Source organism: Amaranthus tricolor, chromosome 17 (assembly GCF_026212465.1).
Source record: "Amaranthus tricolor cultivar Red isolate AtriRed21 chromosome 17, ASM2621246v1, whole genome shotgun sequence".
Classification (NCBI taxonomy): Eukaryota; Viridiplantae; Streptophyta; class Magnoliopsida; order Caryophyllales; family Amaranthaceae; genus Amaranthus; species Amaranthus tricolor.
Window position 1 is genome coordinate 15,738,495 of NC_080063.1, and position 72,089 is coordinate 15,810,583.

The following is a 72,089-nucleotide window of genomic DNA, read 5'->3' on the forward strand; positions in this document are numbered from 1 at the left end:
TACATGAGTTTTGAGAATAAAACGGGTCTCTTGGATCCAGGGATTCGAATCCAGATATTTTTCAAGACCCTAGTCCGGATCTGTCAATTTTTCGTGGATTCGGATTTGATGGGTCCAAAAATGTAAGATGAATCCATCCATCGGATCCGAACCGGGTCAAGGATCAATTGTCATCTCTAGCGCAGATCATGTACCACCACCAATCATCGCCACAATCCTTACCACCACCAACTACCCATTCGCGGCCACACTACCTTTCTCCCATCCGTACCAATATCATTTATCACCAGTAACGTGGATTATCTCTCTGGCTGTTATTATTATTAGAGATAAATCCTATCAAAGGTGACACAAGGAAAATAGAAATAAATAAAATGATAACATCTTCCATGATTCACATTCCAAAACTGAACAGAATCTCAATTATTTGACATCAACAAAAAGAAAATTAAAAAAAAATGAAAAAAGGATGGAAATCAACTTGAAAAGGAAATGACTATCTACCTTTCCATAATAATAAGAAGCCAAATTCAAACGGGAAATGCACATCACAAATTAATAATTAATCAGAATTAAAAAAATCTAATAAACAATAAACAAGTAATTCAATTTCAATTAATTGATTCAAAAAAAAAAGTAGACATTAAAAACTGCTAAATCTCAATTACTTGATTTTTCAAGCTTATGCACTATGTGTTCAGACAATAAAATTGATAATTTTAAAATTTAATAGAAATATCTTCTAGAATGGATAAATGTAATAATATTTTAGAAAATATTATAAATAAAATTTCAAATAAGCACCAATTACAGTACTATCTAAACCACCTGATGCATAGGTAGAAAAATCGATATATATATATTTTGGATCACATGAATCAAGGTGAAAACCAAAAACTTATTTTAGAGTATACATATTCACTAACACATGAGTAATTATTCAATTTAAAAAAGGTTGGAGCTATAGTAATTATTTAAAAAAATAAACAAACTGAAATTGTTTTTCAGTTTTCACACCTTTAACATTTTTCAACTGATCATACCCAACTGCAAAACAAGAGATTCAAGATTAAAATGAAGAATGAAAAAAAAAATGCCTTACATCAAGTGAAGCAAGCAACTCCGAAACTGTGAGAGAAGGAGCGAGAAGCTGGTCACCATATTTAATAAGCTGAATCTCAATCTCTTTTCCCGTTAACGTCATAGTTACAAAACTTTAGATCTCTCAATTTCAAAACTTCTTCACCAGCATCAAACCCTAATAACTTCCGCAATTAAGATTACCATAACACAACTCAAAATGAAAATCAAAATTTAACTCAAAAAAATCAAATATCTCAATTTTCTAGATAGAGAAAAAAAAGCGCGAAAAAAGAATTTTTGAAAAGTTGAAAATTTCAGTTGTTTGATTAATTTTAGAGGTAAATGAGAAGAGTGAAGATGATAAAATTTTCGAAGAGAGAGAAAACTAGGGTTTGTTTTCCATTTTTATTTTTTGGGGGAAATGAAATGAGGAGAGAAATAGAGACCTGAAGGGTGACACATTATGTAATGCAGTTAAGAGTGATTTAAAGTCCGCTTTAAGGGGAATTTTGGGCGGGCAATTGTAAAGGGTGTTGCTAAACTTCGCCACCCTTTTTATTTTTTCGCCACCCCTCTCCAAATGAAATTACGAATTTGCCCTTAATTTTTTAAAAATTACAATTTTGCTACTCATTTCAAATTTTTTATTTATAATAATAATAATAATAATAATAATGATAATAATAATAATAATAATAATAATAATAACAACAATAATAAAATTAAATAATAATAATTATTATTCAAAAAAAAAAAAATTGAGTCGCCCAATTTTGGGCGACTCAATTTTTTTTTTTTTTTTCTTTTTTGGAAAATAATAATAATAATAATAATATTAATACTAATAATAATAATTTATAAATTAATGTGGTCTATTAGCTCAGTTGGTATGATAAAAAATTAATAATTATTAAATAATGGCTTGTGCAGGTCTCAAACCTGTGACCTTCACGTTAATAGTACAACGCTCTAACCAACTGAGCTAATAGACCACATTAATCTATAAATTATTATTATTATTATTATTATTATTATTTTCCAAAAAAAAAAAAAAAAAAATTGAGTCGCCCAATTTTGGGCGACTCCACCATGGTCCAGTCGCCCAATTTTGGGCGACTCAACTTTTTTTTTTTTTTTTTTGAATAATAAGTATTATTATTTAATTTTATTATTGTTGTTTTTATTATTATTATTATTATTATTATTATTATTATTATTATTATTACTGTTATTATTATTATTAATTTTATTTATTATTATTATTTAATTTTATTATTGTTGTTGTTATTATTATTATTATTATTATTATTATTATTATTATTATTATAAATAAGAAATGTGTAAGGAGTGGCATTTTTGTAATTTTTTAAACTACAGGGGCAAATACGTAATTTTAGGGGGAAGGGGGTGGCGAAAAAATGAAAAGGGGTGGCGAACTTTAAGGATTGGGATTGTAAATTTGTGGAATATGTGTGCGACTTTTGAATGGGTAATTGGGTTATATGGTGATTTTTTGAAAGTTGATTTTATCTCGATTAAAGTAAATATCGATTTTTTTAAAATAAGATTTTAAGTTTAATTTTTATTTAGTGTTTATATTCTCTCATCCTTTTTAGTAATCTAAAACATAATAATTTATTTACTCGTCTTAAAGAAAAATAGGTGTTAGTAAGCTTATGGTGAATGAATGTAGAATATATATGTATTTGATATATAGGTTTATCGATTTAAATAAATATTGAAATATTAAAATTTTAAATTGTAAATGTGTTTATAGTTTGGGTTTAAGTTGAATGTCACTAAATGAAATGTTATTAGTTGAAATCTTCGTATATATTTTAATAATAAATTGATATGATATGAAATGTTATATGCTTGTATCAAACACAAGTGTGTTTGAGGCATGATGTACGTGCATCACAAACTTTATGTTGTCTACAAATTTATGTTTTGCTAACGGTAAATATATTAAAAAATACTCTCTTTTTTTAAAGTTCTTTCCGTTTTAAATATTTTATTTTTAAGAGAAAAAATTTAATTAATATTTTTAAGACATATATAAATGATAAAATATATTCATGACCTCGTTAGTTTTGTCTTAATGTATACTTTTTATCATATATTTTTTATTATTTTTTATAATGCATATTTAAAGATATTGAAGAAGCACGAAAATTATTTTGAAAACTGTGTAAAAAGTAAATAGGAAGAAAAAAAAGGAGGGAGTACGTATTATGGTGCAAGTAACTAAAACATGAATATGCTTAAATCTTGATATAATGATTAAGTGGTTTCTTTGAGAAAATTGTGAAAGTTTTTTTATGTAGTTACTATATAAATTTAAAAGTGGTAGAAACATTAATGTGTTTGAACTTGTGAACTATAATTGAATCACATGTTTTTTAATTTTCCATTTATATTTTATTTATGATTATAGTAAAAGGTGGTGTGACGTTGTAATACAGGTGATTAAATTGATTGAGAAATCATGAAAGTTTTAGTATTAGAAAATAACTTTTTAAGTGAGCTATTATTTATTACAAAGTTGGTTATTCATCGTATTTATGTCATTTTATTACTTATATTTATCTTGTATTTACTTATATCATTCTAAAGTACAAATGACATGTGTCAGAGATTAATATTAGAATAATAATATTAATACAAGGAAAACTCATACTACTATTTTCCGTGCAAGCAAACAAATCATGTATGCAATTGTAGACAATTGTGTATATTGTATATACCAAGTATTGGGAGCTCACAATGATACTCTAAACAATGATTTTGTATCTTTCTACTTAAATGTCTTATTTTTGTGATAGAGAGACATGCTATTGAAAGCAATTTCCAATCAAGCAAGCACATATAATTGCGATATTTTATTAACTGAAAAAAAATCTTTTTTAAATAAAGACTACACTAAAATTTAAACTAATCATGATATTAATTACTAAAACTTTTTATTTGTTAAAATTTGTGTCAAGCATCACATTAGATAGAAATTAATCCATAACAATCGTAAGCAACATCAAAATTATTAATTTTTGTTATGAAAAACACTAGCGAAAAAGTTTATAGAAAGAGAATGCAATATGGAATTTAACAAGATCAAAGAGATTTCAACATACATTTAGGAAAAAGACCGACGAGATTTGAGCACCTATTGAGAATCATAACTTATTGAAATAATATTCTTAGAATAAGCTTGTACACACAATAATATTCTTAGAATAAGCTTGTACACATAGGACAACAAATATCATCTTAATGAGTACTCTAGAATACTCTTTTCTGATGTAATATAAATAAGTTTTTTCAAAAAGAAATAAAACACAAAAAAAGGATTTTTGCTCTTTTCCAGAATGTTTTAAATCATTCTTCCTTCTTCCCATGGTATCAGGCTAGCTTTCTTCCTTCCTCTTCTCTTCTTCAATGGCGGGCACTACTCCACCGCCACCGCATATCTTGAATGTCGCAAGAGCTTTAAGGTTTCAAGCACACTTGCCTATTTTTTTTTGGGGTGAATGTGTTTTAGCTGCGGCCCACTTAATTTATCGCACACCTACTCCTCTCTTACATAATAAAACACCATTTGAAATCTTATTTCATAAACCTCCGTCCTTTGATGCTATTAGAGTCTTTGGGTGTTTGTGTTTTGCTCATAATCAAAAGACTAATGGTGACAAGTTTGCTAGTCGAAGTCGTAAGTGTATCTTTGTGGGCTATCCTTATGGAAAGAAAGGTTGGAAATTATTTGATCTTGATACGCAAGATTTTTTGGTTTCAAGAGATGTGAAATTTGTTGAGGATACGTTTCCATATCACGATGTTCAGTATAAAAGTAATGATAATCATGATGTGCATCACGATTTTATTGAATATAATCTGCCAATTTATGAGGATTTTCATTCTGAAGTAAGTGAAAATGAGATTTTATCTGTTCCAAATGGGCATGACGAATCTGGTAGTTCCATTGAGCCTTTGACAAACACTGGGTCAACTCTTCCAATTCAGTCATGTTCTTCTGTTCCTCTTGCTGAGTCACCAACGGAAGCTGGGTCTCCTCACATACAGCAGCCTAATAGTGCTTCCTCTACTCCTGCACTTGTTACATCTGATCAACCGCCTCCTGCTCTTTTGGGTCGTGGGTTTCGTGACAAATTCCCGAATGTTTTATATCGGGATTTTGTGACTCATATGGTTTTTGCTAATAGTCCGTCCTCCGTCTCTCCTTCTTCCAATCACTCCTCAGGTACACCATATCCTTTAGCACATTACATAAATTGTGACAATTTTTCTACGAATTATCGTACATTTCTTGCAGCTATTATTAAAGGTAAAGATCCAAAATCTTTTAAGGAGGCCATGAAGTATGCAGAGTGGCGTAAATCTATGCAGGCTGAAATACGCGCTTTAGAGGACAATGGTACATGGACCTTGGAGCATCTTCCTCCCGGGAAACGTCCTCTAGGTAGTCAGTGGGTTTACAAAACTAAATATTTGTCAAACGGTAATGTTGAGCGGCTTAAGTCACGGTTAGTTGTTTTGGGTAATCATCAACAAGCAGGAATTGATTACACTGAAACATTCGCTCCAGTTGCCAAAATGACAACAGTTCGTGCTTTTCTCGCAATAGCAGCTTCAAAGAACTGGGAATTACATCAAATGGATGTTCATAATGCTTTCTTGCATGGTGATCTTCATGAAGAAGTTTACATGAAATTACCTCCTGGTTTTGAGTGTTCAGATCCGTCTTTGGTATGTCGATTGCGCAAATCTCTGTATGGTTTAAAACAAGCTCCACGTTGTTGGTTTGCAAAATTAGTGTTCGCCTTGAAAAAGTATGGCTTTCTTCAATCATATTCCGATTATTCTCTTTTCACTTATACTAAAGGCATCGATCAAATTAATGTCTTAGTCTATGTAGATGATCTTATTATTTCTGGGAATAATTCCGCTGCACTTACACTTTTTAAAACCTATCTTAGTGATTGTTTCAAAATGAAAGATCTTGGTGGTCTCAAATATTTTTTAGGAATCGAGGTTGCTCGTAGTTCATCTGGTTTGTTCTTATGCCAACGTAAGTACACACTAGATATTATTTCTGAAACAGGTTTATTAGGGGCAAAGCCAGTTGGGATTCCTATCGAACAAAATCACAGGCTTGCTTTTGCTAATGGAGAATATATGAAAGAGCCTGAGGCTTACCGTCGGCTAGTGGGGCGTTTGATATATCTCACAGTCACTCGCCCGGATCTTGCCTATTCCGTTCATATCTTATCTCAGTTTATGCAGGAGCCTCGTCTTGAGCATTGGGAAGCAGCTCTCCGAGTGGTACGCTATTTAAAGGGTACTCCCGGTCAGGGTATTCTGTTGCGTGCGGATAGTGAGCTAACCTTGGAAGGCTGGTGTGATTCGGATTGGGCTGCATGTCCTCTCACTCGTCGCTCATTGACAGGTTGGCTTGTTTTTCTAGGACAATCTCCTATTTCTTGGAAAACAAAGAAACAACATACAGTATCTCGCTCTTCAGCTGAAGCCGAATATCGATCAATGGCTGCAATCACATGCGAACTGAAGTGGCTAAAAGGTTTGTTGTTAAGTTTGGGTGTTCATCATCCTAAAGCAATAAAATTGTTCTGCGATAGTGAATCTGCTTTACATATTGCAAAGAATCCTGTTTTTCATTAACGAACAAAGCACATTGAGGTGGATTGTCACTTTGTTCGCGATGCAATCATTGATGGCTTAATTTCTCCTACTCATGTGTCGACTACATCACAATTGGCGGACATTTTCACAAAGGCTCTCGGCAAATCACAGTTTGATCTACTTCTTTCCAAGTTGGGCATTTTCGACTCTCATGCTCCAACTTGAGGGGGGTATTGAAATAATATTCTTAGAATAAGCTTGTACACACAATAATATTCTTAGAATAAGCTTGTACACATAGGACAACAAATATCATCTTAATGAGTATTCTAGAATACTCTTTTCTGATGTAATATAAATAAGTCTTTTCAAAAAGAAATAAAACACAAAAAAAGGATTTTTGCTCTTTTCCAGAATGTTTTAAATCATTCTTCCTTCTTCACATAACTAATAAAATAAACTCTTATTCTTATTTATTCATCTCATTTTTTCTCAGATGAAAATTTCATAAAAAAAATTTCATTATCTAATTTCTATTTATGAATTAGGAACATGGGTTCTACCAAAAAAACCGCATTTGTTTAACATGTTTTAGTAAAATGTATCACATATTTATAATTTAACTTGAAAAATCTGACATGATTTTTTTTTATGTGTAGTCTTCCATGATATATGTTAAATTGCATTTATTTTTCTCTTTATAGTTGCAATTTATGATTTGTAAAGAATATATTATTTACTTCCAAAAATCAATAATTACACAATTATAGTCTTTCAATAATTTACTATTATCCTTGATTTTTTCTCATATATTCTCGATAAGAAGAACAAATAAGATTGAACGGAAATTACGGGATAGTAGGCAAAATAAAGTCAAAATATACAAATAAAACCATATTCAATTGAATTTTTAAATTTGTATTTGAGATAATTTACCATGTGTCAGAATTCACAACAATATAAAAAAAAGAATCATAAAGAAAATATTTAATCAATTAATTATAAATTTAAGGTTGCTATCGTAAAAATATTTAAACGCCAACTAGATCGATTGCCTACATATCTAAAAAAAATTATTAGGAATTGCTAGACATTGTTGAAGGCTTGTTTTGTTAATTTGTATTGAACGAACTTAAAAAAGTAATGCAATCATTTTTTTGTTTTTCGCTTGTTTATGTACTTTTTATTGTCATTTTACCCAATTCCTAAATTTTGTTACCCTTTTCATTTTATCGCCACACCCTAAATGAAATTACGAATTTGCCCCTAATTTTTAAAAAATTACAATTTTACCACTCCCTACAAATTTCATATTTATAATAATAATAATAATATCAATAACAACAATAATAATAATAATTAACTTTTTTATATATTCTTCAAAAATAATATAAATAAAATTAATAATAATAACAGTAATAATAATAGTAATAATAATGATAATAACAATAATAAAATTAAAAATAATAATTATTATTCAAAAAGAAAAAAAAAAGTTTAAATCGCCCAATTGGGCGATTCACTTTTTTTTTTTTTTTTCTTTTTGGATAATTTATAATAATAATAATAATAATAATAATATTGGTTTGCTTGGCATACCAAGTTGTGGTTTTGTAAAAGTTGTTTAATTCTAGAAACATCATGCAGTGCAACCAAGCGTGACCTACTCACTACAGGGTGGAGTGTATTTGTCAGTTCCAAGAAGCTAGTAGCTGGTGATGCATTTATATTTTTACGGTAATTTATATATTCTTCGTTGGAAATATTTTTTTTGTGTTTTACTGGGGTAACTGGTAAAAGTTTCCGTTTTGTTCATAAATATTGTAATTGACTTTATAAAATAATTCCCTTACTGATTTTTCTACTTCTGTGTTACCTTTTTACTTATCGATTGGGGTAAAAATGGAGAACTGCGTGTTGGAGTGAGGAGGTTGATGAGGCAGCTAAACAATATGCCATCTTCTGTTATTTCTAGTCATAGTATGCACCTTGGTGTTCTTGCCACAGCCGCTCATGCAATTCAAACTAAGACCTTATTTTCAGTTTTCTATAAGCCGAGGTCAATCTATTTTACCCTAAACTGATCTCTATTTTGCATTGCAGTTCATTTCTTGTTGTTCAAGAGAAAGGTTTTTTGGTATGTGCACTCTTGATATTTTGAATTAAGAGACTAAATTGGATCCATGTCAAGTATAAAGTGAATCTGTCATGACAACATTAACTTTCCTGCTGATTGAGCTTTTATTAAAAATATAAATGAATTAATAATAATAATAATAATAATTTTGAATTATTGTTGTTAATATTATTATTATTATTATTATTATTATTATTATTATTATTATTATTATTATTATTAATATAAATTTCCAAAAAGAAAAAAAAAAAAAAAGTGAATCGCCCAAAATTGGGCGATTGGACCCCGGTTCAATCGCCACTTTTTTGGCGATTGAACCGGGGTCCAATCGCCCGGTTCTAGGCGATTAAATTTTTTTTTTCTTTTTGAATAATAATAATTATTTTTAATTTTATTATTATTATTATTATTATTATTATTGTTGTTGTTATTATTATTAATTTTATTTATATTCTTTTTGAAGAATATAAAAAAGTTAATTATTATTATTGTTGTTGTTATTGATATTATTATTATTATTATTATTATTATTATTATAAATAAGAAATTTGTAGAGAGTGGCAAAATTGTAATTTTTTAAAATTCAGAGGAAAATTCGTAATTTTATTTGGAGGGGGTGGCGATAAAATAAAAAGGGGTGGCGAAATTTAGTAACTCCCTCATTTTATTTGCCATTTGCCATTTACATTTTTTTACTTTCACAATTCACATGCGATCCATTACTTTTTATGACAAATATATCTGAATATATCACAATATATTTAAGTACGTAATTTGTGAAAATGTCTAAATTAAAGGATCTTAATTTCATATCTTATGATAAAGAATTCACTTTTACAAAAATATGATTTGCCATTATAGATTCAACAAAATAGATTTTTACAATTTCATTCTACCAATATATACGTAATGAAAGTTTGATTATCACAAAAATTACATAAAAATCCATTTTCCTCCTCTTCCATCCTTTTTTTAACTACAAAGTCTCATATAAGATGGTCTAAGCAGTGGCAAGCGGCAAGTTTAGTAATTTTTTTAATTCTAACATACCAATTTTCAAGATTTAATAGGTCAATATGAAAACTTACAAGATTAATTTCAAGATTTAAAACACCAATTAAAAATTTGTAGTCATCATATTCAAAGTTGGAGTGTGTATTTTAAGCTTTGAAATTAGTGCTATAAGTCACAAGGTAAATTGTTTTTTTAAGTGTTGAAATTAGTATTTTAAATCGTTTACAAATTTAATAACTCAAAATGTCAATTCTAAAGCCTTAAAATTGATATTTTAAATTTTATAATTAATATTTTAAATCTTAAAATTTGTAAAAAAGTACTCCTAATAATTGGACCGTTCAATAAAATGCCTCTCACAAACGAAACGAGACTTTCTCCCAATGATTTTGTGTTAAAAGAATTGTACATTATTCCCCCCCCCCTCCTCTGATTTTCGAGTCCCTCTAATTCGAAATCCCCAATTTCCAAACCCTAAACTATCAAGATCCCCTGTTTTCGAACCCTAATTCGCCGAATTGATCAACATCTTCCTGCCACCCTCCAGCGTTAGTCGTTTACGCAGTCTCCAAGAGAGCTGCAATCTATCTGTCGATTTAGAGGTACCATTTTGAATTCTCTTATTTCTATACTTTAACGATTGAAAGGGGAAAGAAATAACAATGAAATTTCGATTTGTTTAGACTAATTGCTCATCTGGATACGTGATTTTTCTTCGAAATTATTCTATTATACACATATTTCTTGTTATTACAATTTAATTTGTGGGTCATACTTCCTTCTATTTTTGCTAATTCATGCACTCAAGTTCATCTACAAACTGGTTGAGCACTGAAGTAGGGAGTATTAAAGTACACTTTTTATTTCTTTCTTTCATTATTCGTGAGAAAATGTGACTATGTAATGAATAATGGAAATGCTAAATTAGAAAAATTAGTTCATATACGTAATACATTTTTACATGATCAGCAGTGTCTTTTTTTGTTCACTTTTACCAAAGCTATGTTAGCCTTTTCTAATTGCAGTTATTGGAATCAGCATTCTTAACAGGTTTTTTTGTGGATTCACTTAACAAAATTACACAAGTTTTGAATTTTTTGTTGTATTTGATCCAGAACAATCTCAAGTAGGGAAAAAATCTTAATTTTGCTTAGGCGTTGGGTGGGAAAAAGAGTGCTATTAGGAAATATGAATATCCTTGGCACTTTTTGTATGCAGAACAGTAGAATGGTGATTCTGTTTTGTTGAATAGGCATCAATATTATATTTTATATAAGAAAAATATTGGGAAGTGAGCTTGAGCTTATTCATTCCAGCTCAATCTTGCAGATTTTAGTGTTTGATTAGTTAGAGCGCATTCGCTGATGTAAAATGGCTTTTAAGGAATGATTGCGTTTTCTGATTTACTGTTTATTTTTTTATGCCATTTACTGTGACCATTGCATACTTTCTATTATGAGCCTTTTTCTGTTACAAAATTTTCTTCTTAATTTGGGTTGGGAAGGAAGGAGCATCAGCTTTGCATTCTGACAATTTTACAAATGGATATTTTGGTACCAATGTGGGTGAAACTCTTATTAAATTAGTATAGGTGTGTCAATCTCATTGATTACTTTTGTACAACAGCGAGGGAATGGGGAGCAAAGGTCGATTACCACCTCATCATATGAGGCATTCTGTCCATGGCCCTGGTTTGGTGCATCCAGAGCCGTTTGGAGCTGGAATACGACCCCCGCATGATGGTTTTCTTCATAATGAAATGTTGCCGCCACTGGAAATTTTGGAAAAGAAGCTTGCCACACAACATGCAGAGATGGAGAGGCTGGCAACAGAGAACCAAAGACTTGCTGGCACCCATGGATCATTGAGACAACAACTTGCAGCTGCACAAGAGGATCTTAGGATGGTGGATTCACAAATTCGAGTTTCAAAATCGGAGAGAGAGCAACAGATAAGGGCTCTTATGGAAAAAATTTCAAAGATGGAAGCTGAATTGCAGGCAGGAGATCGCCTTAAATTGGAATTGCAACATGCGAGGACAGAGGCACAGAACTTGGTGGAAGTGAGGCAAGAGCTTCTTTCCAAAGTACAACAACTAAATAATGAGCTTAAAAGGGCACATGTAGATGTTCAGCAGATACCCACTATGATGTCTGAACTCGATCACCTCAGACAAGAATTTCATAAGTACAAGTATTGGTCTTTCAAACTGCTAACTTTTGATAATTTAGTTTTATGTAGTTTTCTGATTTGTTAATGTTGTGTTTATGATTTGTATACTTTGCCTGCACTTAGTTTGGGACTTCATTTTGATTGTATTTTGGCATGCTGAAATTGAAACCTTGCAGGGCCACTTTTGAACATGAAAGAAAGGTTTACCGTGATCATCTTGAATCTCTTCAAGCTATGGGCAAGGAGTATAGGAGCATGGCAGATGAGGTGGCAAAACTTCGCGCTGAATTGAGTAATCCTGCAAATGTTGATAAAAGACCTGGTATTTTTTTATCGCAGTTAATCTGTTATTGCTTTGTGGGTTCATTGTTTTTTATTATGTCTAAATTGCTTCTTATGTCTCTGCCCATGCAGCTTATAGTAGTGGTGCTGGATACAGGGATGCCTCTACTCACAATCCTTCAGTACATAGTTCTTATGAAGAAAGTTTTGGAGTACCACAGGTATATATCCTTTGTAGTCTTTAATCCACTGCTGATGTGTGAGCCACATTTATCTCCCAAATAAGTGGAAATATTTTTAAATAGTGATAGTTGTTTTAAAATTTTAGTGAAATTTTTGTATCAAGCATATAGTCATACACCTGTTGCTTTTTCTTTGCCCACATTGTTCTTTGACTTTATTGTTTGTCCACATTGAACATGTTGATTTGCTTACATTTTCGCATTGGGTTGCTTATCCTTCCTTCAGCTGTACCCTCATTTGAGAAGTTCTTAATAGGTTTATTAAATCCTACACTAGAACAATTTGATCCTTGATGCAGAGTGTGATCAATGTGTTTTTAACACCTGTGCTATAGCCTTTAAAGGAAATCCCTCCTTTTAATTTTAAGGGGTCAAGAGTTCAAAGAATGCCAATTTCTGCCTTCCCACCATGCTCAATATGTGTTGACTTACTGCTGAGATCTGTAGCTTAGTAATTTGAAGTCTGATGTGTATATTGTCTTGTCCACACCCCATATCTTTTATCTTTTTATGAAACCCCTCGTGTGAAATTATGGCTTTGGTTGCAATTGGACTAACGTTCACTTATTATACATAATGCCAGTTATTAGTCAAAACCTTGACATGTGTCCCCTAAACCGTCTATAACTTTTTTTACGCCTTTACAATGCGAGTAGAGTAGTATCAAGTTGGTAGATTTGAAAACCTTAACTACTTGGTCGATACAATATGATATGACGCAACCTTATTTTTGCTCTATGTGATTTCTATAAGAGACCGTTGTCTAATTTTTGGGCGTAGGATGCCTTTTCTAAAATTTATTCCTTTAAGTGTTATAAATTTTCAAGGGGAAATCTGGTCACTACAACTTTTTGAGCTTTGACTATGTTAATTTGTGGCTTATATAGCCTTTTATTTGTAAAATGTGAATCAATACCTTTGAAGCACTTTAGAATGCATTATAGTACCTCTTGCCAATCTATGGTCTTCATCTTCAATTGACTCGATTTAGTTTCTGATTCTATTATTAGTAACATCCCTTTTATTCACCACTCTCTCCTCTCTCTTTCTATGACATTCGCCTTAAGATTTTTAAGGGTTGGATCAAACTCGTATACTTTGCTTTTGATATTTTCACTTATATTTGCTACCAAAGCAATTTTATCATGGAACTTGGCTGATTTTAAAGAAATTTGGAAGTTCCTTATCATACTTGATGACAATCCATTTGAACTCGTTCATATTCATGCCCAAAATTTTCAATATTATAGACTAAAAGTTTCTAGATCCTTTTGTTAAATCAAGCATACTATTGATAGAGTCTTTGTTGAGTTATATTCTTATCACAACGTCAACATAAATTAACCAGCGAGGCCTTATTGCATTTATGAAAATTTCTTCCTACTCCCAAGTGCCCATATCATTCGGGGCACCAGATGCTTTTTTAAGGATAAATTCCTTTGTAGAATTGAGGATGGACTACGTTAGCCAAATGAAAACCAAAAATTAACAAAGAGCCAAAATTTCCAAAGTATTGCATTTTGGAACTAAGGTTTTATCAACTTTACATATATAGTGGTTCTAGTCTATATAATTTAAGCTTATATTTCTGGGTAAAATTGTAGTTTTCAAATTAATTTCTTAATAAGAGCAAATTTGAGATTTGAGGCACACATTATACAAGCTTTAGCTTTTTACTAAGAGATAGTACCATTAAATCCACTATGTAATAGAGGGATAATGGAATATGCAAGTTGTTGTAGACATTGACTAGCGAAGCTGGCGCTTGAGATGGATATATGGCTGCAGTTGTGTTCTTGGACATTTGTCTATGAAGTAAGAAGAATCACATTGGTGATTCATGGAGTAAGTGCATAATAATCCAATCCGAATCATTCTAAAGTTTGATTTGATTCGTTTTTCCAAAATTGGATATTTTGAATCACGTATCCCACTTAAACAAAATATTCAGATTGGATCCAAATCGAAGATTTTGGAAACCATAAGTCCTTTTTCTTTTCCTTTTTTTTTTTTTTTTTTTCCTTTTTTGGTTTGCAAATGTAGGCCCATATTAAAATCTTTAAAACATATCCATATGTTTGAAAGAGCCTTTGAAACACTAAGCTTATATAGAAAGAGTCACTTCTCTCCTCATCCCCTTGCATATTTCCTCATCCTTCATTATCAAGCTTCTCTAATCTTGTGTTAAGTTTCATATGTCAATATTCCCCAAATGTTGATAATAAATTTTGAATAGATTTAAAATTATAACTTTGAACAATTCGTATGCACTAGGCGTTCAAGTTCAACTTGTTTCTTTTGTTTAATATAATCCTTTATACTAGGCACATGCTAAGATTTTTTTAAAATCAGTACAACAACATTATATTGCCCAATGCCATTAAGTGTCTTCCACTTAAGGTGGGATTTGAGGGATCAGATGTACACAACCTTACCCTTATAATACGCTTGATACTGATAATAAGATTCATGGTTTGGTTTTGTATTACAAATAGTAATTTCTATTTTCTTATTTCCTTAAATGGATATTTGGATGGTAATGTTAGGAAAGGGAAGAGAGGATTCTTGAATGTGTTAATTTTTTTTTTACCCGAAGTCAGAGAAATCTAAAGAGGGAAGAACCCACATGGCTACAAGAAAGTGTAGTGAACACAATGTTGATTGGATGAACCAAAATAGTCAAAATTTGGATCAATCATGTAAAATGCGGGTTATATACACCTTTTTTTGATAACTTTTACGACTCGTCTCATACTATAAACCTTGACCTTGTTTTGACACTAGGTACTAACTTGGTTTCATTGAAAGTATAGATTGACTCAATTAGGTGGGCTTTTCACTTTTGGCTTAAAAGCGAGGGTTCATATCCTTCTTATTGAGGGCGTTTGAGAATGAGGTTCCCCTCATTTTTCTTCCTACTCGTGAGTTTGACCCATAAAAATAATAGGAGTAATAAATTAGAACTCAGATAAAATAACTTAAAACTCCATTAGAAACTCCTAGGAATTTCCAAGAGACGAGAAAACATACTCTAGTGGGTGTCCGAGTCAAATGGACTTCTTCTAGGGCTACGACCAAAACACACTCTAAGGCCTTGCCAATAGTGGTTGCCTTAAGGATTTGCTTCAGCAACCCTATTAAAGCACCCGGTCCATGCCCAATTCATGCCTCATGTCTCAGGCACACTCAATCGTTCTTGTATAAAACTAGGGAGGCATAGAGTTGATGCCAACATATGAAGTGAGATATTAAAAGGTCAAAATATTTTTTCATTGTCATATATCTTTAGAAGTATTATGTATATACATGCTCTTCTTTTTTAAAGAGTAGTCTTTTTTAGATTACTTGAGGTATCTAAGCTTTGAGTTCCAATTATAACCTAGATTGTACGATGAAGTAGTGGGAATATAGATGCTTAGATGGTTAAACAAACATACTTTTAGGGATAACAAATACATAAGAAAATGTTTTAGGAGTTGTTAATATTTAGGAAAAGATGAAAGAGATTGTTTATGATGGTTTGAGCATGTGTAAAAATGAGGTGTTAGCGAACCGATAAGGGAGATAATAGGTTAGAGCTTGCGAGACTTAAAAAAGGGCAAAAAAGACCATAGTCGGCCTGAAGGGTAAAAGTGGAAAGAGATATGAAAGATCTATTGAGATGATAGAAAATCAAAATGAATGGAGAATAAGAATCCATGTGGACGACCTTTGCTCATATAGCTGATTTGGATTAAGACTGACATTGTTGCATTGTAGGATTGACAATCCTATTGCAAGTTTTGAATGATCCTTGACCAAATTTGCTTACAGACTTATTGACATGAGTTAAAGGGTTTTAAATATTTGGATTGTAGGTTCATAAGATCTATATTAGGATATTTAATAACATAATATTATATATTTAGCACAAACAATATAACGAGACACACTATAAAATTAGAATAGAAAGAATTTGCTCCAAATGGATGCTTTAAATACCTTGAGTCCATATTTCAGAGTAGTGGGGAATCCAATAAGATGTGACTCATAAAATTAAGTATGTGGTAAAAATAATTACTGGAATATTATGTGATTGAGATGTGTTCTTAAAGTTAAAGGGCAAGTTATATCAAACAACCATTAGATCAACGCTACTATATGGATCAAAATATTGGACTTGTTAGAAAACATCATTGTAGAAAAATGAGTAAGGGAGATGCGAGTGTTTCGATGGCTGAGTGGACATATCTTGAGGAATAAAATTTGAAACAAAGATATAAGTAAGGGTTTAGGAGATGCAAAAATTAAGAAAAAATGAAAGAAAATCGTTTAAGATAGTCTAGGCATGTGTTAAGACAAGATAACAAATTCATAGGAAAATGTTTTGGGAGTTGTTAAAATCATTGTTACCAGGATCGAGGTACGATCTGGGTTGCGGAACGAGATCGGGATCGTAGTTCGCTAATTTTAAAATTTTGAGGTGGGATCAAAAAATTTTTGATTCGAGATTAAAGGAGTCACGGAACGATTTGTTTCGGGTCGAGGTACGATTTGGGATCGATTACCTAAAATTAAAATAAATAGTTGTAGAAACAAGGGATAAAAATAAGAAATAGAAAAAGGAATAACTCACTTGATTTGTTTTTGAAAATTTTTAAAATATGTAATTAGAAATGTGTGAGGTGAGAATTGGAATAAAAATATTAGTGTCCCAAAGCTCAAAACATATTAAAAATTTTTAAAATATGTAATTAGAAATGTGTGAGGTTAGAATTGGAATAAAAATATTAGTTCCCAAAGCTCAAAACATATTACTTATCAGTTAAAATAAGTGTTATATAAAAACAAGAATAAAAACCCTAATAAAGGGACCAAAGGTAAGGGACTAAAGCAAGTACTCCTCCTGCGGCTGATTACAGTTTCTTCCATTTTCTTCAAAATACCCACACCATTGATATGAAGCTTCCATCTACACCATTAATGATAAGTTTTCTTCTTTTCTTTCCCCTTTTCTCTTCTCCCTGTTTTCTTTATCTTCGATTTTTTTGGACTGTTTAGATATCTTTCAAGGCTGAGAATGGATCGCCTGATATCACGTTCCAGATCGTGTACCCAAGCGATCCAAATCGTGAATGATCCGCGAGTTGGGTCGAACGATCTAGATCGCAGTTCGCGGGCTAAGGCATTGATCCTGGCTACACTGGTTAAAATTAAGGAAAAGATGACAGAGATCGTTTATGATGATTTGAGCATGTGCAGAGATGAGGTGTTAGTGAAACGATAGGGCAGACAATAAGTTAGAGCTTGCGAGACTTAAAAAAGGGCGAAAAAGACCAAAGATGCCCCGAAGGGTAGAAGTGGAAAGAGATATGAAAGATCTATTGAGATGGTAGAAAATCAAAATGAATGGAGAATAAGAATCCATGTGGGTCGTGGGCGGTCTTTGCTCATATAGCTGATTTGGATTAAGACTGACATTGTTGTATTGTAGGATTGACAATCCTGTTGCAAGTTTTGAATGATTCTTGACCAATTTTGCTCACTGACTTATTGACATGATTCATTGGGTTTTAAATATTTAGATTGTAGGTTCATAAGATCTATACTAGGATTTTTAATAACATAACATAATAAATAATATTTAGCACAAACAATATAACAAGAGACACTATAAAATTAGAGTTGAAAGAATTTGCTCCAAATGGATGCTTCAAATACCTTGAGTCTGTTCAGAGTAGTGGGGACATCTAATAAGATGTGACCCATAAAATTAAGTATGTGGTAAAAATAGAGAGTGAAAACTAGTAAATTATGTGATCGAGATGTGTTCTTAAAGTGAAAGGGCAAGTTATATCATACAGCCATTGTATCAACGCTACTATATGGATCAAAATGTTGGACTTTTAAGAAAACATCATAGTATAAAGATGAGTAGGGGAGATGTGAATGCTTTGATGTCTGAGTGGACGTACCTTGAAGAATAAAATTTAAAACAAAGATATAAGAAAGGGTTTAGGAGTTGCAAAAATTGAGGAAAAGATAAAAGAAAATGTTTAAGATGGTCTAGGCATGTGCAAAGACGGTATATTAGTAAACAGGTAAGGAAAATATAAAATTGGAGCTTGAGAGACTTAAAAACAAGACGAGAAAGACCGAAAATTACTTGGAGGATATGAGTGAAAAAGGATATAAAGTATCCAGACTTACTAATTGAGATGGTAGAAAATTGGAATAAATGGAGAATAAGAATTCAAGTGGACGATCAGGACTGATATATTAATTCATGTAGTCGATCCCATATTTAAGGATCAAGGCTTTGACCTTGTTCTTGTTGTTGTGGCATTATTTGGGTTGCAATGGTTGTAGCTGTAATGTTTTTGCTCATCAGATCACTTTGCTATGATTTTGAGGTTACTATTATTTGGTATCCCTTTTCTTTCTTTGGATCTTTTCAATGCTTGAGTTTCAGTATCGTCGCTATATCTCATGCAACGAATCTAAAAAATAAGTGATATCAACAATTGAAAAAAATTACATTTAACAACGTTGTAATTAAGGCAATGTTGATTTGAAGGCCACTCTTTGACAACTTTTTTGATGTCATTTTAAATTTTAAAATTAATATTACGTCATGTCATTTAAAACCAATATAGTAAAAGATCTTTTAAGTTAATGAAAATAAACTCAATACAAATAAATACATACTTTACATTAACAAGTGCCATAAAGTGGCACTGTGGCACCCACCTAAGGTGAGGTTTGGGGTTCGATGTACGCAACGTTATATGTGTTAGTGATAACACTAATAAAGAGGTTTCTTCGTTAATCCTTAGTAACAAACTGCAAACGTCATGTGCAACTTTTACAGAATAAAAAGTACACATGATTTAATGAATTATTTTAATATAGTCCATTATAATACAAATCCAAAGAACCATTAATCTTTGCCCCCCAACGAAATAAGACACATTAATAAATACTAACAAAAGATCCTAAAACCAACTTAATCAAAATAATAATCAAATATGAAAACATACTAAATACTAATTTAATCAATTAACTATGAATGAAATATGGGGAAAAAAAGAGTGAAGGTACTCGAACCTTCCTGGGTCGCTGGTAAGAAAGTGAAGGTAACACCAGCTCATCTGACATTAATTGCTGTCTGTTGAGCACCCGGATACCCCTTGTATCCGCCATTGATCTCATTTGATTTTGTTTCTTGACTTTTTCTTGTGTGAGTTTATTTTCAGTCATTTGTTCGCGATTTGTTGTTAGATTTGGCTCTTGTAGTTGTAAATCTCGACAGCTGTAGTTAGTGATAAATATTCTTTTTAGTATTAACCTATTGTTCCTGGTTCCTAATATCTCGTTTCTGCTTCTGCCAGTTCTTTTTTTAATTATTTTTTTATGTTTTTAAAATCTAATCTTGTTTGTGATCTACCTGTCAAATCTGTTGATGTATGCATTTATTGATAATGACCTCTCTGCTTGAATGAGGGGCTTAGGCTACTTGCATCTTCACCTTCCTAAACCTCTTGTGTGGGTGACTGGGTGCTTTTTTTTTTTTTTTAATTTTTTTTAATATATTGAGTATAATATTTTTGCTGATGATAAATATTAATGCCCTTGTCGAATAAATTCTCTAGATACTGCTCAATCAAGATTTGTTATTGATGTGGTTAAATACAACTTAAACTCGTCCTTGCCTTATTGCTTTCCTGAATCAAATATTGCTTTCATAAGCTGAAATTGAGTTGCTTACTTATTCCTTGGTTCCAGTATAAATGTTAATTTTTGGGTGAGTGAGGTTATCTCTTGGCTTTCATTTACAGACACATCAGACGTTTCCGTCCAGTGCTGCTGCTGGTGGGCATGCGTCTGCTGCTACTGCAGGTGGTGGCGTGGTAGCCAGTAGTGGTGGTACCCCTACTTATTCTGCTCCTCAAACTGGGCCTGCTTACCCTGGTTATGAAGCCCAAAGGGCTCAAGCTTATAACCCACAGGGTGGTCAAGTTTACAATCCTCAGAGAGCATCAGGTTATGATGGATATAGAGGAGTTTATGACATGCCGAGACCTCCGTATGATCTGCAAAGAGCAGCTTATGATCCGCAAAGGGCAGCTTATGATCCGCAAAGAGCTGCTTATGATCCACAAAGAGCAGCTTATGATCCGCAAAGGGCACCTTATGATCCACAAAGAGCAGCGTATGAAATGCCTCGAGGTGCAATAGCCCCTCTTCAGGGTCAAGCACCTGCAAACAATGTGCCTTATGGATCTGCTGCTCCACCACCTGCGAACAACGTGCCTTATGGATCTGCTGCTCCACCAGCTGCTCCTCAGACTGCAGCGGGACATGAAACACAACCTCAAGGTGACCATCCTACTTGTAGGTAAGTAATTTTACAATAATTCTGAATTTCCGACTCATTATAACTCGCCTATTGGGACCAAGCATTTCAAAAGACGCAAGATTTTCAAGCATTCTGGCATTTCAATGGGCCGATACAGAGTAGTTGGGAACAAAGATTTGAACAGCAGAGAAGATTGAGCTTTTAGCGAGGCAGTAAAATGTAGTGGAATTATCCTTTGTGTAAGATGACTTAATTTTGTGCGAGAGAGCACTTTGTAAGAAACATCTTTTCTGAATCTAGTTTCAAGTCATTTGCTTGTCAAAGAAAATAGTTATGATTTGATGATTGTTAAACGAGGGTAACCGTGTTGTTTGGGTAGAAAAACCATTCTCTCCATCCGATACTTAACTAATTGCCGATAACGCTCTGTCCCCTTTGTTATCGTAGGTGATGAGTTACCGGTATTCTTTCCTTGTATCACAAATCACATTCGTAACTCAACTATGCTCAACGACAAAATATTGATCCTCAACCTTCCTTGGGGCTCAACCCTCTTTCATAAGCTCACTTAGCCTTGAGTTGTCAGTAAACAAATGGTATTCGAGCAATTGCTTCAATGAAACTTGATGTCGTTCTCAATCGGGTATGTCTTCGAGCTGGTTAATCATGAAAACTTTATATCAAGCAAGTCCTTAGCTCTTAGTTTGAGCAAGTAAAATAATAGGAGTAATTAATTTGATTTTTGAATATCTTGCAAGAATGATCTAAAGCATTTTGTTATCGGTGACTAATAATTCAATATTAATAATTTCAACTTTATTATGAAGAAATTACGATAACTTGTTTCATCGTTGATTTTAAATGATCTTATTTGATTAACTTAGATTTATTGGATCAATAATGACTGCAATTGGATAGCATCTCCAAATTTGACCTCAATTCAAAGGTCTAAGTATCATCCTTTGAGACGCAATTGGTGTAAGTCAAGTCTTGCCCCTTTAGACTTAGATAGCATCTCCAAAAAGTAATCAGATTTGAGTTCAGATTGAATATTATTACACTTAGATTTATCCAAACTTGTTTTAGAATTTTGACTTACTTCATATTTAACTCATAACGCCATAACCCCTTTAGACTTATTTGAATCAATTTTCACATATAAAATCTTGTTAGACCTACTTATACCCTAAACTAGAAAAAATAAAATATTTGAATTAAATTTCATTTTGAACCTTAGATCCATTTGATCGAAATTTAGTTTGGCCACATTAATAAGTCTCAATATGACTATTATTAGATCCAAACCCAAAAGTTGCATCAATGATTGTTGAAAGCTAAAGGTGTAGCTTTGTTGATGAAGTGCAATCAATTAACTAAGAATGGACAAAATTAGCACCAAAAAACATGGGTGTTTGGTAAAAGAAGTGATTGGGTAATATTTATCTTATTGGCTAAATTAGCATTAGCTGATTAAATAAGTCAAATAAATTAAAAATACAACTCGTTTTATATGAAATCGTTTTATCATAAGATATAAAATTAGCCCCATTAATTTAATTGATCACATTAATTTATACGTCGTCATTTATACCCATTGTATCTCGCTCATAGGAAATGCGACAATCCACGCACATAAAGAAGGATGCGGCTAAAGAGCCCCTCAACTTGAGATTAATCTTTAAGAGGAGTGAGTGAAATTTAAACTACCAGCTTGCATCTTACTATACTTTAAAATTGATCACTCTAAAACACTAAATATTTTGACCAGTCGATATAGATAGGCTAAAGTCGTTTCATTTAAAAAGTTATGATTAAAATAATATTTGATAATTAAGCTTATTTGAACAATTGATAAAGCTAAACAAGCCATTTCATAATCAAACCTTATTCTATAGTGTTTCAACTTTTTTTTTTTTTTTTCATTTTAATCCTCTTCCTCTCTCTAAGTCACTTCACTTCATACAAACCAACATTTGAAAAATTAAACAAATGCAGCTAAAGCAGCCATAGCCAATTCTCTCTCTAATTTATCTCTCATTTACCCATGCATCTCTTCCAAAAATCACTGATCTAAAAATCCTTCGTCAAATTCAGCTCAATCTAACTTCTTAATTTTTTTAATTCGCCAAAAAATTTGATCAATTTGAAGTCAAATCAGTAAACCTCAGATCGCAGTAACACAGTGTGACGTATTGTGATTTTTAGCTTTACGAAGTACAAGAGAATTTCTATAAATGGAAAGTGCAAAATCGAAGCTAAGATTGGGAGTAGTAATCGCAATAACTGCAGTAATTGGTATAGTAGGATTATACGGCTTATTGAAACCAATTCAAAATGGTTGTACTATGACTTACATGTATCCTACTTACATTCCGATTTCGGCGCCGAAGAATTTATCGTCAAATAAGTATGGATTGTATTTGTATCATGAAGGATGGAAGAAAATTGATTTTGATCAGCATCTGAAACAGCTTAATGGTGTTCCTGTTTTGTTCATTCCTGGTAATGGTGGAAGCTATAAGCAGGTATACTTAATTTGAATTTTTGGTGATTAAGGTTTTCAGTTTTAATTAATGCAGTAGAAAATTGGATATGGTAATGTATTTGTTTTAGTAGATTTAGTGGAAAGTAGATAGATAATTAGATTTTGTTACTGTTTTTTCTTATAATTCGTAGAGTTTGTTTCTATAATTGGAAAATATTCGTATTTCTTTTTGTTAGCGTTGAATTGTTTGATGTTTTATGAAGTTAATTCTGCTTTGATATCTCCTAAGGTAGAAGTTAAAATTCAGTGATTAGGATTTGATATTGGAAAGTAATTGCTGAACACTAAGATTAAATCAATTTTGAAACTGGCATTAAGAGATTTGAAGTTGGAATGATGGATTAAAGACTAATTCTATCCGACTAATTATAACTGAAATAAACTAAAATTACTAAATAAGAATCAAGTCAACTTTTTAGAATCTGTTTAAGTTGTGAAAATGTGATAGTGAATAATGAGAAAACTTGAAATGATTTTATTAGAATTGAACTTAATTGCACAACTAAATTGCACTTAGGGAACTTGTTCTATATAAAGTGTATACTCCCTTACACCGTTTTGGAGTGTTTGATAGAAGAGATTTGGATGGGAAAAACAGGATGTGGAAGGAAAAAAAAGAGACTTTCTCATGTTTGGATAATTGAGGTTTCATTTGTAAGGAGAGGAAGTGGGAGGAAAAGGTTGATATGAAGTCTTTACTTTTTTTTTTCCTTGCTTCATCCCTTTATGTAGTGAACTATGGGAATGGGGCAAATGTATAATGATCAAGGGAGTAGCTGTGACGTTTTGAGTGCTTTGATGCTTAAGAAATTTAAAATTTAATGTATATTATGTAGTTAGATGAAAAACTTACCGAAGTGATGAGACTAGATCACTGGAGTGAATTCTTTTTTTTAGAGCTAGCATGGACATATGTTTCCATAAGAAAACAGTGGAAATTGGCAAGCAGGAACCTCGTGACTCATGAAATGGCTCGATTCTTTGAATGAAATATCTAAGTCGTGTATTGATGGATTATGTGTTAACCAAGTATGCATTCGTAATTTCATATTCACAAACTATAGAGCTGAAAAGAGAAGACAGAAGAAATTTGGGCTTAAGAAATTTTACAGAGATCCTATATATTTAATTTATGATTGAGTTATTGATGGGATCATGTTCTACTTGTAGATGCCACTATGCTGCTATTCTTGGTTGACAAATGTGGCGCTACCATCTTTTCTTTTTGATTGTGTTGTTGCAAGAGAAGAATGATAAATTTTTGTTGCATTTTTTTTGAGTTTCTTTTTTCATGCTTTACTGCTCATAGGTTCGTTCAATCGCAAAAGAGTCCTATTGGGCTTATACCTCAGGGCCATCTGAACATACTTACTATAAGGAAGCTTCCCTAAGCCACAAGGATGGGGACATTGGTGCAGCTAATATTTCTCTACCCAATCAATATGCTTCAATGCTGGACTGGTTTGCTGTGGATTTGGAAGGTGAACATTCTGCCATGGATGGTGGGATCCTGGAAGAGCATGCAGAATATGTTGTATATGCAATTCATCGGGTTTGCTGTTATGCTTAGCTCATTAATAGCTGTACAAATGCACGTTTCATTTTGGTTAATTGAAGTGTCTTCTTTCTCGATATTTTTGCTAGTTGCTACCACTTCTTTTTCAAAAATCTTCTCCTCATTTCACTTTGCTTATTTTTGGGTATACTTACAGATATTGGATCAATATAAAGAGTCTATTGATGCTAGAACTAAGGAAGGTACTGCTGTCTACGGAACTTTGCCAAAAAGTGTTATATTAGTTGGTCACTCCATGGGCGGTTTTGTTGCTAGAGCTGCTACTGTTCACCCAAATTTACGAAAAAAAGCCGTTGAGACAATTGTTACTCTTTCAAGTCCACACCAGTGAGTCATTTCTTATTTGCTTTTTGACAAGGGGGGTGAGGGAGTGGTTCTGCTTTCACTGAATGATAGACCCTTTCAATCAATTTATTCTTACAAGATTTACTTGATACAGAACCCCTCCTGTCGCGTTGCAGCCATCTTTGGGCTATTACTACGCTTCCATAAATCAGAAATGGCAAGAAGGATATCATCTCCAAGTCTCTAATGCCCGGAGTTATGCATCACATCCTATGCTTTCTCATGTTGTTGTGATCTCAATTTCTGGGGGAGTCAATGATTATCAGGTTTCATTCAAATTTTAATTTTCCAGCTTGCTTTGTGGCAATTTGTGTAGCTTATCTCTAGTCTTTGCTTGGTTATTGTTTTCCTTTTGTTATAAACTACTTAGTTTTCTTTAGAAAAGGCGATTCAAGTTCTTTAATTCTGCATGGACAATGATATGTGGCTTGATCTTATCACCAAAATTCAATTTTTACAATTTTTGACATGTTCTACCCTCAAAACAGTACTCTGTCCTCTTATGTTTATTTTTGTTTAGGATGGTGACCCTACATATATGTACTTAATCTTTTGGATGAATAACTTTTTAATCCCTAGTCTTGGGAATCATGATATTGGCTTATAAAAGGTTCTTGATAACAAAAAGTTTTAAGTATTAAAGGTGATACTTCAATTTGAAAGTTGCTAATGTTATTTCAACCTATTCTATCCTTAGTAACCTTTTTCACCTAGATGCTTCTCTCGTAATAACCTGAGCCTGCATCATCCAACCTTTTCTTTTTTTGTGGCATCTCTGAGTCCACCGAGTGTTTTTAATTATATGTCATAAGCCATATATGTGATTTGCTTGCTAACTCCATTTCACTCTGTTTGAAGGTGCGGTCAAAGTTAGAAACTCTTGATGGCATTGTTCCTCCCTCTCATGGCTTTATGATCAGTAGTACAGAGATGAAAAATGTGTGGTTGTCAATGGAACACCAGGCAATCTTATGGTGTAATCAACTTGTTGTCCAAGTAAGGTTCATCCATTTCTTACTAGCAGCTTCTGAAGTGTAATTTCTTTATTTAGAATTTTGATTTGCTTTTAATTTCATTGTAGGTGTCACATACACTTCTTAGTTTGGTGGATCCAGAAACAGGGAATCCGTTCACTGATACACAAAAAAGACTGGCAATATTTACAAAGATGCTTCATGGTGGCCTTCGACATAGTTCTGACTTTGTAGAGGAATCATATGCGCATCAAAGAAATTTGGAAATTAATGGAGATGGAAGGCATTCTCTAGGTAAATCACAATTATCATAACTGCAAATGCTGATTTGTGAACTAAAGAATTTGCTTAATGACATGATGACAGAATTAAATTTGAGTAGAATTTTTATGCTTCTTTCTGCACAAAATGGCTATAAATGTTACCTGATTTAATATCTGAGAGAAAAAAATATTTCTATAGTATATAGCTGGTATCTATATCTAAATTTACTATCTTTCATAAGGCAAAATTAGCTACCTCTGGGAACTAGGAAGTACTACAGGAGCATGACATAATGTGAACGAACCACCGTGGCCATCTAACATCTTTCTCTAACAATCATAACTTGTAAAAGAGAATATAGAGTCTGGTACGCGGTACACCCCAATCTTTTGGGATTAAGGCTTTGGCATTGTTGTTGTATGCTTGAGGCTAACTCTATGGGAGTTGCATTGCTTATGCTTCAGTAATTGCATAACTGGTCCATGTTTTGAAGTTGACCAAAATTCATATTGCAGGTGCTTGTCCCAAAAATATTCAATGGGATACGGACAGTCTTGAGAGAGATCTTTATATTCAGACACCTACAGTCACTGTCTTAGCAATGGATGGCAGGAGACGGTGGTTGGATATACAGAAGCTGGTTAGTCTGGGCATCAATTGAGCAATCTGTACAATTAAATTTTCCTGTTAGTTGTCTACATTGCAGTTTTATTTGCAAAATTCACATGCCAAAAGAAATACAAGAAGAAAAAGATGATGACATGGTCAAAACTTAAATCCCTTATCTACATAAAGGTTGCAAACAATTTGTGAAATGTGACTTTGTCATCCCCCCTTTTGTCTCTAGGCGGAGGGATAATATTTAATTTTTTTTGGCAAACTACTTTAGTGCATCTGTGCCTCAACATGTTGTTAAGAAGTGTGAAATTTCTGGTACATTGATTTCCAAATTTTTATTAGCTGGTAATTGTCCGTGGTTTGCATTATTACACTTTTCTTTGCTCGCATACCATTCTTTGCTGATTTAAATATCATTTATCCTTTGTAATACTTTGTCCACATGTTTAGGGTTCGAATGGGAAAAGCCATTTTGTACTAGTTTCAAATCTTTCTCCGTGCTCTGGGGTTAGAATTCATCTCTGGCCTGAAAAACAAAAATCTTTTTCCAACTTGCCTCTGAGCAAAAGAGTTGTAGAAGTGACTTCAACAATGGCCCAAATTCCTTCAGGACCAGCACCAAGGCAGGTATAAATCTGATATTTTCCTGTGTTAACTGTAAAGAAGTTGTAATTGGTTGTAATGGACCTTTCATATATGCTTTACATGGTCCACTGACAACTTCATTGAATAAATTTCTATACTCTGAGGTTTCTTTGATTTTCAGTATGTTCATATGGTGGTAAACTATCTCAAGTTTGTGTTAACGAGTCATATAAGACCTATCTGTTCCTTCGTGTCATATCATGCAACAACCGCACCGAATCCTTAATCCCTAAATACTTTGTGTGAAATGATAGAAAAATTTTAATATAAATCTTTTCTTTTATCTTTATGTTTATTGTTTTGATGTCATTATTGCTAGATCGAACCAGGGAGTCAAACAGAGCAGCCTCCTCCATCTGCTGTTTTTTGGCTAAGCCCTGAAGCTATGCAGGGATTCAGATTTATAACTATTTCAGTTGCTCCTCGGCCGGTATTGTCTTAGGACTAGCTAGCCTTTTTCTATTCTTTGTTAGTTGCTACACATAACCTTAAATACTTGACTAGTCGATTTATGTTTGTAGACTGTTTCTGGGAGACCTCCACCTGCAGCTTCAATGGCCGTTGGTCAATTCTTCAAGCATGAAGAGGGGGTTAAGACATTTTCTCCATTGTCATTGCTTAAGTCGGTCTATTCGCAAAATGTTAGTTTCTAAATTTGTATTCTTTCATGTATCTATATTTATGGTCAATTATTACTTTACTGAAATCTGAATTGTCCGGTGGAGATGATGTTCTAGGATTAGATTTCTTCTAGTTTATATTCTTTTGAATAATCTACATTGATGATTAATTATGCTGAAAACTGAGTGCAGGAAATATTGTTTAAGGAGGATCATCCAATCGCTCTTAATCTGTCCTTTACCATCAGTTTAGGCCTATTGCCCGTCACAGTGTCTCTAAAAACAACTGGCTGTGGAATAAAAAATTCTGAGCTCTCAGCTCAAAAAGATGAGGATGCTGAAAACAGCCGTAAGAACTCATATTCTAAGCTGTGTTAGTAGAGTTTTGATATAATTTTTCTTAGATCCGTTAGCTATCAAAGTTGGATTAGGAATCTTGATGTAGTATGAATCCCTTCCTTTTTCTGGTACCCACTATTGGCACTTGACAGAGAGCGTTGTCAAAGTTTTGGACAGCATAGATTCTTTGATTAGTGCTTGGGGCTTCTTACTCCCTAGTTTCTTTGCTTACTTTCATGTTATTGGCTCCTTTATTCACAAGTTGTGAGAAAATCTAATGATTGCTGATGGAAGAATCTATTGACTTCAAAATTTTCTGACTTAATTTTTGTGCTACTGCCTTTATTATCTCTGTGGGAGATGTCTCCTGCAAATTGGTTTTCTTTTGTGTAAATCAAAATGCAGGGAACTCAATGCATTATACTTATCGGATATCTTCTTATATTTCTTCTAAACTAGGGCATAGACACTGTACTGTTGTAGAGCTTTGAATGGTTCAAAGAATTTCAGTTGAGTTCAGCTGAATATTTTAGTTTTCAAGGTTTGAAGCCATAGACCATAGTTGTACAAAACTTTTTTTTTTTTTTGTGGAATCGTTCAGAAGACTGACTAGTGAGTACTCCTATTTGGTCTTTGTTGTCCCTACTTCCCAGTCTCATGTACTGACATCTGGCATATCTTCAAAACAGTGTCAAATCTTTGGCTTCTGTTGTCATGCTGTTAATATCTGTGGATAGAAGAAATTATATTAACGGTTTGAGGTTTCAGATATGTAATATTTGTATTAGACATTGTGAGGACCTTAATTAGCATCAATCATTTGTTCGGGAAAAGGGATAAATTTCAGAATCTTTTTACTTTTCTTCTGATATTTAGTTTCACATTTTTTCATATGCAGGGAGTTGTAATTAAGGGTTGCTCTATTTAACTTTCTTATTGCTAACTGTCATAAATAGGGCTTTGCAAGATGCGATGTTTTCCAGCAGTGGCCCTTGCTTGGGATAGGACATCTGGTCTCCACATATACCCAAATTTGATTTCGGAGACAGTAACAGTAGATTCTGCCCCAGCACTCTGGAATTCAGCCCAGGGATCAGAGAAAACCACTGTTATGTTGCTGGTATATTGTCACTTTCTTGCACTAAGCTTGTTATCACCATTTTTTCAGTGCAAATTGATTGTGCATATCCTTCGAATCAGTTCAATGTGTATACTACTGATGTGTGCATTTTTTGCTTTGATCAGGTTGATCCTCATTGTGCCTACAAAGCCAGCTTTTCTGTTTCTGCCACTGCTGCTGCTAGCAGATTTCTTCTTCTGTACTGTTCTAAGGTGATGACTTGTGCTTCATGATCCTATCATCAATGGTATTTATTTTCAGTTTTGCTATGTGTCAATGTCAAATACCAACAGATCATTCCTGTTTTTGACTCTAGATTTGACTTTACAGGCAGATTAAAATATTATTTTACTTTTTGAACCTTGGTTCCTGCATCAAAGGGTTGTATTCTGTTTGTTGAGAACTTACCCTTACTTTGATTTCAAGATGACCTCTATCAAAAAAAAGCAATATGTGGTATGCCACATGTCAAAATTTAATTTTTTGGGGAAGTCAAATGTAAAGTATAAATATGTCAGACATTTGCGGTGGTGGTTTAAAGAAGCCACATATAAAAAGTCGAATTATGGAAATGGAATTTTTTATTTGATGTGGATTACCAATTCCTATGTTGTGGCTCCTTTTTCAGATAGTTGGTCTTGCAGTTGCCATAGTGTTCTTTGCTCTCATGAGGCAAGCGCATGCTTGGGAGCTTGGCATGCCCATTCCCTCAATGCTGACAGCAGTTGAGTGCAACATGAAGCTGTCTTCATTTCCTCTATTGACCGCAGCTCCTCTGTTAATCCCTTTGGTGCTCTCAGTCCTTCAATTCCATCCTATTCCCTCCATCTCAAGTTTTATTGTTGTATCTCTTGCCTGTTACATGGTTGCAAATGGCCTCATTGTTGTTCTGGTATTGATCTCACAATTTGTTTTCTACATCAGCGCTTTTGCTCATGTTTTCTTCAAAAATAGGTCAGTTCTTACCTCCGTATATTTCTTTGAAACTAATCTGTTCATTTAGCACATCTTCGTTCTGCTCTGACCTTTCTTTGGAAAGTAGTACTACTCCAATCAATAAATATAATTGTGCTTGGTTCTTAAAACTGATGTTTAATATTGCATTTATGCTTCTTTTTACTTTCTGTGTGTATATATTGTGCAAGTTCATGCCTGAGGAAACAATCTGTATAATCTCTTCATAGTGAGTTGATAGCACAGTTTCTTCTGCTTTTTGAAACTTCTGTGATATGTAGTTATCCTCTAAACCAACTTAATAATCATATCCCCAGGCAGCATGCATTCATTGAACTACAGTGATTGACAAACTATATACCTGCCCTAATTCGTTAGCTCCTATCCCCATGAGTTAGCTCTGCCAGGACAATGTTGTTTTATTAAGGGTGTGTGTATTTGAGTGGGCTAAAGCATGTGGTACGAGAGCAATAGAGTGAAAAAAGGTAACGTACTCTTTCATAATAAGTAAAGGGGAAAACTCGATGGGACACCAAAAAATAGCATGTGATGCAAAATCATGGGAATAAAGGGAGTAGACAATGCTTAAGCTAAAATATGATATATAAATGATAAGTATTATGTAAAGAAAATACGTATCTGACACCAAATACGCAGAAACTGTACATATGTATACAATTCAAGACCCCAGATTGCCAGAATTTTTACTATGCTAATGTAAATCAGAAAAAAGAAGGAAGCAAATTACTCACTTCCATCCTTAGCTACTAGCAAAGGCCTTGACATTTTCAACTGTTTATTTTTTGAGTCACTCTCATCCTTATCTACACCCTTTCATGTGGTTGTTATAACTTCTTCAGTAATTGATACTAGGTCTCAATTGTTTCTGAGTCTTACTCAAGAAAATCATGCTTTCTGTATAAGTAAAAAAGATTGATGATATTAGGTCAGATGTGCTAGAATATGTTTATGGATAAAACTACAAGTTCATTGCACGCCTCCTCTTGTCTGCTATTTGTTCACTTATAAATTTAACCTAAAAGGTTTTTATAATTCTTGCTCATTACATTTTATTTTGTGGTAGCAGGTTGCAAGTGTGTAAAGGGTCCTTTTGTTTATCCTTTCTCCAACAAATTATTGATCTGGTCTCCAGGGTATCTACAATTAAGGTAGTTACTCGAACACATTACAGTTTATCTATACCTGTCATACCAACATACCTGTTCTGGTAGTTTTTAAATCTAGGATGTTATATAGATCCTTCTTTCCCTTTGTATTCCTTTTTGATAATTAACAGGATTTTCATAACATAACTGATTTGTTATTGAAGCAGGTGGTGAGAGTTGTCAGATCTAATCCTGCACTCATGACAATCTTGGTAGCAATTGTTCTGGTGTGCTTTGTTCATCCGGCATTAGGCTTGTCAATACTGTTAATATCGCATTCTTTTTGCTGCCATAGTGCACTGTGCAGGTAATTTCGATCTGGGGGCAAGTTTATTTTAAGTAACATTATCCAAAAGCAACCCTTTTAGATGTCAAAGTCTGGTTGAGTTAATCATATTGAAGAAATCTTTGCTAAATTTCTAGAATGAAATCTGTCACCTATGGTCTTCGGAATATTGAATTAATGCAATCTTTCCTGTTAATAGTCAATAAATGGGGAGATACCAAGCTGGTCAAGTTTTGTCATCTATTCCTTGGACAGCATATTGGAAAATATTGACCTTAATATCATATTTCCAAATGTCTGTTTGGAAACAAGTATTTCATTTTAAATTATGAATTTCAATTATGAAATTATAAATGAAGAATTTGAGAATGACAAGGTTTAGAAAGTCACATTCTCAAATTCTCAACTTTAAGTACTTTAAAAACAATGGTGAAATTGATCCAATTCCAAATTTGAAAACTTTTAATCTGCCAATCAATAAATTTTGAGCCAATTTCATATTTCCAAATGAAAACCTCATTTCCAAACAAAACATAAAAGAATTTTCAAATATAATGTAGAAGTTGGTTGTTTGTTTGTTAATGTTCTACGATGAATATTCTACTTGGCTTGCTTCTCTCATTCTCCTTCCGTTCTCCGATCCCTTCTCTCAAACTCTTTTAATTGGGGTGTCTTGGAGATCCTAAGAAGAGTCTTGTGACAGCTATCTGACAGCTTCCTATCGCAGCAGAGCACAAAGGAAGGAATCATTGAAAGATAAAGATTATGATCGGATGGATCAGTATGCTAATCAGCGCATTGGACGGTCAAAACGTTATTTGCCTTTAGAAGAGAATCATAACAATACCGGCGGATCTCCTAATAGCTTCAGTGACATACAATTGGAGATCTTCCACCAGAGACATGGGCTACTGATCTTACATCTTCTTGCAATGCTAATGTTTGCTCCTTCATTTGTAGCTTGGTTGCAGGTATGACAGTTAATTTAGTTCTTCGGTTGACTTCATCCATTTCAATCGACCTTTATCAGTGAATGTTGTTTATTAGTGACTTCTTAATCTTATATTACCTGGAAGAATTCTGCGAAGACCATATAATCTTTTTTAAAAATCTTTCCTTCCTCATTTATTTGGTTTATGGCTATGTTCTTGCTTTATATTAAATTCAATTAAGTTTTTAGATTCGTTGAGCCAAGAGAAATAATTAGCCAGTTAAGTAAATTTCAAGTAAGCTTAGATAAGCTTTATTAAGTTATCTTAATTCCTCAAAGTTCTATTTTGTTCATACAAGTTTTCACATTCCGATTGAGAGGACATGCCTTGTTTTGCATTGGAGAATAGCATTCAAGGGTTGTGACTTGTGAGCATGGGATTTGGGGAACATTTCTCTCAATAATACCCTTTAACAAGAATTCATATGTAATGTGCTATCTGTTACAAAACGCATTTTAAATTTTGTGTATTGCTTTTGATTGCAGAGATTAGGAATAGGTCAGAACTTCCCATGGTTTTTGGATTCAGTGTTGTGCGTTGGTGTCATACTACACGGCATCTGTGATTCAAATCCAGAATTTAATTTCTTCGTCTATCATATCCCTGGTGTACGTGGTCTTGAAGTAAGATTGAGTTACGTCTACCTGCTTGCTGGGTACTTTTCATTTTTGTCTGGCCTGGCATTGGCTCCGTACAGAGTGTTCTATGCCATGGCTACTATCGGAGCACTTTCACTTGCGTTCAGAATAGTCCGAAGAAAGAGCAGAGAAAAGGGAGAGGCGATTTTTAATAGCCGGAAGCACTCTCATCGGCACTAGTACTCCTTTTTGCCTCATTGTATTTGTTTTTGTAGGTAGTTTCTGTACGTTGATTGTTAGCCTAAGAGTTCATGCAGCAGTTTTGCAAGTTTATTCTCATAGGCACGGTATATGATTTTGATTTTTTAATTCATGAAAAATGTGGATAAAATCGTGATATAGAACTGATTGACAAAGTGCTAATCTGATATCACTTTTTTCTTTGAGAAATCTATTTATTACTACACAAGTATTTTTTTGTTCCAATATTTTTGCCAAAACAACCTTATAATTAGGAGTATTTGGATTTTACACCCTTTATCATTTTTTGGATTTCGGTGTATTATGGCTTAATTTTTAGATTTAGTCGTTAAATATGGTTTACTTATTCTAATTATGCTTTGACCTAATGTTTATAAAATTTATTTTAAAAATAAATTAGCACAAAAAAAAAAAATCAAAACCCTCTTCATCTTCATCATCTTCAAATATAAAATTTTATCATCAAAAAGTTTCTTTCACATTTTTTTGTTGCCATTTAATATCACAATTTCAAATGGTAATGTATTAGAATGAATTTTAAAATTTAAAAAATAAAATGAAAGAAATACAAAAAGCATGGCCATTATCATCTCAAGAAATTCCCCCTTTAAAATTAAATTAAATTTCTTATTATTTCCACCACTTAATACCGACTATCAAACATGACGGTTTATCCTAGTTGCACTTCACCCTAATAAGATTCATTTAGCCGTTTGTTTCCTTTTGACCATCAAGTAAAAATTGTTTTCTCCTTTCGAGTCCAACTTACAAGTTTAATCCAAAACTCCCCGCTAAAAATTTTAGCATTCTTTTACAACCTTAAGTAGACTTCTAGAGGTGTTCATTCAGGTTAATGAGTCAACTTCAGTTGCGAGTCAGTTTAAATCGAGTCTTGTATCCACATTGGCTTTTACATAATTATAAATCCATTTCAAATCGGGTCAAATCAAATTCGGTTACAAAGTCGAGTAAATATCGGGCCATCAAATCTATTTTAAACCCCTTTGCGTCCAACAAACGAATTTCAAGACACTAAACAATCAATTTCAAAGTTATAACTCATTGTCAATTAATGGTTGTACACAAGCCTTAAAATAAAGCTCTAAAACAAGATATCAAGGACATGATTTATTCAATACATAATGTCAAAGTAGTTTTCATTGATCAACCCATGGAGTAGGTTGGTGTAGGCAAATTGATCACTGTAGTCTTGATTTTCGTCATCATATTAATACTGTTTGTTATTCCCTGTGAACCGATTCCACTGTCCTTTATTCCCTGCATCATACAAGAATTCGTTAGAATCATCGCGTCTACCATTGTCGTTCGAAGCTTCAAATGTATGCATTATGCAAGGAATTTGCGGGATATTCTGTTTTGAAAGTCGGTAAGTTGCTAAAAGCTCACCTGGAAAGGGAAGTGATCGGGTCCACGAGCAGGCGCAGAATTGATTTGAACTGTTCCGGTCTCCATTGCATCGCTGATCAAAATTGCCTTGTTTATGTCTTTCGTAAAAACACACCCCTACATCAGATGCATTATGTCAATCAAGGATTGGAAACATTATAAATGATCCTTGTCGAGAGGTTCGGACTTCAGAGGTTTGACAGAACTAAACAATCCTCGTCTTAAACAAGTGGCCAAAAGTCGGAGGCTATAAGCATTTCAAGTTCATGCTATGTTACTCGAACTCTTCATTTTGCTTTACGTACCCGTGTCCGATCCTTAATGCTTGAACATTGTTAGGCACTTAGACACTTTTTAGGCGTAAAATTGAATATTTAGACGCATCCGACACTTGGACACATATCAGTATTCAACATCAGTACCCGAATCTACGTAACATATTCATGTCATATTTGGGTGTTTAAGTACATTTCAGCTAGTTTAGCTGGTAAAGTCTTACCGATGCAATATCACAAACCAAGGATCAAATCACGTCTACACTATTGCGCCTACTATATTTCAACATTTCTATTAAGAAGTTGAGAGAAACCAAAGATTTAAGCATACCTGGAGACCGAAATTGCTAGCATTACAATGGTGGATCCCTTCTTCGACAGAATGTATCCTAATTACCGGCAAAACTGGGCCAAACGGCTCCTCCCATGCAATCCTCATGTCAGGTCGAACGTTATCCAACAATAAAGGCCAAATGAGATTGCCGTCCCTTTTGTATTCTTGACAAAAGGTTGCTCCCTTCTCCTTAGCATCCTTGACTAATCCTTCGATAAAATTCGCAGATGATTCTGTCACAACTGGAGTTATGTCACAGTCTTCTTCTGGAGAACCAACGGTCAGTTTGGAAACTTTAGCTTTGACTTTCTCGACAAGAGTATCAGCCACAGATTCCATCACTAGCACGACTTTAACAGCCGTGCATCTTTGTCCACTGAAGCGCAGAAAGAAAAGATCAAAAGTTGTAATTCCCGGATCATTTGGTTCAAATCCTATCAAGTATTAATATAGAATTGTGTAACATATAACACAAAACTTGGTTCAGCACACATGTAAAGGTGAGTGCTCACCCTCCCACTTAAGCTCTGTTTAGATTAACACAAGAAAATAAGTAATCAATAAAAATCAGTTTTAATAAGTAAAAATCAGTTTCAATCAGCAAAAATCAATTACAATTAGTAAAAATTAGTGTTAATCAATACAACTTGTTTTTAATTTATAACAAAAAATTAGTTTCAATTTGTGAAAATCAGTTTCAATCAGTAAAAATCAGTTTCAATCAACAAAAATCAGTTTTAATGAATACAACTTATTTTTAAATTTATAATAAAAAATTAGTTTCAATTTGTAAAAATTAGTTTCATTCAGGTGAACTAAACCGGCCCCTTAGTAACTTGGATTATATTTCAGACTCAAACTATGTAAGAAAAAGATGCAATTTGACAATTTGGCATGACACACTTTCGACAAGCTACGGATTGAAGTATAAATATAAAATCCAATGTTGCAATTATGTATCAGTCGCAGAGTTTCAGAAAGAGTTATTTTTGGTGACTGCAGCGAACTCAGAATATTAAGTGGAACCATATTTTCGTCTTACAGACTTGTCATGAATTACTAGTCACATAGTCATAATCCCTTGTAATCAAGCATATGATGTAAGTTTACTTGAAGATTGTTTTAAGTAATTGTGCCATTTCTATCCTATCCTAGTACTTGATTTGAGTAGTAATGTGTTGGGTAATCCAATCATAAACAACAAATATTCTAAAATAACATATTTGACTATCGGTTCTAGACGTAGAAATATACTTGTGAACAAGGTTAAAAGGGTGTTTACCTGTAGGAGAAGCCGCCTTTTACGATATTAGCTGCAGCAAGATCCAAATCGGCATCTTCAAGAATAATGCAAGCATCCTTTCCACCGAGTTCCATCTGAAGAGGGATCATTCCAGCTTTCTTGGAAATTGCAATTCCGGTATCTCCTCCGGTAAAACTAAAGTCCAAAAAAGATTTTAGATATTCAAAAAATGTCGTTTTGAAACTGTTTGTTTATAGCCAACCATCATCATCATCCCGATGAGTTCTGCCCAAGACAGGGTTTGGGGAGGGTGGGAAAGAATGCACACAAATACCCTCATCACGAGGAAGTCACAAACTTAAAATTAAACCAGAACATATGACATTACCTTATGCAGTTCACCCCTGGATGCAATGTCAGGAAATCGCCAATTTCGGAGCCTTTCCCCGTGATACAACTAATAAGTCCTTTAGGAAAGCCGGCCAAGTGGAAGCAGTGGATCATGTGGAGTGCTGACACAGCACCCTGGCATACGAACAACGCTCATGTCTTAAAAGTCTACAAATTTCTAAAAAGAAACAAAGCTTTCAGCTCTTGTGAAGAAAAGTACCTGTGTTGGAGGCTTTAGCACGAGGGAGTTTCCAGCAATAAGTGCAGGTGCGATTTTTGAGACAGCAAGGTTGACAGGGTAGTTAAAGGGCGGAATAGCTAAAACAACGCCCAATGGAATCTGCAAACCAGTAGAAGTTTTAACCATATGAGATACAACTCTTTTACAATGTGAAAAAAACTGATGTAAAGCTGATGAATGATGCTCAGAAATTTATGTTTTCTTATCAGTTCCGTTTTGTCAACTCATAGTCCACTGCCATTACTTATCCGATCCTTGTATTTTAAAAAAATAAGTTTCATTTTTCTTTAGGTCGCTTATTTTAAGATTGAGAATCAGACAACCAGTCATCAGATGGACAAGATTAAGGTTGAGTACATAGATCTCTCAATCCCTGCCTACGTAATGCCTCGGAGAGGGCTACTTAATGGCAATGGAGCAACGGAATGGAGTCATCAGAAAGATAAATGGTAATTAGTACAATGCACTTGCAATGGAAGTGGTCCAGGACGGCAAAGGGGACAATGACTCAGTAAGTTTCATTCATGTCTAAGCAATCCAACTCAATATCCGTCACTGAAGAAGAATGATAACCTCTCAGAATAAAGTACTTCTAGGGAACGGGAGTACAAGATCAAAAACTTAATCTGATGGTTGAGGCCTCAAAATATGTTATATACTCTAACGACTACCTTTGATGATAAGCAAATTTTACTTAACAAAAAAATTCACGAAGTCCCTTTTAGCGAGGTATCTATTATCTAGGCCAATAAACTCGAGTTAAGTACATATATTACCATTGCCCCTTCTTTTTTTCAAATGGGTCATTAGTCATTATTCTTAATTCTATGAAGCAACACAAACCAAAGATTTTCCATCAGTAAGATAAGGCATGAATACTAGTGATGTGCCACTGCCCTTATAGTGGTGATTTTTTTCAATAATTATAAGTTGGTGTATGGTGGGTCTCAAGATGATAATCTTCACAAGTTTGAGAGGTTGGTTCTATTTTATCAACCATCACTCTAAATTGGCATTTAGTGGTGGTTTGCCATGGCTTATCCACGAGTCGCACGCTAGCTATCCACATCTTGTAGGGGACCATGAACCTATGGCTAGTAAATTCTTTCACCAACCATGTGTATTGAATTTCAATCTATCCATTTCCCTATAATATAGGAAGCCAAAGATGTAAACACATGTATTACTAGTAGACAAACTACTTAAAAAGAAAAATAAATTGAAAATGATATTGTGTTCATTTTTCCTACTCAATTACTCAAATGAACCCTACAAGTATTACATAAGCCCTCAAATGAACCCTACAAGTATTACATAAGCCTTTCAACACTTTTGATTTTTGACGATAAAATATAGTGTAACTTATAATCCTATGTTTAATCCAAAATCTACCTATGAACGTATATAAAGTAATATTCACTCAATCACTCTCAAGCCATATCCTCTAAAGTTGGCCCCACGCTCGTCATGCACCTTCTTGTTAAGTTGGGTTGGACTTATTGTCAATGACAATATATAGTCGGGGAAAAATGAGGTGCACACACTCCATAAGCTAAGGAGATACTATCCCAAAACCATACAACAATGGGAAAAAGGGCCCAATGACATATAAAGTGTGCACACCATCTTTAATTCATCGATGTGGGATGAACCATCCCAACACTTCTTCCATGTTTTTACTCCTTAATTTCCATGAAAATAACGACTTGAAAGAATATGCTATGCAAATGCAATAGAGTTGTTTTACGTTTCTAAGATAGCTTACAAGAACCATCTTTGTCAATAAAAACACGGTAAACATATTGAACAAGAACGATAAATAATATTTACAAAATGTGAGAGAGAAAAAAAAAATTAACCTTGGAAGTTAAACAATACTTAGTCCTCTCATTTCCGGGGAAACTGTCAGAAACCAGGAACTTCCCTTCACCAAGAAGTCTCACCCCTTCTTCAGCACAATAAGACACCAAATCTCCAGACCTAACAACCTTTTACAAACAACCAAAACATAACATATCAAAATTTGAAACTAGAATTTTATACCAAATCAAAAATAAGATCAAAAATCAATCAAATATTATGTAAGCCAGTTCATTGGTTAAAATCACATAGTGTTTTGAAACTGACCCATTTGAAGGAAGATGCTACATTTTTTGCACAAATTCCACTAATGTACGTGACAATGGTTTATACCCATTTAATCCTTCAACTTTTTTGATCAAGATTTCCATGGTGAATTTAATACCACAATAAGGTAGACCGAACACTGACCTCTACATATATGTGCTAAAACAACTCAGCTATCAATTTTCCATGTCATAGGTTACATAATTCAATATTGATAAATTTTAGATGAAATGAACCGAGTCATAGTCTAGACAGACTCGGGCCTAGATTCCCTTGTTTAGGACAACTCTAAGCCTCAAACTAGACCCACAAATACAAAGAACAAGGCTCGGTAGTAAAAGGGGGCAAAATAGAAAAGGTCAGTTAGCCATAAGGAAGTCAATGATTAGCAAAAAACCATTATACACCCTTTCAAGTTTCAACAACTTAAAAAATGATTAATTAGACATCTAAAGAGGCAATTAAAAGAGTCACTCAAATTCCACCATCAAATGATAAAATTACAAAAACATCCCAAAACTTGACATTCATTATCATTATCGTACCCACCGTATTCCGCTCACAGAAACTTATCATGATCAGGGTCTGGGGAGAGGGAAGGACGGCGAAAACCCATACCCAGGTTTGGCATTGTACAATAAATAAAACAAAGAATAGTAACCCTTACTTCAGTAACAGCATCCTTAGCAGGTTTGGCAATCTCTTTGACCAAACATTCAGCAATTGGGTGTTTATGTTCTTTCAATATAGCAGCTGCTTTATGCAGTAACTCTGCTCTCTTCCAAAGTGGTGTCTTTGCCCATGATTTTTGTGCCACTTTTGATGCTTCCATTACCTTATTTACCTCTTCTTGTGTGCATGCTATCAATTTCAAAACACAAATTTCAATGAAACATAGGATAGGTGTATCTCATACAAGGCAAATGGTTGATGGTTGTTAGCCCTAGCGGTTAACTGAAGCTGTTGGCCGGTTTGACTAGGTGTAAATGTCATCATCATCAACCCAAAATCTCACTAGAAAACAGGGTCTAGTGAGGGAATGCGACAGATAATCCATACCCATACCCTTTTAAAGAGAGGGCTAGAGCGAGGTGTAAGCGTAATTACCATTAATGGAAAGCCAAACCCACAAACAAAGTAGCAAACTTTCCAAAAATAAAAAGATGGGTAATTCAGAAAATATCATCAAAAATAAAATAATCCCAAAAACAGCATAAAAAAATGAATCAAAACCCATGATCAATAAAGAAAGATGAAAAAAGGTTGTACCTTGAACCTTATATTGGGTTTTCCTAGTAGTGGGATTAATGATTGAAACTGATTTACCAGAAGATGAAATTTTCCATTCACCATCAGCATAATATTTGAAGACTTCACCTTCAATAATTTCAGAAAATACCCCATTTCCTGCCATATCTAAGATCTAAAATTTTCAATGTAAAGAAAGAAAAAAAAAAAAGGAATGGTAGATAAGGAGATGATGAAGTGGGTGAAGAAAACAAGTGTGCTTAAAAGAAGCTGGAGTTGTGGACTGATGGGGTGGCTTAGGCAGTTTTTAAGGTAAACAGGGGAACAAACAACTAACAAGATTTGCCATCAAAAAAAAATTAAATGATTTTAAACAAAATTTAGGTGGATGTAAAGATGCCAAGTGTTAAAACTTCTTAAATTCATCTTGTTTATAGTATCTTGTTTTTGACTTGTCTTGCTTGTTTGTAGTCTAAAGCTACTAGTTTTTCTTACCTTTCTATATTATAATTAGTCATTTTAGTTAATGCCATACATATATAGCCATATTGGCAACTAACTACAGGGTAAAGGCAATTTATTGGATGTGTTATGAAAGTAGAGATGTTTATGGATGAGTTATTAAGTTAATTAATATCGACTTGTTAACTTGTAAAATGGATAGTTTTGGACAATATATTTTGAAAAATGGATGGTTTTAGTATATATTTTAACTTTAATATTAAGGGGCGTGATAATTGCAATTATTTGCACTTATTTATATAATGTTATACTCTTTAATGATGGTCATTGTTAGTAATTCCGTGATTATTTTGAAGATTTATGCTACTTTTTACTCGTTTTGATTATTCATGTTGATTTTGAGTGATTTTAATTGTTTAAGCATAATTCTTATGGTTTTAATGATGACGGAGTTGACTAAGAAATATTTTAGCTCGGGTAAAGATGTTCTACAAAGAAAATGAGCAAAAGAGTAGAAGAATGTTTATAATGCAAACGTTTTGAGGTGAAATTTGATATATATCTACTCTTTTGGCCATAACTTTGATAGGAAGATTGCATTAATGCAAAGTTTGTGGCATTGGAAACTAAACTTCAAGAACTTTCCAACGGTATATTATATGTCCAATTCCGATAATTGGGCAAGAAATGACGATCGTTTGAAGTTTGCAGAAACTGTCAGCCAAAAACGTCGACTCGGCTTCCTGGTCGTGGAAGTGGACACCGAGTAGACTTTTTCTTCTGGAATCCGTGCAGCCCAATTTTCAATACTTTAATTTTGTATTATTTTCTTTTATCTTTATTTTTAATTAACTTCTTAGGATTTATTTAGTGGTTAATTAGAAGTATTTAGGTGAAGCCTCCTTTAGAGGGAGCATAGAAGGGGAGATTGAAAACCCTCTTCTTTCTCCTTCTTCCTTTTGTTATTTCTTCATCTTCTTCCATAGAACTCCATTTTTAATACTTGTAAGCTTTTAATTTCTTGTCTTTAATTTACTTTCTTATTAATAGTTTAATCTTTGTTTAACAAATTTGTATTAGTTTAATCTTTAATTGTCATATTTTAATTGTTTTTCCTAGAAATTGTCATTTATTAAAAGTAGTATTGTTCTTCATATTTTTGTCTCTTGGATCTTTAATTGTTTGTCTCATAGTTTAATTATTGTTTTTCCTGTAAATTTCATCATTCTCATATTTTATCATGTTTAGTAACATCTTAGGGTTTGTGTTCATTGTTTTCATCATGAATTGTGAGTGTAGATTTATTTTCTAAGGTTAGGGTTTAAACCTACAATTCAAGTATGATTTGATTATTGAAATTGTCTATGAAATTAGGATTAAAGTGGTTAAATTGTGCCAACAATTCTAAATTAAATATGCTTTGTTGAACTAGTCAATAGAACTAGCATATGAGATTATGATCAACTTTGCTTTAAGGTAAATTTTAGTTAAATTCTTATTAATTCGTTCAACAAAACTAGCGTGTGAGAATTGAATGAGTAGAATCTAAATCTAATAGTTAATCAACAGAGTGAGAGTTTGAGATTAACAAGATCATATTTAATCACACAATTAATCTGATATGTCATAGACACTAATGAGAGTTTGATCATACAAGAATTTAGTGGATATCCGACACCCTAGATATTTTATTAAATAGTTTCAATCACATTTTCTTATTTTCTTGTCCTAGCTTCCTTTTGTTTGACCCACGGCTACACATATACCGTGCACTTACAGTTAAATAAAATTTGCACATCAAGGCGGGTATTTAATGCTAAAAAATAATCACAATTAAAGTATTGAAATACACAAGTTTTCAAATGAAACAGTTTTATCGTGAGACCAATTCTATTGGGCTGACTCAATCTTAAATTGATGACTTATGGTTTTGAAATGATCACTCTTTATTGCTTAAGTGATTATTTATAACCTTAAAGTGATCAGGTAGAAATAGACTAATTATATGGGGTTGTCTCATGGTAGGATCGTCTCATACAAGACTTGTTGATTAAAATATATTGTATGAAGCAATCACATTGTGGATTTACACGGTGTGCCATAAATGAAATACGTGCTTCTTGTTTTAAAGTCGTCTCAATAATAGACATTCTTTCACAAAAGCAGCTAATATACATTCAAAAATATAAGTATATTCCAAATCCAATGAAGGTTAGATGGCATTCAAGCTTTAATCTAGCTAACCACCTCAGCATACCAAACCATAAAAGTACAATCAAATTCTTTTGGGTCCATTTTTTATAAATTGGACAACATTGTCAGAAAGCAATAAGGTTCAAACGTCATGAGGGCATGAAAGTGACGACCCGATTGGTGAATTTGTGGTGTTTCGGACCCTCCCAACTACCCGTTACATTGGAACACAAAGCTAGCTCATGCACCACGAGTTCTCACTACTTGTTTTTATCAACTCTACATCTATATGTCCGTGCAAAGAACCTATATTTTAAAAATTGGTGTTATAGTTGTCAAATAGTTAATAACTGATTACAGTACTTGAGTTGATCATTTGATTTTATTAATTGGTTTGACAAAACTGATTTTAAATCTGTTTCTATAAATAACTTATTTCAACCAGCTAATTTCTCAAACATTAACATTGGATGATTAGATCAACAAACCCTCTAGTTGCATCAAAACAAGTTATTTTCCTAAACACCCCCGAAGTGTTAATTGTTATATCTATAGTATTAGGTTAATAATATATAGCTAAAAGCAACTATTTTAAAATGCAAAAATGAATGTTTTAATTAACTAAGTTGGGTTATTTAACCAAATTTAAATTTTTTTTATGTTTTAAATGAGAATTGATGATGTATATTAGGCAGGCAAAATTCTTTAGATTTTAGTAATAATTCATAAAGGAAATTTAAAACCTTATAGAAATATTAATTTGTTTAAGGCCAAATTTAATTTCCACGTTAATTTTAATTTTGGATGTAAAACATTAATAGCTTAAAAGAGATTATTGAAAATGTCATAATCAGATTTCTGAATTTTATTAAATAAATTTGATAATCTATATATTTTGAAATTCAAGCTAAGTTTTAATTCATTTTAAGTAAATTAAATTTGTTAATTGAATAAGTATTAGACTTTTATGTTCCCCCGGCTCAAGACAATTGTCCTATTTATTTTTGCACGAACTTTAAAAAAGAGTAAATAGGTGGATTAAATTAAGTTGAAAAATTCTCTAGAGCTAAAACAAATGTGAAAATCATAATTAAGTTTCTAAATAGGACAACAAAAGCCTTAAAATTGAGAACTTTGAAACTAAGTAGTGATCACTTTAAATCTTGGTGTATGCAATTTGAGTCCTTAGTGAAGAAAAGTTAAGGTTTAAAGTAGAGACTTAAACCTTAAGTATGAATTTTAAGTCTTGAACCGGACATTTTAACAATTGAAATTGTTAGTTTAAAAATAAACTTAAGCCCTAGAGTGAAAAGGTTAGGCTTGAAGTAGAGGTTTTAAGTCGTAAATATTTTACGTCTTAAAATGAATGTTTCGAGATTTGAAATTCGTAAGTACATTTTTAGGGTTGGGTTATTTGTAAATAATCACCTTAATAGACTAAACGTGGCTCAACAGCCCAATAGAGATAGCCTTATCATGAGACTGTATCATTTAAGAATTGGGTAGATCACAAATTTTTGCGAGAGACGGGTTCTTTGAGAGACCATCTCCGATTAAGTCAGCCCATAAAAAAAATGTAAAATGAAAGTAGGCATTGAGCTTCAATAAATTGAGCCAGAGAGACGGTTTTTCAAGAGTCTGGCTATGTCTATGTTTAGATTCTTTCTTAAACCTTCAAAAGGCCGACCATGTTTTATTTTGTTTGGGCCGTACGAGCTAAAAGCCCACTCGTGTATTAACTCTCTCCTGTCTCCTCTGTAGCCTGTAGATAAATAAACCAGGCTCGGCATTTGTAGCTCTGTTTTTATAAAGATTCTTTATTCTTTTGCTGGGCTTGGTTGAAATGTTGATGTTAGATTAGTTTAGTAAGCTACTGTTCAGAGAAACCACTTCTTAATGAGACGACCTGAAAATAAGAATACTATATATTAATGATATGTATTATTGTGTTATTAAACACATACACAAAGCATGGCTTATGGTAAGACCGTCTCATATAATAATTTGTGTAATTCAGTTTAAATACTAATTCAATAATATATTTAAAAGATATTTTCTACTTAGATTTTAAAATAATTTACAAAAAATTCACAAAAAAAATCAATATCATCAAATAATTATCAGATAGGGATTATTTAAGGTTAATTATAAGGTGAAATTATTATAGAAAAATATAAGAAATGATTAAATTATTTGGAGTAGTTTTACCAAATTTTTATTGCTTATAATCTTCAAATTTTCTGTGTTAACTTTGGGATCTCGGTAACGAACTCCCTCAAAAAGTTTGTTAATAGTGATATATCAATTAAAATAGTAAATAAGATTATATATATATATATATATATATATATATATATATATATATATATATATATATATATATTTAAACTTCGAACTATATAAACATCAAATTTAAAATGTATCATCAAATCACATTTTAAAATATATTATATTAATAAAAGTTTTTATTTTATTTCTTAATTTACTCTTTTACATATATATTTACGCTTAAGTGTTAGTTAACTTTTACCTTAATATTATTATTTAATAAAATAATATCTCTATTATCCACCATTTACTATCATATAAAAATTCTATGAGGCCTTAGAGAAACTTATTATAAATAACCTGATGCATAGTACGTTGTTTCGATCAAATAAATTATAAAATACTTGAATTAGATGGTTTGACGGGTCAACCATATATTTATAGGTCAACCATATATCTATACTTGAATAATCTAAAATTGTCCAATAAGCTATTTTAAAAGGGTGTACTCTATTTTTTTTTAATCTTCATAAATAACTAAAAGGGATAAACACAAAATACGGACCACTATATTTTAGGCAACAACATGTACAGATAATTGCTCTAAATTTCGATGGCATTTTGAATTATTGAGCTCCTTTGGAGTGCTAAGGCCAAAAACGCGTTCAATAGATAGAGCTTGTGCATGTGGAGTAGAAGATTTAGGATTCGACCCCTATTGGCTCAGTTGGGAGTTTCTTGACTGCGCGCTTCTCTCTTTACTCCCTCCTTGGGAGAATGAGTATGATTCGTCTGCATTTTTTAGGAAAAAGAAAAACCTCCCATCCGAACTCTGCCTTGTGCAAAATACTGAGAGTGTCCTTTTCTTTACGGTGCTAAGTCACATCCTATTATTGGAATGGAGACAATTAAACAGTGACATGATAACAAATAATTTTATTATACTTATGTTGTCTCATGAAAATAATCTCAGGTACAAATAAGGTGAAAATCTAAAAAAGTGTATATATTTTATGTAAAATTGAAAAAAAATGTGTAGATAAAATGAATAAATAAGTTAAATATATTGATGAGAACTAAAGATAAAATTGTGGATCATAATCCAAAATAATAATATGATAAATTAATGAACTCACCTTGGATGACACCGTCTCATCGTAAAACGTGCCTATATAATTAGCCTATTTCATTAATAGATCATTTTAAGATTCTAAGTAATCAGTTTAAATTTATAAGAAAACACTTTAGACTAAAAAAGTTATCACTTTCAAATTATTAGTGATTACTTAAAAGTTATAAGCAATCACTTTAAATTAATAATTGTATATTATCATAAAATGGTATAATCTAAAATCTTTTGTAAATTCAATTGGAAGGATTTTTAGAAAATGGGGCTAGCCAGCGTGTATGGCCTAAGTTTGGACCACATGATCCAACTATTATTGGATCTTTTTGTGCACATTTTTTAAAAGATTGAATAAAATATTAAAAAGATTCTAAAAAGTATAAGCTTCTGTAATTCTAATTCTCAAATAAGCATCTTGATGTATAAAGTCAGATTTATTTGTCGTTAATAACAGCAAACAAAGAAAGATAATGTTATAATATTTGAAGGGATAAAAAAAATTAAATCTGATCGTTGTTGATAATAGCAAACAAGGTATTTGATATTATTTTGTCCTTTTTAAACCTTATGACTTATGACTTATGACAATATTGTCCCCCTTTGTTCGTTGTTACTAATAGCGAACAACATTTTTTTCCTCTTGTTCGCTATTAGTAATAGTGAACAAACCTGATCTTAATCTTGGACATAAATACGCTTATTTTGAAAATATTTTTTATAAAAAAGTTTTTTATTTTATGCGATCTTTCCACGTTTTTACCACTTGAGCTATTCACAAGTATTTCCTTTTAAAAATGTGTGGTACCTAGATGAAGAATATAACACATTACCGCCAGAGCTTTAATTTTAAATAGTACACTTAAGATAAGTTGTATACTTCATCACATCTCACTTATAATGCTTTGAACTAGAAGTATAGATATAGCACAAACCCTCATCATATTTAGCAAAGCTAAATATTCTACGGGTAATGAGTGATAAAATAAAATTTGAATTCATAAACTTCTATCATATTGACTCTGAATCTCTAGGATTAGGTCAAGAAATCATTAACTTTAGTTTTAATTAAGTTGGTAACTTAACAACTACTTCATCATCTATGTATGTGCTTGTTTTGCTATTGAAACCCAACTTGGTTAGTACAATCTTGAGTCATGCATGATAAACCAATATTTTTTACGCAAAATCTCATATAAGACGGTCTCATGGTGAAACTATTTTAATTGGGTTGGTTCAATGTACATTTATTTTTAAAGTGATTACTTTTTATAGTCTTAAAGTTATCACTTATACCTTAAAATGATCGCTTACAATTTCAAAGTGATAACTTAGATAAATGGGCTTACTTGTATGTGCTCGTCTCATATAAGACGAGCTGTACTTTTTTAAAAAAAACGTTTATAGGATAATTTATCCAATTAACTTTAAGAAAACTTGAAACAATTAAGTAATTTTAACAAAAGAAACACAAAAATAAGCTTCGGGTAAACTTAATTCCAAAAATAAGCGTCTTCATGTCCGAGCCTAAGACCAAGTATGTTTGTAGTTACTAACAGCGAACAAAAAAATTGGTCAAAACTTTTTGTTCGCAGCCATTAATTGCGAAAAAAGGTGACAATGTCAAACGTTAGATGGGACAAAAAAAATTGGAAAACATATCTGCGAAAAATATGTTAGTAACTGCGAACATATCTGACTTTAGGCTTGAACATAAAAACGCTTATTTTTGAAATTAAGTTTAACCAAAACTTATTTTTTATTTTTTTATTTTGTTAAAATTGTTGTTTCGAATTTTCTTTAAGTTTAAAACCCAAAAGGCCCATAAACATTATAGGGACACTTGGGGGCCATTTAGTTGAAGCACAAAAGGCCCACTTTTTTGCATGGGAATGGTTATAGTTATCAAACGCGTGGACAAATCACATGATCATCACTTTCTACAATTATACATTATATAGTGATATTTCTTAACGAGATGACCTCATATAAGATGTTTATATTTTCATAATATTTATTTAGTGGGCTATTTAATCCATATAAAAGACGCGTCTCTTGATGAGATTGTCTCATACAATAATTAGTGTTTTACTTTCTAGATGAGGAAAAGAAAAAAAAAATTTAGATTATAGTTATTTGAAAGATTATAATTTATAAAAGTTTCTTATAATTGGTATCATAAAGTGAAAATATTGAAAAGTTGAGAGGGCAATGACTACTATTGGTCTATTTTCATTTTTATTTTATTTTATTTTATTTTGGATTGTTAAGGTTTCGTTTTCTTTAATAATTGTAAAACTTTTTTCGACAAGAACATGTTTTTGAATATGTAATTTGACCCCACTAATGTTACATTTAATTTAGTTGAAAATTGTGACATTAGCTTTCTTCAATATTTCTATTTCTCATATTGCAAGATTTGGTAATCATTGTCTAATACATCAATTAAACTCTTTTAGATATTCATTAATTTAGTGGGGTCCATAATAATGTCGTATGTCTATTGTCTATAACAATATCCTTACTATGTACCTTTTTAATTGGTGATGAATATCAAATTGCTTCTAAGTTACACTCTAAATTTAAGTAGGGATTTAATTGATAATATATATAATTTACCTCCTCATCAAAACACTTTAAAATAAGGTGGATCGAGCAGTCTTAGCAGACATTTTCATTTTTGTTGATTAATCGAATAACGTAAATTATGAGCAACAACTTCACACTTAGGGTCTCCTTGTGTAACCATGTATGGAATCTAAATGGTATATCTTTTAACTATACTTACTTTTATGTGAGATTGTCTTTTGATAAGTCGACTTTAAACAAAAAAAATTATATTTTCATAGTATATATTAAATGAGTTATTTTAAGTATTCAATTCATATTCCCCTAAAAAGTGCTAAGCTTAGGGTTTGGGATTTCTAGGTTACACCAATTTATCGTACTAGCCAAAACATACATTAGCATATGGGTAATCCTGCTAAAGTTTGACAAAATGACCTAGAATTATGGAGCACACACAAAACAAGTCTTTAGCAAGTTGTCTCTGACTCAGATTGACTTTCACTTTCTATACTCTTACTTTTCACACATGTTTATGGCTACCTTGTTCGTTACCACCATGTACTTTAACCATCGAATTTTGTAAAAAGAATCTATTTCGATTAAAATTTACTCGTTTGTCTGGATTATTTTGTATTATTTACCTGAAAAAGTTCTGACATTACAATGATGCAAAATGAATAAGATACAAGTTCGGTAAAATTTGAGAGAACAATATGATTAATAGCTTGATGTAAGTCAAAGTTGAGATAAGTTACATACTCATTTTGAATTTACGAGAAAAAGCTCTCATATCATTATTTACAACGATACAGAAGCAGTGAAAGATAGGTGCAGTAAAATTTAGGAGAACAGTATGCTTGACGGCTTGATGCAAGTCAAACTTGAGATAAATTAAATCATACTAAGGTCAGAATGCCTTAAGTTTTGGTTGAAAGGGTGTTATTTTAGTTTCAAGTACCAATTTAAATCTAGTTACGAAATTTGATGTCAAGTCGATAATGCTAAATTTTATATTATTTAGCGAGTTTAAAAAGGCACGTGAGTTGGCGAAAAATACAGTTATCCTTCTCAAATACGTACACCAAATAAATATTAGTACATAAGTGTTGATATATTGAGGCTTTCGGTTTGGTTCTTATCAAAGAACACTCAATAGACTTATGTTACTCGAATTCGTATTCTCATTTCTTACGCTCCTACTCAATAGTTTGTTAGGATTATTGGTGACTTGTGTTACCAAGTAATCAAAACATGATTCAGTAAATTAATCATTTTAGTTAGTGGAGATTAGAAGAGGATAAAGAGTCACATGTGATTGATTTGTATGGGTAGTAAATCTTGACAGGTAAAGAATTAGAGTGCATGAAATCAATCCTAGGACTAAGACAATAAGCATGGGAAACCGTGAGAAGCATGGAAAAGGAAAGTCAAGCAAGAAAAAGGTGATCAGAACCAGCGTGCAGTATGACTCGACCTACAGCTCGACCATGGCTCAACCAAGACTAGGTCAAGCAAACCTTCTGTGCATTCTGTCGAGGTTGCTGCTTGCTGATTTGTTGCTCCAGCTGCTATCCTCTTTTTTACCTAATGCCCCTCTATAAATAACCCTTGTATACAAGGTTATTTAGGGTACCAAAAGTCTTATCTTAAAGCATGATCTCTTGCTTATGTAAATTACATCCATATTAGCTCCTCTCTTCCCCTTATACTTATCTCCATTGTAATTCTTTTAATTTTGTGTTCTCTCCTTTAAACGCATTAATATAATCCTAGGCTAGATGGTAGATGTAGCCCATATTTGGTGAACCACCTTAAATCTTTGTCTTGATTATTTACTTTAATTTTGTCATTCATTATTATATTGCATTATTTGGTTCTAAACTTTGACACAACATAAACACCCAACTTAAACCTTAATTATTGATCCTTGAGTGAGGTCTTTAATAGTCAAAAATGTTGTTAAATTGGGCTGAACTTATTGTGAATGACAGCATATTAACGGTAAAAACACGAAGTGCACACACTTTATAAGCCAAAAAGATATATATCATCCCAAAACTATAAGGCAAAAAGTGTTCTAATAACTTATAAAGTGTGCACATCATCTTTAATTTATTGATGTGGGATAAACATCCCAACACATGTCAATGTTCAACTTGGTCGATTTATGAAAAGTCAGATGAATATTAAAGATAAAGTAAAGAGTCCGAGCAATAAACAGTTAAAAAGATATAAGCACCAGGGCAAGCTGGTTCTTAAAAAATGGATCATAGAGAGAGTAGGGACCTTGAAATGATGGTGATGGACCCTCAAATAATAAAACATTGAACAAGTTGTAAAAAAAGAAACTGGCAAAAGCTAGACTTTAAAATATGGCTGTAATGCACCAATGATTAATGATATGGAAGTATTTGTATAGGCTCCTTTTTGGTCACTACAAGTCCAAATCAATGTAGTTGATTAAGTGTGAAATTATGACTATTCTACTGTCTACTAATCTATCATTAAGTGAAAATCTGGTTTTATATTAGCTAAAGAATAAATATTATTTTTCAGAAAGTGTTGTTATAAATTAATTTTCTTTGAATATTTTCCTTTCTTTAGACTATCTTTTAATCGAAAAAATCTATGTTAGTTCATATTTATACCTAATACTCTCTCTGTCTTACAGGTTTTAATATAATTTTCATTTATATCATTTTCGTTGTATTTGCTACATTTCTATTGTTGGTCATGATTCACCCTTAAACTTTAATTCATTTTTATATTTTTAATTTATCTTTTCATCTTATTTATATATTTCTCTCATTTTTTCGTAAAATAAAAACTTTTTTCTCGTTATGAACACAACATATACATATGTAGCAAATGTTGTGGAACAGATAAATTACAAAGTTATTGTGTTTAAAAGTTGTATGCAATAAACATTTATTAAGCAGGTCTAATGTCAAATTGGTCAGAGACAGCTAACTTCAGTTTTATGACTTGAGCCAATATGTGACCTTAGTTTTGGAACAGGAGTCAAGAGCTATAATTGCTGATTTGAAAATATACTCTTAAATAAGTAAATAACAGTAGATGAAAATTTTTTCAAGATCCTATGTAAATTGTAATATTCGTTTGATAAATAGTCATAAATAGAGGTAATGGTATACTAACTTTTACTAAAAGCGAAATTATTTTGTCAGTTTGAATTCCCATCAATTACAAATGTGGTGTTATTTAAGGAAAGACGGAAGTATTAGATTTCGTCTCGATTGAAACATGTATAAGTATGACTCTAAGATCAATTCACACCTAGCCCTCTGCTTTCCCTATCCAACACTGCAGTCAATTATAAAAAGAATGTGGGAATTTGGTAATAAATAAAAAAAAATAGTAAATTGAGCAAATAATATTAAAATAAAGTTATAATGAATGATTGAGCATAAAATTAATGTAAAATAATTAGACAATCTAAAATAAAAAATAATGCCAAATTCATTACCAAAATTAATTTTGTGAATAAAACAATCAAATATAAATCTTGACGAGATTTTCCTATTAACTATTAAGATTAGGCTTTAATTTTCGTTATAGTTACCTTTTTACCATGTATTATAGCATCATGTATTCATGTACCAAATAGAAAGCGTAAGGAATTTATTAGTGATTCAAAGGGCATATAGCAAATTAAATGAGTTAATTGGTTTATGCACCAAACTCAAAAAATCATTGACTTTCACAACACTAGCATAGCATCTACTTACAAATCTACACATTGAAGTTAACATACCAACCAACCCATAGCTCAAATTAAATGCTTCAAAACTAAAAAATAAAAATAAAAAAAAAAATAAAAAAAAAAACAGTAAAGTGTCTCTGAGTTGGCTTAAAAGTGTTCAAACTAAATTTAATAATTCAATATTTACCAAATCTTATAAATAAATTAGGGATTTGATTGGACTTTAAATATGAACTTATAATTATGTAAAAAGCAATACGAATACAAGACTCAACGTTTAACCTATTCGAAACCGACGACCCAAATAAACACTTTTGTTCGCTGGCTATTTAAAATGCATCAAAATATGCATATTTCCAAACCTAATCACCACAGTAAGTCACATGACTATACCCATAGTTTAGTATAAGTTTAGACTTGAAAACCTAAGTACAGCTCTAGAACTAATATTTATGAGAAACAGACAATTAAAAACTATAATAACATATACTTTTAATACAATATCCGCATAGGTGTTGCTGTTAAAGTTTAACCTAAGTTCATAGCATGACATAAAGAATAGAGGGATTCAATAACTAAATTAAGTTACAATTTTGCTAATGAACAAAATGGCACAGGCATTATCATATTAACACAGATCCAGAAGCACATTTACAGCTAGACCTAGACACAATATCAAGTACACCAACGTAGAGAGAAAATGGGAAGGATGAAAAATAACTAGCTGCCATGTGCAGGCTTTACTTTATCTATGAGTTTGTTTGGCAAATGACTGTTTGGTTGATTTTTGACTTTTGATTGTCAAAAAAGGAAAAAAAGTTTGCTCAAGCTAAAAAACAAACGTTACTATAAATAGCTTTTTAACTGATGTTTGACTCTTTGACTCATTTTTCCCTCATAAACAACTAATAACTAACGGTAACCCATAACACTGAATTCTGACTAAATCGTAAATGGCTAGCTTATGAACCAATATTTTTAGATGATCCAATAAGCTAGACTCCATACAAACATCCCATTTACCAAAAGAAGAAAGAAGCTGTAAACTCTAAATTTCTAGTCTTTTGATTAATTACCCAGAAGCCTAAGCCTAGATTACTCTCCCTTTGTGATGCATTTGCTTACCAAATTAAAAAACCTTATCTGCAGCATTCTCAAAATTAATCACTCAATTAACAATTGATTTAAGTGTAAAAAGTTCAGATGATTCAGAGATTACAATCCTATTAATTAATACTCCATAGAAGCATAGACTAGTTAACAGTAAACCACTGCGTTTCGTTACACCATGTTAGGTTGAGTTGGTCTAATTGTCGAAGTCAGCATATAATCGAAAAACACAATATGATTATAAGCAGTTTTTTAGTGCAAGTGCCAAAACTTTCAACATTGACGTTAATTTTGAACATACAATCGAACATGCATTATCGTGTAATTTGGAGAAGGAAGATATTGATGTGTCGAGTGGTGATGTTTTATGGTTTGGGACGATTCATAAAGTGATTAATGTGAGGCAAATGAAGCTTCACTAAGGTGTGGAATCATGCCTTGAACGAGGCAAGGCATGAGAAGTGGATTGCTCGAACAAGGCAACATGAAACAAACTAAAGCCCTAGAGGAGATTGCTCCTTCGAGCACATATGCTGGCAGCAGACAATACCTTTTTGATCTGCTAGTTCGTTCGAGCATTGAGGTAGCTCGTTTGAGCAGTTTTGCTTTGGATTCACAACGGTCAATTTCTGTACGTTTGGGGCATTGAAGGGGGTGCATTGCTTCTTGTTTATTGCAGAAGTTACTTTTATTGATATAGAGTTAATGTGTGCGTTCTAAAATGTTGTATACCTCCTATATAAAGGGCACACATCATTCATAGAATTACAAAGCAGAACATAGAGTGAGGGCTAATTCATAAGTAAAGATTAGGAAGTGTCAACCAAAAGAGTTTTCTTTCTTTGAATTAGTATTTTGTAATCTAGAGAGATTGTAATCGAGATTAGGAGGGTTATTAGTACATTGTATTATTGAATCCAATTATCAATAAACATTCGTTGAGGGTGAGGTATCTAAGATACCTCATATATTATAGTGTTCATTTTCCCCATTATTTCTTTATTGTTTTCATCTTGTTTTTCATTGTTAAACCTCATTTAAACTTTCATTTCAATTGGTCTCAGAGCGGGGAGTGTATCGTGGGCAAATTGGTGAGGGAAAACGAGGTTATTGTGTGAGAAAAACAAGATGAGTGACGGAAAAAGTTCTATATTCCATTGTTTGATGGGAGAATCAGCTTTGCTATATGGAAAAACTCCATGGATGATTTTTGGTGCATTAAAGCATCGATGATGCGGTCGAGAAGAAGAAGCTAAATAATATCGAGGAGGCAAGATAGACATCGGTAAAGAAGAAGACGTTAAGCACAATCCGGCTTGCCATTGCACCCGAAATCAAGTATCATTACTTGAAAGAGACCGATCCCGGTGAGTTGTTAGAGAAACTACAAACCATGTATGCTACCAAATCCCTAATAAAAAAAACTTTGCTTGAGGTGAGAGTTGTATCAACTCATGAAGGATGAAGATACAACAATGCAAGAACACATAAATAAATTCAACAAGTTGGTGTGCCAAATTATGAATGTCGATGAAAAGTTGACGGATGAGGAGCAAGCCTTACTCCTTTTGGCGTCACTTTCCAAGGACTATAGAAACATAGTCCAAACATTGCTCGTAGGTAGGGACTCTATTAATCTTGATCGTTGGTGGTGTTGACAGAGAATGACAGGTTCATAGTGAAAAGGGAAAGGAAAGAAAAGAAATTAGGGATGACTTGAATAGTGAGGGTTCTAATAGAGGGAGAACCAAGGATAAAGGGATATCAAAGAAGGGGAAAGTCTAAAAGGAGGGGTGACCTTATTGATAAAGAATGTTACGATTGTATGAAAAAGGGGCACACACAAATGATGTACAAAGAGATGAAATAGAACCTTAAGAGAGTAAGGAGCTTAAGGGAAAATGGAGGAAAAGCAAGTGAGAATAGTGGGAATGTACCTCTAGGTTTTGTGGGTGATGATGATGACTATGATGGGCTCTATTAGTTGATGGGGTAGTGGTTCATAGTAAGGAATGAGTAATCGACTCCGAACGCTCATTTCATGTTTGTTGTGAAAAAGAGAAATTTTCTAAGCTTAGAATGTGTGATGGAGGCGTTATTACTTTACCGAATGATGAGAGGGTGAAAGTAGAAGTTATTGAAAATGTTATAATTGAGACACATTGAGGTTTTAAGAACAGTCTTGGTGATGTGAAGTATGAACCTAAGTTTGAGCGGAACCTCACTTCATTAAGTAGATTAGAAGCTAAGGGATGTACTTTCAAAGCTAGTCGAGGGACTTTAAAGGTCATTAGAGGGAGCCTGGTGCTCATAAAAGGAAAGCGAAGGAATGAGCAAGTTGTATGAGTTACAAATTGATAATGGTAGCCTAGGCCACAAACTTTATGATGGTGTTGTATGTGGGTCATTCAAGAAGGTGACATTTGAGGATAACGAGAGTATTGGACTTGCCGGGAGATTGTTAGTGCAGGTGCCAAAACTCTTAACAATGACATTAACTTTGAACATATAATCGAACATGCATTATCGTGTGCTTTGGAAAAGGAAGATATTAATGTGTCGAGTGGTCATGTTTTAAGGTTTGGAACGATTTATGAAGTGATTAATGTGAGGCAAATGAAGCTTCACTAAGGCGTGGAACCATGCCTTGAACAAGATAAGGCATGGGAAGTGGGTAGCTCGAACAAGGCAACACGAAATCAACAAATAGAAGGCACCAGAGGAGGGTGCTCGTTCGAACATAGGTGCTTGCTTGGTCAAGCACATACGCTAGCGGCAAGCAGTACCTTTATATTCTGTTGACTCGTTCGAGCACTGTGGTGGCTCGTTCGAGTAGCTGTACTTTGGATTCCCAACGGTTAGTTCTTGTACGTTTGGGGCATTGAAGGGGGTGCATTACTTGTTTATTGTAGGCGTTATTTGTATTGATGTAGAGTTTTAACGTGTGTGTTTTAAAATTGATGTATACCATCTATATAAAAGGCATACATCATTCATAGAACACTAACTCATAAGTATAAAAGTTTGGTTATGTCAACCAAAAATGTTTTCTTTCTTTGAGTTAGTGTTTGTGATTTTAAGAAATTGTTCTAAAAATAGGGAGGGTAAATAATACATTGTGTTGTCGAATCCAATTATAAATAAACCTTTATTAAGGGGAAGGTTTCCAAGACACCTAATATATCATTGTAATCATTTTTCCCATTTTTTTTTTGTTTTCATCTTGTTTTTCATTGTTAAACATTATTTAAGCTTTTATTTCACAAGCATATATCTCAAAACCATATGAAAATGAGAAGAAGAGCTTCAATAACTTATATAGTATGCGCACCATCTTTCTCTCTCCCCCGTTATTCTCACTAAATAATCTCACTTCTTTCTCCTCACTTCTTCAAGATCCTTTTCTACCTCTACTTTCTCCCTTCTCCCTGAAGAACAAGAAGACAGGTTCAGAAGATCCACCAGCTTTACATACTTGGGCCGGGTCAACCCATTAGTGGGGTTGAGTCTTAAGTTCGGTTTGGCTTGGGGCCGGGTTTTTAATGTGTGTTTTTGAGGAATTTGAGGTTTTGTTCTTGGTGGAAATGGAAGATTGATGATTTAGGATCAAAGATCCGACGTAGTATCTCAAGGATGACACTACCCCATTTTTGCTGTTTTTTTCTTTCTGGGTTTTTGCTACATTGCACAAACACAGCCAGAAAAAAATTGGAACTCTTCTTATATCTTCCTTTCCTATGTTTAGTTCCACAATCTGAATCTAAACAAAAATCAAATTTACAATCTAACTTCATCAAAACAAATCATTACTTCATTTTTCAATCCATTTGAAATGTTTTATCTACCCTCAAGCAGCATCAACATTAGGAATCACAAACCCCAACCATAGAAATGTCCCATACATGACAGAATTCATCCCATAAACATTAACTACCACCACCATCATCATCATCCTTTATCATCCCAATGAATCCCGCTTAGAGGCAGGGCCTGGGGAAGAAGAAAATGAAAGCAAACCAATACCCTCATACTCTCATCACAAGGAAGTCGTGATCAAAGAGAGCCTCTCACCTAGCATATGAGATCATATAGCTAAATCTAATTTATTAAAATAATCCTTAACCTGATAATGTCCTATAAATCATTAAGGCATATCTCTCATACATCCCACTTATTAAGCTAAACCAATTCAGATAATGACCAATAATTTCTAACCAAATTGGTTAAATCATACCCAAAAGAACACAAAAAAAAATCACTGAAAAATACTACTTCAATTTCCATTAAGCATCAATAATAACAATCATTTACATCTTTATACCAATACATACATTTCATTTCCAATCACAACAAAAACCAAAACCAAATAGTATTTTTAAAGAAAAAGTTACCTATCTATTCACATCCCATAAGTCTTACATTTCCGCCATGAAATCATCAAGAAGAACTCGGGAAAACATCTTTAACAGCAGAAGCAGCACTCAAATAATTCAAAGTATTCCTCAACGTCTCTTTTTCTCTCCTCAATCTAGCGGCAGTATCCTCCAATTCCAACAAAGCTTGTTGTTCTCTTGGGGCACCTTCAAAAGTACTCCCAACAAAAAACGAAAATGGAGTCGGGAACAAATTTCTTCTCAAATCCCCAATTTCTTTCTCCTCTTTCCCATTCAATCTGTTACTTAACCTAATCACATCCCTCATGTAAGTCTCCACATCTTTTGCCAAGCTCTCTAAATCTTCCTTCCCATCTAAATTACTGGGTTTGTCTTCCAACCAATCAACATCCGCTACTATGTAAGGTTTCGACCGTATAATCTTGTTGATACGGAATCTCTCTTGTCCTTTACAAATTAAGAAGAATCTGTCGTCTGAGAGTTTTTCGTGCTTAATAACTTCGCCGACACAACCTATGGAGGTCGAAGATTGGGTTAGGGAATCGGAGAAGATAACGCCGAAACGGAGGTCGGTTTGAAGAAGAGTATGCATCATAATACGGTACCGAAACTCAAAGATTTGTAAAGGGAGGATTGAACCTGGAAAAAGGACTAATGGGAGTGGAAAGATTGGTAGTTCAGTGATGTCGTTTTGTGGAGATGGATTGGAAGATGGTGGGTTATTGTGAGGTTGTGGAGATGAAGAAGACGATGCAGAACAACGGAGGTAGCCCACATGGTGGTTACGTTGGTGGTTACGACGGATGAGAGAGAATGGTGACGGCGGTGGCGATAGAGATAGTGATGGTGATGGGTTTAAGGTGGGTTTTGGAGTGTTAATGGTGGAAGATGAAAGGAATTGTGGGAGAGCCATGGTTGAATATGGATGGATGGAAAGAGGATGAGAAAAAGGGATAATGAGAGAGATTTTGATTTGGTTAGTGGAGAGAGAGTGAGTAAGAATTGATGGACATTTCTTTTTAGATGAGGGATTTAATTATGTGGATGAAGTAAATGAGGGAGAATGGAGTTTTCTTAAGAGGTTGATTGAGATTGAAGGTGATGAATGAAAGAGAGATATATGAGAATAGATATTTTTTACACCGGACGTATTCAAAACAGATTTAATAATTGATATATTATTTGATTTTATTATCGAATGCGATTTGATATGACTTTAAATTGAATTTAAAATTATATAAAAATTAATGTAGACTCAATGACTAATTTTAAAGTGACTCGAAATATTTAATCCGTAATCGATCAGATGACTTAAACGAAGACCTCTTATTTGGTGTGTTGGGATTTTTAGATGTGGTTTTGGGGTTGGCACGTGGGGAGATTAGATAACTTTAGTTTGGATATTATCATTTGGTATGTGCTATTTACTACTTATTTAGGGGGTTTGGAGTAGGGATAGATAAGTTTGTACTTTGTATGCTAAGACCTAGAAGACTAAAGCCATGTCCTATGTATTAGAATTTGTGGTTAAAACATGAAGCCCAATGGATTAGTATGGTAACTAAATAGTGTTCTGCATAATTTTAATTAAATTTTCTCTTGCTTAAAACTTTAAAAAACAAATTTTACATTATGGTTATAAGGTAAAAAACAACATTAACACAAAACCCGATATTAAATTGATTTGAAATACATAACTTGAGATTGACCTGGATGAACATCTTCGTTTACTGGCTATTTAAAATGCATCAAAATATGCATATTTCAAAACCTAATCACCACAGTAAGTCATGACTATACCTATAATTTAGTAATATTTAGACTTGAAAACCTCACTATAGCTAATAGAACTAATATTTATGAGAAACAGGCAATTAACAAATTATAATAACATACTTTTAATATAATATCCAGTCCACATAGTTGTTGCTGTTAAAAGTTAAACCTAAGTTCATGGCTTGACATAAATAACAGTAGAATTCAATAATTAAATTAAGTTACAATTTTGCTAATGAACAAAATGGCACAGGCATTATCATATGGAGACAGATCCAGATTTCGGAAGCATATTTACAGCTAGACACTATACCAAGTACACCAAAGTAGAGAGAAAATGGGAAGGATGAAAAATTACTAGCAGCCATGTGCAGGCTTTATCAATGAGTCTGTTTGGCAAATAATCTTTTAGTAGACTTTTGACTTAGATTGTCGAATACAAAAAAAATGTTTGGTCAACCCAAAACCAAAAAGTAAAGTTACTATAAATAGCTTTATAACTAATGTTTGACTTTTGACTCATTTTTTTACTTGTTAACACCCAACAGTAACCCATAACACTTCTAAACTAAACGGTAAATAACTAGCAAATTAATTAATATTTTCAGATAATCAAACATAATCAAACAAGTTAGACTCTAAATATTCTATTTACCTAAAGAAAAAAGAACTTTTTAGTCTTTTGATTAATTACCCATCTAGAAGCTAAAGCCTACAATCCTCGCCTCATAGTGATACAGTCTCATACAACAATTTGTGATTAATTAATACTCCATAGAAGCATAAGCTATTTAACAGTAAACCATTGTGTTCCGTTAAGCCATGTACTAATCTTAGATCCAACACATCCTCATAACCATAGCTTTCGCGTGCTTAATCGACAAAATAAGACGCCAATTCATAAATTTCGGGCATATCAACAAGTTTGAAGAACATTAAGCCTTGTGTATCGCCTTCACGAAAAAGGACTACATTTTGCTATTTGATAAACTTGATAAGGACACTACTATACAAAGATCATCTAAGCTCTAAACAACCCAAATGCTAAATCGTACGTACGAACATAAATACGAAATACGACTAACGTATATGAACATGTAATATCAGTATAACAATGCCAACAATACACACTACGAAGCAAATGAAACATTAAATGCAAAGAAATTCTGAGAGAACACTAACTTCATATTGCTCGATAAATGTCAAAAGGGCAAGCTCTTCGATGTTGAACTTGTAGTGAGCGATTTGAGATGCTCCGAAGGAACGAAATCTTGAGCCAAGTTTGCCCTTTTAGCGATTCGTTTCATATTATTCTGTAAACTCTGCTGAACTAAGTTTTTGACCGCCATTTTCTCTTCGCTCATCATAATATCGTCCTCTTCCTTGTTGAGATTAGCGGTAGATGAGGAAGATCCATATATAGGAGCAGAAACAGGCGCGCTGGTTTTACCAGTAACAAAGCTTCGGGATATCTGTTTCCCTTTATCCATCCTTAAACACTCCAATATTCTCGATGCCCTTTTCTGCGCTAATGTACTACCTAAAAGAGTTAACTCTAGCAATGCCGATCCAATGCCAAGTTCTATCATAGTTTGCCTATCTCGGTATGATTTATGAGCCATCACCATTAGAACGTACGAGGCTTTTTCTTGGCACCCAGGTGAGTCGGTCCAATTCAAGACGTCCATCAAGGCCGGGAGAGCATCCGGTACACCACTGATTGCTCTCCGGCCTTCGGAGGTTGATACCACATTGCTTAAAATCGAGAGAATTCGCTCACTCACTTCCATGTCTCCCAATATGCTTATGAGGTAATGAATTACCTTAGTCTCGAGGATATAGGCAACATTAGAGGGTGATATAGAGAGATTGTAAAGTGCTCTAAGTGAGTCTTGTCTTGCTTGTAAGCTCGTTTTCTTCTCCAACTCCTCTAAGACGCTAACGAGAAAAGGGATTGCGCCGGAAGTTCCAATGATCGGTTTATTCGAATCTAATGCACTCAGTGCAAGGAAATTTGCAACAATGGCTTCGGAAACAGATGCTTGTAAAGACCCATTTGAGGACTCAATCTTCTTTAGCATCATATGAACTGCTCCTGCTTGTACTATTGCTGATTTGTTCCTGACATAAAATTTACCAATTTGTTAAACAAAGACCCCGCATATTTCTATCATCACTTACTAGTAACCAAACAAGTGAAACCAAAATCAAAAGTGAAGTCCACATTCACAAAAATACTTCTCTTTTAACAGATGAAAACAACAACACACCACACAAGAAAACAGAATGATGTAGAAATCTGTTGAAAATACTTCACATGAGAAAGATTTCGTAACTTATATATAATGATTGATGGGTAAATCTCGGTTTTGGGAAAGAGTGAACCTTATCAAGTGTGTATACAAGTCAACACCCATTACCCGTGGGTTTGTGGACCCGAGCCAACGGGTGCCCCGTGGGCGTGTCCACATAAGTAGGCCCGCTGGGTGATTATGTGACGAATTGTCAGGGTCTAACATCAGTACTAGTAAATGTCAAAATAAAGTCTTTACTCTTTCTCAAGTTTTACAAGGAACAAAACAAAAAAACCAATTTACCTCAAGAAAATGACCAAAGAAGAAAAAGGTTTGCCCATAGTATAGTACAAAAAACTTTCTGAACATACAAACACTCTGTACTCCTATTATTTTACCTTTTTAGTTTGCCCCATGAATTCCATTTCTCATTTCCAATAAAATTCACTCTAAATTTAACCCAAAACAAATTAACTTTCATTTTCAAGAAGAGCATGCATTCAATACCATCAAATCAGAAACCCAGAAACTAAAAACTTCAAATTCTTCAGAAAAAATTAATATCAATTGATTTTTTTTATTAGGAGTCGTCTAGAAGATCCCTACAGGCAATCCAGCCTCTTTCCTCACCCACTGAACTATACATGATTAAATCAAATTGACTTCCTATAAAAAAACATGCATTAAAAGTCATTAAAGGAAAAGCCCACTTCAAATTCTTTACAAAAATTCTAAAAAATATGCATAATTAACATATTTAACCCATAAACCACATGCATTGCACGCAATTGCGTTGTTTGATAAAATAGCTTATTTAACAATTTTAACTTAATTTGATACAAGATTGGATGGTCAAGCCGGCTAACATGTCTGGTTAAGTAACTAATTGAAATAGCTTATTCTTATTCATAAGTTGTTATTGAACAAGTTACTCATAGCAATGGGTTCAAATCAGTTCATCAAATTGGTTAATAAAATCAATTGTTCAAATTATTTAATAAAATTAGTTGGTTAAATAAGTCATTCTAATCAGCTATGAGTCCTTGCTAAACACTCTCATGTCTACTTCCATTTAATCACATTCAAACCAAAAGACATTAAATACAAAAGGAAGATTAAAAATACTCACAAATCATTGCCAATACCCAAATTAAGAAGAGCATAAAGAGCTTGAATAAGACACTCATCATTACGATGATCAAGCAAAGCAACCAAAGGAGGAATAGCACCAAGCATAGCCAAAGTAGACCTAGCTTCACTATCTTCCTTTGCCAAACTTCTCACTTTTTTTGCGCCATTTTCTCTCTCTCCTTCATTATTCTCACTCAATAATCTTACTGCTTCTCTTAACTCCTCTAATCTCACTTCTTTTCTCCTCACTTCTTCAAGATCCTTTTCCACCTCTACTTTCTCTCTTCTCCCTGAAGAACAAGAAGAAGAAGACAGGTTCAGAAGATCCACCAGTTTCCCATACTCGGGTCGGGTCAACCCATTAGTAGGGTTAAGTTTTGGGTTAGGTTCGGGCTTGGGGCCGGGTTTTTTGATATGGGTTTTTGAGGATTTATTCTTGGTGGAAATGGACGAACCACCACAACTAACAGTTGCTAATAATTTGCGGAATGAAAATGAGCTCCAAATTCGACAATAGTGATGATTATGATTATGTGAAGATTGATGATTTAGGATCAAAGATCCGACGTCGTTTCTCGAAGGATGACATTTCGCCATTTTTGCAGTTTTTTCTTTCTGGGTTTTTACTACATTTCACAAACAGACCCAGAAAGAACAGAAAATTTGAGAAAGAACAGAAAATTTGAGAGAAAAACAGAGGAGAGGAGAGGAGAAGGAGAAGTTTAAGAGTGGAGTGATGAGTGGGAGGAGTGGGAAAGGAAGAAAGGAGGAAAGAAATGGAGAATGGAGATGTTGAATAAAAGTATACGAGTATTATTGTTTTTGGAGTATTTAAGGGTCTGTTTGGGTGCTGAGCTAAGATAATGTTAATATAGAAGTTTTAAAAAGGTTTTATTTATGTTGAAAATGATTTTTTGATTTATTGGTTACAGCTTATTTGGTTTCTAATTAATTACTTATAGAAATAGGATAGAAAGGAAAAATAAGAATTCTCAACAGCGGAGAACTGGAGACTAATAATTATTACTATTGCTTGTAAAATTGGTACTTTGGGAAATTATGATTTTTTTTACAACGAAGGGTTATTTTTGATTAGTCGTTAGTTGTTAGTTGTTTTTTGTTGATTTTTTTAGTTTGTTTAACTAGCTAATAGAATTGGTTGTTTTTATTGCTTTTAAACTAGTTGGATAAGTCGGTTATTGTATAAGGAAATGTTAATAAAATTGTTTATTATTTGTTGGTTGTTTATTAGAGAAAAACGGATTGATAAGTCAAAAGTATTTAAAAAAAGCTACAAAGTTTCACTTTGGCTTAAAAGCTAATTTTTCAATAATGAAATATCATTTATCAAATGTTTTTGTTAACTTTTTGACTAACCAACAAACTAAAATTCAAAAGTAAAAAAAAGCTAATCAAAAAGTCATTTATCAAATAACTCTATACATGAATCGAGAAATTTTAAAAGTTGTGAGTGGTTTGAAATTTTTGGAATTTTTTATTTTTGAGGTAATTTTAAGGTTTAAATTTTGATTTTTAAGGTAAATTTTATCTTGACATCGTAAGAATTTAAAAATAAACTTTAATCATAATACCTCCTCCGTTTTATTTTGATAGTTTTAAAAATAAAATTCTCAATAATCTATATATTGATACAAATATAAAATGATCAATGTATTTTAAATTTGTATATCTATGAAAATATGTTAAAATAAGTTTTAAATGAAACACTCTAAACATAGCTAATCAACATGATAAAATGAAGAAATTTGATAATTAAGAGTATTGTTTATTACTTAAAATGGTTAATGAAAGAATAAGCATGGGAGACAGTGAGGAATGGGGGATCTTATTAAAGACGTCTCTTCGTAGATTAAAATATGAACACATACATTGCTCCCTTCATAAATTTAAGAATTGTTGTAATGTGAGACATTGGAATTTGGTACAGCAAATTATACCAACACTTCCAACATTTTCTGGGCATTGAAAACTTCAACTCTTTCATATTGGAATGTAAATTTCGGGTTAGGTGTACGGGTGGATTTAACATAAAGTTTGGTATTCATATTATTTTATATATAACTGTAAATTATTTTAAAATCGGATTAAATCGGTTTTGTTATGAGGTTGGATAAATTTCAAATCATCGGATTTGTTTTAAACACCTCAATTACAATGTTAGATACTCTAATAGTACTAACTATGGTCATTAAAGATGTCAGATTTTGTTGACTTGTTTTAACGATCTGTTTATTAGATGTTAGTTGTTTATTAAATAAATAAATAACCAATATAACAAAAGCCCAATTAAAGTAAATAATTTTTTGTTGTTTTACCAATAACAAGCTAATAGTTAGTCAATACGCGGACGCTGAAAGTAAATTACCAAAATAAAGTAATTAAGCTCATTATGTTCAAAGACTTTCATCCAAAAATATTTGGTTCAAAATTCTAACAAAACATTGATAAAATTGCTAGAATATTGTGATAAATTATGTGTCAGTGGTTACAATAAAATAGAAAATTAATACTTAAATTGTCAATGATTCTATGTTAATGTTGTAGATGAAAAAATTAAGTACTTTTAATACGATAAATTTACTAATAATTCTAGTCGATAAAAAATTTTGTGCCATATTTTTAGAAATCTGTTAATCAACTCTAATTGATTAAAAAATTGATCGGAGTATTAATCATACTTTGCTTATGTTTGAGAAAATAAATATTTGTGCTATATTTTGGAAAAACAAAACATATTTACTGTACCCAATTTTCCTTGTAATTTTGCTTTTTAAATGTTGTACTCATTTTGTTATTATTTTGCTATATCTTTTAACATAAATTTTAATCGAGATGGTCTTACGATTAGATAATTTATATTGAGTTGATTTGATGTTTATTTATGCTTTTAGAAGTGATTATTTTTTTCAGTGTTAAGTGATCCTTTATAAAGTAAAATGATCACTTACATTCTAAAAGTGATCAATTAGAGATAACTCAATAATAAATCTAAGATAATCATCATTGCGACAAGAACAAGAACAGAACTCAAGAAATATCAATAGCATTAGGCAAAGCATTGATACAAATATTAAGAACTTTCACATAGATCATGGTAATCTTATACTTATTAGTGATAATATATATATATATATATATATATATATATATATATATATATATATATATATATATATATATATATATATATATAATTCTCATTTGAATAAGAATACATTGGTAATTTGGAAATAATGGAACGTTTTTTAAAAATTATTATCAAAAAATTAATATGCATAAAAGATTATACTCGAACCCTTCAATGTTCTAGAAAGCATTATGATTGTGCAAGCATGATTTTGCACGAGTAGATCTCTTTTGATTTCGAAATTCTCAATTTACATGCTTGCGACATTATTATGATACATAAATCTTGCACATTTGTTAATCCCTTCGTTTTTCCTAATAGTCGGTCTCTTTAGAGACTGTTTTTTTGACCGACTCTTTGAGAGACCAATCTAATAGTCGGTTTCTCAGGCCCAATCTATTAAATCTTAATGTCCCCTTATTGTATTCTTAATGTGTACTTGCATTATCTTTAATGCTTATTTACAATATACTTAGCGCCCACCAAAAAAGTACTTGAAATGCTTACTTACAATATTCTTAATGCCTACCGAGAAACCTAGCCTACTAGCCTACTTACCATATCCTTAATGCCTACCTACAATATCTTTTTTTACATGGGGCCCTGGGCGACGACCCCTTTTGCCCACCCTTAGGACCGGCCCTGCCTCCACCTTCTCGTGTCCACTAGCTACGACCAATGTTCCCCCTCTCCGGCTCCTCCAACTCTAACGTGTAGCAACACCCCCACTTCCACCCACGATGACGTTTCCCCTGTCACATGACCACTTTAGCGAAGGGGGTTTGTTGGTGTTGAAAGTGATTGGGGGGAAGGCGGAGGGGTGGGCGTGCTTGGAGTTGGGGTCAGTGCTCATGACTGTTTTTCTCTAATTTATATTTTTAAAATTTTGGACAAGTGATCTGTAAAACATGTTACCAAGTGACATTATTCTTAAAGTTGGGATTACTCATAGTTAATCATAAATAGAGATTATTGTAGGAAAATTAGAAAAAATATAGATTATTTTAGGTAATTTTTCCATTGAACAAGGTCTTAAAAGATATATTGAAAATAAAATATATTCATGTGGAATATTGTTAGATTTGTTTTAATGCCAAAGTTTTTTTATTTAACAAATTTTGTAATTTTTATGATGTATTTAGAGATATTTAAAATCAAATTGCTTAAAAAAACACAAAAAAGAATGTGGACGAAAAAATAATATTTAAAGTTTTTTTAATTAATTGTTCCCTCCACTATATATTTGTATTGTTTTTCCTTTGATTGTCTTTCAAAGAGAATCATTATCATTATTCATTTTTATTACTCTCTCCATAAAAAGTTAGAAAAACGATGCTTTTAATAGTTAAGGGCCTATAATAATATTTTTAGTAATTAGGGGCCCATAACAAATATTTTACCCCAAGCCTCTCAAATCTCAAGGCCACCCTTAGTTACTTTCACAAAACTTGTGCTAAAAACACAAAAGTTTGTATTAAGAGTATATATTGTAAAAAATAATTATTTGCAATATATTGTCTTTTTGTAGCTAAATTCTTTTGCCGCATATGTCTAAAGTATCACCTAACTTTTGCTCCAAGTTCTATTTGGGAGATGACTAACCTATATTAATCTAATTTACTTTATTCTCAAGTTTCACCTAGTCTTCCTATCTTATTATTTTTCAGTTATTTAAAAATCACAAAATAGAAAAACCATTACAAATATAACGCAATTATACCAATTTGTAAGAAAATAAAAATATTGGATATGGTGCAATTAAATAAATAATGACAATGAGAGTATCAGTATGAAAACTTTGAAGTTTCAATAATAAAAAAAAATGCATTCTAATGACAGTGGAAATAACATTTAGAAAACATAACACAATTACATCAATTCTATGTCTTTCCTCACTGCAACCAATACTGATATTAGATAAGTTCACCAAATATTCTATAGAAAATTTCAAAAAATTAAACTCTATATTAAAAGAGCACACTCATAAACCCTAAAATAAATTAGATAAAAAATATAAGATTTAAAGATATATCAAAAAGACTCAAATTTAAATGAAAAAGAGTTCTAAATGTTTTTAAGACTTATTGGATATCTCATATATCTCGTAAGTAGTAGTGTCTCCCTTCTTGACTTTTTGTAATCAACTTGAACAAATTTGCTAAATTGGAAAAAGAAAGAGATTTATGTTTGATCAATCAAAATAATAACAATATAAAGCAATTAAAATCTAAATTTCTAAATAAATCATTCACATGCATAGAAGAAAATATGATATTAAAATCAATAAATTAAAAAATTTAAGAAAACAAAAAAGATAAAAATGTACTAATGCAGGAGATATGGCCCATTTATCGAGATTGCTTACATGTTTTACTTTTCTCTTTCGTTTAAATTAACTAAACCAAAAAAATCTATAAAGAGAGATAATTAAGAATAAAAAAACTCAATTTTAAGATATGAAAATAGAAGAAAGATAGAAAAATTTTATTAGAAAAAGATAGAAATAATCTTCCACCACAAGCAGCAATGATCTTCACAAAATATGAGAATTAGTTTAATGAGATAGAGAAAGTACAATAACTAATGCCTTAAATGTATAGGAATTATTATAGTAGATAATCTAGAATTAAAGGCAATTTGAGATAATAGCATATTAAGTAGTTTAATTATTAGGCGGAAACTAAATTAATGAGAAAATAACATGTGTCCTTAGGTGGTCTATGTTTTAGTATTAGATATAGATAGATGTAGATAAAGAATATAGAGTGTAAAAGAGGTGGCGACGTGGCGTCCTTTAAAAAAAAAGACAAATTCATTAAAATAAACTAAATAAAACAAACATAATTACTTTTACAATTATGTGTTTTTGACTCAATTGTGACCATAAATTTTTTTTTTGTAGTGGAATTAAGGGTGTAGAGTCCTCTTACCCTTTCTCATTTTCAACACCTTTCTCATTGGATCTCTCCTCTATATATATATATAATATAAATTTCCTATTTAAAGCCTTAAAAAAAAGCCTATCTCATATGAATATCTCTAAAAAAAACAGTTGGAGTGCTTTTCCTGCATTTACTATCAAAGTTATAACTCCAATAACTTCAAATTTGTAGTGTAGCAATTTTATTGTAAGACAGCTGAACTTGTTTGTTCCTCCTTTATCTTCCTAAAATTTTGCTCCATTTATTTTTTTAAAACTAATTTAATTATCAGCTGGTCTTGGTCAAGACCGTCTCAAATTGAGATCAAGAGTAGGCCGGCCTAATTAGCGTGTATATAAACCTTACATACTTTCTCTCGTTTTTTCTATTTTCTAAACATTTTTCAATTTTGATCTTAAAGGTATCAATTTTGACCTTAAAGGGTATCAATTTCACTTAAAGTAAACTTTAAACAGATCAATTAACATAAAAAATTTCAATTTTGACGTTAAACTGATTAATTTCTACCTAAATATGGTTTTGTTTCACAATTTGAGAATGAAGTTAATAAAATAGTATTAGTTCATCATTTTATGGATGAATTTTAAACAACAAATGAATGGTCAATAACACTATTAATAATAGTGTTAAATCATTGTACAATACAAGTACTTTTATTCAATGCAGCATGATGGTTCTAATGGAACATAAGAGTACTTGTAATCTTTAATCATCGATCAATAATAGTGAAATTACTTTTTTCTCAACACGTTTATATATATTTGTAAATAATTCAAATTGAATATGTTAATAGTTAAATTGTGACACATAATATCACAGTAGATATTTTATGATCTATCTCAATTTTGAACGTATAAGCTTCAATTATCGTTTTCAAAATAAGTATTTCAAAGTCTATAAAGATATTGTATAGGTTTTAGTTCAAATTGAATATGTTAATAGTTAAATTATGACATATAATTTGACAATGATATTTTATAATCTAACTCAATTTTGAACTTCTAATCTTCAATTATCGTTTTAAGAATAAGTATTCAAATTGTATACACATACTGTTTAACATTTAGTTAAAATTTAATATGTTAATAGTTTTAACACTATTATTGATAGTTTTATTGACCATTCATTTGTTTTTGAAATTCATTCATAGAATGATAGAATAATTCCATTTTATATAGTTTTGTTCTAAAATTGTGAAACAAAACCATATTTAGGTAGAAATTCATCAGGTTAACGTCAAAATTGATCACTTATAGGTTCAAATTGAATTTTTTTACTTTAATTGATATGTTTAAGTATTACTTTATGTTGAAATTGATACCTTTAAGGTCAAAATTGAAAAATGCTCAGAAAATGAAAAAAACAAGGGAAAACGTGTGATGTTGTTACACGCGCGAATTGGGTCGGCCCACTCTTAGTCTCAATTTGAAACGGTTTCGGCCAAGTTTTGGTGTTTGATTATACATAAATAATACTCCCTGCGTT

General features: G+C 32.4%; 6 protein-coding genes across 10 annotated transcripts in view; 2 read left to right on the forward strand and 4 right to left on the reverse strand.

Annotated features, from left to right (window-relative positions):
• The window catches only part of LOC130804630 (sister chromatid cohesion protein PDS5 homolog C-like), a 12,505-nt gene extending 10,967 nt beyond the window's left edge, over positions 1-1,538 (reverse strand). Inside the window, exon 1 of one of the 3 annotated variants that reach the window (XM_057669144.1) lies at positions 1,103-1,538. In XM_057669144.1, the coding sequence (XP_057525127.1) occupies positions 1,103-1,204 (102 nt within the window). In that variant the 5' untranslated portion in view covers positions 1,205-1,538. The remainder of the gene's footprint in view (positions 1-1,102) is intronic. The other 2 variants (XM_057669143.1, XM_057669142.1) reach the window with 2 other exon arrangements.
• An 8,719-nt stretch (positions 1,539-10,257) lies between these two features.
• LOC130804632 (protein FLX-like 2) lies at positions 10,258-21,276 on the forward strand. Its single transcript, XM_057669145.1, has 5 exons — positions 10,258-10,491; positions 11,516-12,082; positions 12,238-12,383; positions 12,476-12,564; positions 20,403-21,276. The coding sequence occupies exons 2-5, from the start codon at positions 11,523-11,525 to the stop codon at positions 20,964-20,966; spliced, it is 1,359 nt and encodes a 452-aa protein (XP_057525128.1). The 5' UTR covers positions 10,258-10,491; positions 11,516-11,522; the 3' UTR covers positions 20,967-21,276.
• A 1,557-nt stretch (positions 21,277-22,833) lies between these two features.
• Positions 22,834-34,395, forward strand: LOC130804633 (uncharacterized). 3 transcript variants are annotated; one of them, XM_057669149.1, is made up of 18 exons: positions 22,834-23,448; positions 24,778-25,020; positions 25,181-25,371; positions 25,484-25,655; positions 26,248-26,385; positions 26,471-26,657; positions 27,143-27,267; positions 27,696-27,872; positions 28,210-28,320; positions 28,412-28,531; positions 28,703-28,859; positions 29,806-29,969; positions 30,095-30,181; positions 30,598-30,923; positions 32,011-32,092; positions 32,257-32,396; positions 33,106-33,346; positions 33,853-34,395. In XM_057669149.1, exons 1-18 carry the CDS (start codon positions 23,158-23,160, stop codon positions 34,183-34,185), a joined length of 3,285 nt encoding a protein of 1,094 aa, XP_057525132.1. In that variant the 5' UTR covers positions 22,834-23,157; the 3' UTR covers positions 34,186-34,395. The 3 variants fall into 3 exon arrangements, with proteins under 3 accessions (XP_057525132.1, XP_057525129.1, XP_057525131.1); XM_057669146.1 differs by having other exon boundaries at positions 22,846-23,448; positions 33,079-33,346; XM_057669148.1 differs by having other exon boundaries at positions 22,846-23,448; positions 33,103-33,346.
• A 775-nt stretch (positions 34,396-35,170) lies between these two features.
• Positions 35,171-42,089, reverse strand: LOC130804634 (NADP-dependent glyceraldehyde-3-phosphate dehydrogenase). The gene is made up of 9 exons (XM_057669150.1): positions 41,493-42,089; positions 40,891-41,084; positions 39,956-40,084; positions 38,076-38,195; positions 37,854-37,990; positions 37,505-37,660; positions 36,220-36,598; positions 35,614-35,730; positions 35,171-35,484 (listed from the first exon to the last, which is right to left on the reverse strand). The coding sequence occupies exons 1-9, from the start codon at positions 41,635-41,637 to the stop codon at positions 35,371-35,373; spliced, it is 1,491 nt and encodes a 496-aa protein (XP_057525133.1). The 5' UTR covers positions 41,638-42,089; the 3' UTR covers positions 35,171-35,370.
• Positions 42,090-59,174: 17,085 nt separating this feature from the next.
• LOC130804636 (uncharacterized) lies at positions 59,175-60,418 on the reverse strand. Its single transcript, XM_057669152.1, has one exon. It carries the CDS (start codon positions 60,224-60,226, stop codon positions 59,357-59,359), a length of 870 nt encoding a protein of 289 aa, XP_057525135.1. The 5' UTR covers positions 60,227-60,418; the 3' UTR covers positions 59,175-59,356.
• Positions 60,419-61,966: 1,548 nt separating this feature from the next.
• LOC130804635 (U-box domain-containing protein 14-like) lies at positions 61,967-65,423 on the reverse strand. The gene is made up of 2 exons (XM_057669151.1): positions 64,513-65,423; positions 61,967-63,210 (listed from the first exon to the last, which is right to left on the reverse strand). The coding sequence occupies exons 1-2, from the start codon at positions 65,109-65,111 to the stop codon at positions 62,292-62,294; spliced, it is 1,518 nt and encodes a 505-aa protein (XP_057525134.1). The 5' UTR covers positions 65,112-65,423; the 3' UTR covers positions 61,967-62,291.
• Between the last annotated feature and the right edge of the window lie 6,666 nt (positions 65,424-72,089).

Coding starts and splice junctions, on each gene's coding strand:
- LOC130804632 (XM_057669145.1), top strand. CDS start 11,523: ATGGGGAGCAAAGGTCGATTACCACCTCATCATATGAGGCATTCTGTC. Junction 12,083..12,237: donor CAAGAATTTCATAAGTACAA/GTATTGGTCTTT, acceptor GAAACCTTGCAG/GGCCACTTTTGAACATGAAA. Junction 12,384..12,475: donor AAATGTTGATAAAAGACCTG/GTATTTTTTTAT, acceptor CTGCCCATGCAG/CTTATAGTAGTGGTGCTGGA.
- LOC130804633 (XM_057669146.1), top strand. CDS start 23,158: ATGGAAAGTGCAAAATCGAAGCTAAGATTGGGAGTAGTAATCGCAATA. Junction 23,449..24,777: donor ATGGTGGAAGCTATAAGCAG/GTATACTTAATT, acceptor TACTGCTCATAG/GTTCGTTCAATCGCAAAAGA. Junction 28,532..28,702: donor AGTCGGTCTATTCGCAAAAT/GTTAGTTTCTAA, acceptor AACTGAGTGCAG/GAAATATTGTTTAAGGAGGA.
- LOC130804634 (XM_057669150.1), bottom strand. CDS start 41,637: ATGGCAGGAAATGGGGTATTTTCTGAAATTATTGAAGGTGAAGTCTTC. Junction 41,085..41,492: donor AACCCAATATAAGGTTCAAG/GTACAACCTTTT, acceptor TGAAATTGATAG/CATGCACACAAGAAGAGGTA. Junction 35,731..36,219: donor CTAGCAATTTCGGTCTCCAG/GTATGCTTAAAT, acceptor CATCTGATGTAG/GGGTGTGTTTTTACGAAAGA.
- LOC130804636 (XM_057669152.1), bottom strand. CDS start 60,226: ATGGCTCTCCCACAATTCCTTTCATCTTCCACCATTAACACTCCAAAA.
- LOC130804635 (XM_057669151.1), bottom strand. CDS start 65,111: ATGGCGAAATGTCATCCTTCGAGAAACGACGTCGGATCTTTGATCCTA. Junction 63,211..64,512: donor TTGGGTATTGGCAATGATTT/GTGAGTATTTTT, acceptor ATTTTATGTCAG/GAACAAATCAGCAATAGTAC.